The 72,089-nt window shown below is 35.1% G+C and overlaps 4 protein-coding genes across 4 annotated transcripts in view; 1 reads left to right on the forward strand and 3 right to left on the reverse strand.

Annotated features, from left to right (window-relative positions):
- Positions 1–32,833: 32,833 nt before the first annotated feature.
- On the forward strand, positions 32,834–38,128 carry LOC145602827 (anthranilate N-benzoyltransferase protein 2-like). Its single transcript, XM_081658986.1, has 2 exons — positions 32,834–33,518; positions 37,328–38,128. Exons 1-2 carry the CDS (start codon positions 32,840–32,842, stop codon positions 37,999–38,001), a joined length of 1,353 nt encoding a protein of 450 aa, XP_081515112.1. The 5' UTR covers positions 32,834–32,839; the 3' UTR covers positions 38,002–38,128.
- Positions 38,129–45,889: 7,761 nt separating this feature from the next.
- On the reverse strand, positions 45,890–47,700 carry LOC145601612 (putative glutathione S-transferase parA). The gene is made up of 2 exons (XM_081657659.1): positions 47,362–47,700; positions 45,890–46,595 (listed from the first exon to the last, which is right to left on the reverse strand). The coding sequence occupies exons 1-2, from the start codon at positions 47,677–47,679 to the stop codon at positions 46,251–46,253; spliced, it is 663 nt and encodes a 220-aa protein (XP_081513785.1). The 5' UTR covers positions 47,680–47,700; the 3' UTR covers positions 45,890–46,250.
- A 9,735-nt stretch (positions 47,701–57,435) lies between these two features.
- LOC145601866 (putative glutathione S-transferase parA) lies at positions 57,436–59,120 on the reverse strand. The gene is made up of 2 exons (XM_081657950.1): positions 58,797–59,120; positions 57,436–57,793 (listed from the first exon to the last, which is right to left on the reverse strand). The coding sequence occupies exons 1-2, from the start codon at positions 59,112–59,114 to the stop codon at positions 57,449–57,451; spliced, it is 663 nt and encodes a 220-aa protein (XP_081514076.1). The 5' UTR covers positions 59,115–59,120; the 3' UTR covers positions 57,436–57,448.
- A 12,791-nt stretch (positions 59,121–71,911) lies between these two features.
- Positions 71,912–72,089, reverse strand: part of LOC145601491 (putative glutathione S-transferase parA) — a 1,680-nt gene continuing 1,502 nt past the window's right edge. Inside the window, exon 2 of the mRNA XM_081657512.1 lies at positions 71,912–72,089. This exon is cut by the window's right edge and continues 179 nt beyond it. Coding sequence (XP_081513638.1) covers positions 71,927–72,089 — 163 coding nt within the window. The 3' untranslated portion in view covers positions 71,912–71,926.

The following is a 72,089-nucleotide window of genomic DNA, read 5'->3' on the forward strand; positions in this document are numbered from 1 at the left end:
AGCAAGATTAGCCCTGTCTTGTCTTAAGATTTTTTTCCCATGCCACATCAGATTTTAATAATTTTTAATATTTTATAATTATTTTAAGACTCTATAAGATTCAACTAAATTTAGATCTTCATTCCTCGGACTTATTTAAGATTACTCAAATATACATTCTATTTTTATTTTGTATAATTTTCAATGGTGTCGTAAATTACGTATCTTACATAGTCACATATTTGAAAAATAATATCAAACCACTAATAGATAAAATTATAAATAACAATGAAATTACGTGAATATTGTGATCGACATATATACATAATACCATAGCCAAAGAATTTACATTTTTTTTATAATTTATTTGTTGATAAAAAATAATAGCAAATATTAGAATACATTAGATTAAAATACAAAAATATACAATCAATTTTATCAATAAAAATAAATACAACAGTCAATTGCAATTAGATTTACACTTTACATGTTTCAATAAAATAAGATCAAATTATTGTTAACGATAATATTTTTTGGAAAAAAGTGTGCTTTGGTATACGTATATGGACAAAATACAGTGTATAAAGTATGAACTGAGTCTTAAGTTGGGTCTTGAATTTTCAAGACTCCATTTAAGACTTTGATAAGACTTTGCTTCATAAATGCATAAATTTTGTGAAGTCTTGTCTTAAGACAATTTATAAGTGATTTGCTGATGTCATGTATAGTCTTAAGACCTAGGGCTAATCTTGCTCTTATTTAATCACAATGTACTCAACTTGTTTCCATTCTACTAGGATACCAAACATATAGTAAGGGTAACATTTATCATTATTCTTTCTCCTATTTATTTGAATCCTTTCCGTTTCATTACAATGTTTATACCAAACACCCCTTTAATATTTTAATAGATAGAGTCACTAAAGTCTAAAGGGCTTTAACATATAGGGTCAATGAAGGGCTTGTATTAACATCCCATTAGTATCAAATTAAAGGGCCCAATTTTTAGAAAGAAAAAACCCAATTTTTTTTTAAAATACTTAAACGACTGAATAAAAAAATTAAAAAAAAAAAAAATCAATCTCCAATATCAACGTGTAGACACGGAAATTTTATAAGTGTCATACATTAAATTAAATAAATTAATTTGGGATAAATCATGTTAATGATCCATTTTAATTATTTTTTGGCCCACCCAAATAAATAATTCGAATTAATCAAATACAATTCGGGTTATAAAATAAATCAAATTGGACCAGGTTAAAAGATTTTTAAGTCATAAAAATGGGCCAGGCCCAAACCTACTAAGTCCACTTAAGGGGTTTTCATCTCCTATAAATACACCATTCCTCCATCAGTTGAAGGGATCCAGAAATCATTATTCCAAGAGCTCATAAAACTCAAAAGGAATTCTCTTTGAAGTGAGTCAATAAGCACATCAAATTCGTGCCGACTTGTTCAGATACACTCAAACACATTTGAACGGGATTAAGCTTCATAAGCCCTCGTTCAGGTGTATTCAAACAAAACCTCTCGAATACAGGTTGACGTCATCAAACGTCACCCTGCATTCAAACTCAAGTCGACGTCATCAAACGTCACCCTGCAGGTGTCACACACGTGTCATCGTCAAGCTGCGGAACAGAATCAGAGGATTTAGTTTATTTTATTATAAACTGTTATACAGAGATTGTACCCAAAAATTCATATATAAATATAAATTCATTTGTTACTTATTTCCCGTCTTTATTTATTTAGACTCGAAATTTGTGTAAACAAATTTTGGCACGCTCGGTGGGACTATCTCTGCCTCTCATCTCTGTTTCCGTACGTTCAAAAAAAATTGAAATGGCCTCAAAGAACACTGTCGCCGAAAGGACCTTTGCTACAGCTCAACAAAGGGCTGCTGAGTTGGCTGAAATGCTCAACCAAATTGATGAGGGCATCGTTACTAGAGGGATGAAGCAAGCTGTTGTTGACTCTGCCGCAAAAAGCTTGCGTGCCGCATCAGTCCCTACCAAGGCACGAAAAAGTCGCGCTCGTCGTGCTGCTTCTGTGAGGTCTGTCACGTCCTCCACTCACGAACCAAATGAGAGTCTTGTGTTTGGTTCGTTCGGGTCTGTCACCCACACAAACTCATCCTTTGATCACTCTCATGAAGGACATGACAATGAGTTTAGTGTGAGCTCGCCTGAGCCTACTTTTGTTGCTGTTATGGTGACGAATACTAAGACGGTCGAACAACAACTGGCTGAAATGAGCAGTATCCTTGAACAGTTGAAGAAGGATGGGGAGGAAAAAGATGCTCAAATCAAACAGCAAAATGAACAGATTGCTGCTTTGAGAAAAAAGCTTGAGAAACGATCGATTGAGACTGAAAGCGATGACAGTTCGGATAGTAGTATTAAAGCAAAGGAATTAAAGCCAAATGGATCAAACAATTTAATCACTGCCGAACAAGTTCAAGCTATGATAGCCAATGCTGTCAAGAGCCAACTTGGAGGGGGAGGTTCGTACAACAGCCGACGTTATGTGAAGCCTTACACTAGGAGAATAGATGAGCTGAAAATGCCGTTCGGATTCCAACCTCCAAAATTTCAACTCTTTGATGGAAAGGGTAATCCAAAACAACATGTTGCACACTTCATAGAGACGTGCAGCAATGGTGGTACCAGGGGTGACTTGCTTGTTAAGCAATTCATTCGTTCTCTTAAGGGAACCACTTTTGACTGGTACACCAACTTAGAGGCTGAGTCCATTGACAGTTGGGATCAAATGGAAATGGAATTTTTGGGGCGATTCTTCAGCACTGAACGTGTTGTTAGCATGATTGAGCTAACTCAAACTGCACAATGGGATGAAGAGCCAGTCATTGATTACATCAACCGCTGGCGCGCTCTAAGTTTGGAATGTAAGGATCGGCTGACTGAAACCTCTGCCATAGAGATATGCATCAACGGGATGAGTTGGGAACTACATTACATCCTAAAGGGAATCAAACCAGGATCTTTTCAAGAGTTGGCGACGAGAGCTCATGACATGGAACTCTCAATTGCCTACAACAAGAAGAAGAAGGGGTTTTCTTTGGAAGCCAAGAAAGAAAAGAAGGATTATTACAAAAATGACAAGTCCTCCAAAAGTTCAACTAAGGAGACGTTGTCTGTGACTACTTCTTCTGCACCCGTCAAAATTTCGGGTAAAAAGAAAGAAGAAAGTAAGGGTTTATCTTCGAGATTTGTCAAGAAAGATAAACCCACTTTGAAAGAACTTCAAGCTAAGAAGTACCCTTTCCCAGACTCTGACTTGTCTGGCATGCTAGACAAATTGCTTGAAAACAAAATCATTGAGTTGCCCGAGTCAAAGCGACCTGAGCAAATGAACAAGACATCCGATCCCAATTATTGTCCGTATCATAGGTTGATCAGTCATCCTATTGAAAAGTGTATAACACTTAAGGAGAATTATGCAATTGGCGAAGGATGGAACAATTGAGCTAGATGTCGACGAGCCAGTGACATCAAATCATGCCTCAGTAGCTACTGAACCATCATTTCAGGCTCAAACTTTGCAATTTGGAAGTTTGGAGCCAGTGATCATACTTGTGGAGAGTCAACCCATTCGACATGAAGTCTCGTCCCAGGTTGAACACCAAATACATGTTGACGCCCAAGATGAAGATGATGACGAAGGGTGGACATTGGTGACAAGGAGAAGGCCAAGAAAACATGTGCATGCTCCAAAACCACAACCTTCATATCGTAGAAAAAAGCAGCAAAAGAAGAGAAAGGCCAAGCATTCAAAGGGTAAAAAGAAAGAAAAAGGGGCCAGTAAGCAAAAGGTCCTCCCTATAGATTTGCTTGAGCAAGAGCCGTTGTCTCCCATAACTTTGGAGGAATATTTCCCGGAAGACTACTTTACTGTGGTTACGGTGAATATGGTTTCCTTTGTGGAAAATGAGGAGGAACAAGTTGATAATGAAACATCAACAAAATCAGCCGTACAACAATCTGAGGTGGTAGTAAACCCAAAAATATCTACTGTCTTGGATGCTCTTCCTTCACGTATGGGATGGAGGCAAATTTTTCATTTGCCTAAAGAGATGTGTCAACAGTTATCGCTTGCACTTCAACAACCAGAGTTGTATGCCGATAAGGTGAAAAATGTTGGAGAACCTGCGGAGGACGCCAAAAAATGTGTGTCATGCAATGCAGCCTTAGCTTTCACAGATGATGACTTGTTGATGGGGTCAAAACCCCACAATAGACCATTGTTTGTGTCAGGGTATATCCGCGAACAAAAAGTGAGTCGCATTTTAGTTGATGGTGGATCCGCTGTCAACATTATGCCAAAATCCACTATGACAGACCGTCAGCGTGCAATAGGCATAATACGCCTAGAACTCACAATGGGAGAGTTAACTTCATCGACTCTTTTTCATGTGATTGACACCAAGACATCATACAAGATGTTGCTAGGACGCCCTTGGTTGCATGAAAATGGTGTTGTTGCATCGACCCTCCATCAATGTCTCAAGTACTATCGTGGGGGCGAAAAGAAGATAAATGGGGATGTCAAACCCTTTAGCAAAGCAGATTCTTACTTAGCTGACACCAAGTTTTTTGAGGAAGAGGAGGCGTCAAGTGAGATACTACCTTCGCAAGTCCTTTCAACCGGAAAAAGAGAAGTTAAGGAGAGCATTGCTTTAGCTACAAAAGCCGAAAAGACATCTCATGTTGAAGAGAAGCCTCAACAAAAGGTAGAAGTGGAGGAAAAGAGTGACTCTCAGCTTGTCATAAAAGAGAAGCCAAAGTTGACAACTCCTATTTTGCGATACATCCCAAAATCACGTCGCAAGGAGGGAGAATCACCCTTTGAGTGTCGCGAGGTTAACCTCGATGCCAAGGTAGCAAAGCCAATTGATGACACTACTCTACAAAGTTTGAAGAGTAAAACAATTGTACCATTGGGGAAAGGCACACAAAGCCAAATTTCTAAGTTGCCAACAGAGTCATCCAAGACAAAAGAGCTTAATAAAGCAAAGTTCGGCCAAAATGCATACAAGCTATTGGCAAAGTCGGGATATGACTTTGAAAACCCAACACCTATGGGTAAAGTCATTGACATTAAACCCAACGGACTCAATGATACCCAGAAGAAATTGCTTGATTATGGCTCTAGTTATCAAGAATCCAAGGCAGGTCTAGGGTTTCAGCGCCCCAAGCCAATCAAAATTGGTATATGGCGTAAAGTAGATACCTCCTCTTCACAGTACATTACTGCTGAGGAACTCAAGGAAGATGAGGGTGAGAATGATGTTCCCTCTCCCAGAACTTCTGTATTCGATCGACTTCAACCATCTACCACGAGGAATCATATCTCAGTGTTTGATAGGCTTGGAGAATGTGACCGTAGGGTGGAAGAAACTTCAAGCTCTCAACCCTTAAGGCGAAAAGTATCTGTCTTTAACCGCGTAGGCATGACAAATGCCTTTAGCAAAGAACAAAGACAGTCGGCTTTTAGTCGCATAAAGAAAAGGGAAGACAATATCATGAAGAGTGACAAGCCAAAAAGTGTTGTTCCCTCTCGTATGAAGAGAACGCAAGACATAGACATCACTGAGCAACAACCTTTAAAGGCAAGAGTTCGCACTGTGGTTTTCACCAACCAAAATGAGTCGTCAAACCATGCTACAGAGGAACACAAGGAGATTGTTTCCACAAACCATGTAACGGCTGAAGAGGTGTCAAATCTTGATGAGGAGATAGAAGCTGATGAAGCTCCCAAGACACTTGAAGACGGGGGGCAAGCAACAGTAGATGAGTTAAAAGAGTTAAACCTTGGTACTCTTGAAAACCCGCGCCCTGTATACATCAGTGCTCTTCTCACCCAAGCGGAAAAACAAGAGTACTTCAAATTACTCTCTGAGTATAAGGATGTCTTCGCATGGAGTTACAAAGAAATGCCAGGTCTCAACCCAAAAGTCGCCGTCCATCGATTGGCAATAAAAAAGGGTGTGAGTCCAAAGAAGCAATCACAAAGGCGATTCAGGCCGGAGTTGATCCCAGAAATTGAATCGGAGGTGAACAAACTCATTGATGCAGGTTTCATTCGTGAAGTCAAATACCCAACATGGATAGCAAACATTGTCCCTGTGAGGAAGAAAATGGACAGCTGCGAGTTTGTGTGGATTTTCGCGATTTGAATGAAGCATGTCCCAAGGATGACTTCCCACTTCCAGTCACAGAAATCATGATCGACGCCACTACTGGACATGAGGCATTGTCATTCATGGATTGTACAGCTGGATACAATCAAATTCACATGGCGCTTGAAGATCAAGAAGCCACGGCATTTCGCACCCCAAAAGGGATATTTTGCTACAAAGTTATGCCGTTCGGTTTGAAAAATGCTGGAGCTATGTATCAACGTGCAATGCAAAAGATCTTCGAAGACATGATACACAAAATTGTCGAATGTTATGTGGACGATTTAGTGGTTAAGTCTAAAAAGAGGGAGGATCACCTAGGTGACCTTCGCAAAATCTTTGAAAGACTACGCAAATGTCAATTGAAAATGAATCCTCTCAAATGTGCATTCGGTGTTACCTCAGGAAAATTTTTAGGTTTCATCGTAAAACATAGGGGAATTGAAATTGACCAAACCAAAATCAAGGCAATTCAAGAAATGCCTGTACCACGAAATCTCAAGGAACTTCGCGGTCTCCAAGGGCGCCTTGCATATATTCGGAGATTCATCTCCAATCTTGCAGGCAGATGTCAACCATTTAGCCATCTCATGAAGAAGGATGCTCCATTCAAATGGGATGAGTCATGTCAAAAAGCATTTGACAATATAAAGAAGTATTTGTCCTCTCCGCCGGTTTTGGGGGCACCAGTTAAAGGAAAACCTCTAATCCTTTACATTGCTGCTCAAGAAAGATCACCGGGGGCAATGTGTGCTCAAGAAATTGAAGAACGTAAGGAGACAGCTCTTTATTACTTGAGTCGAACATTGGTGGGTGCCGAGCTTCACTATTCACCAATTGAAAAAATTTGTCTTGCGTTAATTTTTGCCGTCCAAAAGTTAAAGCATTACATGCAAGCTCATACTGTCCATGTCGTCTCAAAAGCCGACCCAATCAAGTACATCCTCTCAAGACCAATGTTGTCAGGAAGACTAGCTAAATGGGCTGTACTCATCAAACAGTACGATATAGTTTTCGTACCACAAAAGTCTGTCAAAGGACAAGCCATCGCTGACTTCTTTGCCGACCACCCGGTGCCACCTGAATGGGAGATTTCCGTTGACTTGCCTGGCGAAGATGTATTTAACATTGAAATACTCCCACCATGGGAAATATATTTTGATGGGGTTGCTCGTCACGACGGTGCAGGAGCAGGGGTAGTCTTTGTATCGCCAGAAAAGCATGTCTTAGCTTACTCATTTGTGCTAACTCAGTTGTGCTCAAACAATATGGCTGAGTACCAAGCCCTCATTTTGGGCCTTCAAATGGCGGTTGAAATGGGAATTCAAGATCTTGATGTTTATGGAGATTCGCAACTCATTATAAGTCAACTCTTAGGCGAATATGAAGTCAAGAAAGAGGATTTAATTTCTTATCACAAACACGCATCAAGATTGCTTGACAAATTTGACATCGTCAAGCTAAGCCATGTTCCAAGGAGTGCCAATAAGATGGCTGACGCGGTTGCTGGCCTTGCAGCCACTTTGGCACTGGGGGCAGAGGAAACCATGTCTGTGCCCGTTTGCAATCGATGGGTAGTTGCTCCTGAAGAATATGAAATTGAAGATGAAGAGGTCGAGGAAGTTGACATGATCACTGTCTGCCAAATTGACAAAGAAGACTGGCGTCAACCAATCATCGATTATTTGGATCACCAAAAGCTGCCTAATGATCCACGACATCGAATAGAAATTCGCCGCCGAGCCCCTCGTTTTATTCTCTTTAAAGGGACTTTTTATAGACGATCTTTTGACAAGCTATGGTCGAGATGTCTAGAAGATGAGGAGGCAGCCAAAACAATAGAGGAATTCCATTCAGGGATTTGTGGAGCTCATCAATCCGGTCCTAAGCTTCATGATCGTATCAAAAGGGCGGGGTACTACTGGCCTTCAATGGTTCAAGATTGCATGGAGTTTGTTAAAAAATGTGAAGCATGTCAGTTTCATGCAAACTTCATTCACCAACCTCCAGAACCACTACATCCAACTGTGACATCATGGCCATTCGAAGGATGGGGTCTTGACGTTGTTGGTCCAATCACACCAAAGTCATCTGGTGGCCACGCTTACATACTGGCTGCCACTGATTACTTCTCTAAGTGGGCTGAAGCTATTCCCCTTCGTGAGGTAAAAAAAGAAAATGTTGACGATTTCATTCGCACCCATATCATTTACAGGTATGGAATACCTCAAAGAATCGTCACTGACAATGGAAAGCCATTCGTCAACAACTTGATGGATAGCCTTTGCCAAAAGTTCAAGTTCACGCAACATAAGTCATCTATGTACAATGCCCCTGCAAATGGTCTAGCTGAAGCATTTAACAAAACACTTTGTAATTTGCTAAGCAAGGTTGTTGCAAAGTCTAAGCGTGACTGGCATGAAAAGATAGGGGAAGCACTTTGGGCATATAGGACGACATACAAGAATGCAACACAATCTACCCCATACGCGTTGGTGTATGGTGTCGAGGCTGTCCTACCCTTAGAAGTTCAAATTCCATCACTAAGAATTGCCATTCAAGAGGGTTTAACTAGTGATGGAAATGATAAGCTTCGATTGGCTGAGCTTGAAGCGCTTGATGAGAAAAGATTGCAAGCTCAACAAAAATTGCAATGCTATCAAGCTCGCATGTCACGCGCATTCAACAAGAAGGTTCGACCTCGTTCTTTTCAAGTGGGAGATATGGTCCTAGCAGTGAGAAGGCCTATCATTACTTCGCGCAAAACTGGAAATAAGTTCACGTCAAAATGGGATGGTCCTTATGTGGTACGAGAAGTCTACACTAATGGAGCATACAAAATTGTTGATGCCGAAGGAGTGCGCGTAGGTCCAATTAATGGCAAGTTTTTAAAGCGCTACTATTCATGAAGTGAAAGTCTTTTACACTCCTAAGTAAGAGAATAAACTACTTACCAAAAAAAAAAAATGATGCATTGTTTGAACTACGTTGGCTTGATCTTGCAAGATAACCTGTTTATTTAGCAAGTACGTGGGCGGCTTGAAAGAAAAATATCAAGTGCAGCCACATCAAAAAAAAAAAAAAAATCATCATCATTGTACTACTCCTGGCCCGCAAGAGTATAAACTGTGTACGGCTAAACAATAAAAAAAAAAAACTTTACTCCTGGCCCGCAAGAGTATAAACTGTGTATGGCAAAACAAAACAAAATTTATTTTACTCCTGGCCCGCAAGAGTATAAACTGTGTACGGCTAAACAACAAAAAAAAAAACTTTACTCCTGGCCCGCAAGAGTATAAACTGCGTACGGCTAACCAACAAAAAAAAAATTTACTCCTGGCTCACAAGAGTATAAACTGTGAACAACAAGGCAAAGCAAGCAACAACAAAAAAAAAAAAAAAAAAAAAAAAAAAAGAAGAAGGTGTAGTGTTTGACATGTCACATGTATTATGAATATGTCGTAAAGTCAATCTCTTATTGGAATCTTGAGTAGGCCAGTCTTAAGATGTCAAGTTCATAACGATTGGCATACATGACTTGACATCTCCTATGGGTTCATAACAAAGAGTCCTGACCCATCGCGACATGGGCGATTCAAGTCTTCTATATATCAGACCTGTCTTAAAGACGCCAAGTTCATAACGCTTAGCATACATGACTTGACGTCTCCGATGAGTTCATAACAAAGGGTCCTGACTCATCGCGACAAGGGCGACTTCAAGTCTTCAAGTTATTCGGCCAGTCTTAAGATGTCAAGTTCATAACGACTGGCATACATGACTCGACATCCCCGATGGGTTCATAACAAAGAGTCCTGACCCATCGCGACATGGGCAATAACATATGGCTACCTTGCGAATCTGTCATATGCACAACTCTATAAAGAACAAACACGTGCATATACAAATATAAAAAAAAAAAAACAAATAAAAAATAAATAAATAAATAAAAATAAAAGGTGTATTTATGTATGCTATATACGTGCACATCACACAGATACAGGTAGCATCACAATTGTGGTTGACCTTGGTGGAGAACCCGCAAACAAAAAAATTACACTCTCATACTGTATTAAACAAGAAGTCAAAGAGTAATCATGAGTGATTGTGATTATATTGATATGAGCATGAGTTAAATAAAGAGGTACAAGTTTGGTATCACTACCTTTTGCTAGCCACTGGTGCAACGTTGCCGCAATAATACATGGGAATATGATGTAAACCTAGACAACCACATAAAGTTGCGACATTAGCTCGTGTAATCAAAGTATAAGTTAGCAATATGGTGAATTATGATATTCTCATAATTAGAATTTATGTTGCAAGAACCAAATCAAGACTATCTTGGACGAAGTTATATGACAAAAATTTAACTCTCGTGATTTAAGGGCTGCAATATGATATAAAATTTTCATGTCGAGCTACTTACTGGGCGTCAAATTGTTGATCTTGTTTAGGACTCGACTGCCGAAAAAAAATCCAAAGTCACCTAAACTTTTATAAGTTTGGTACTGCATTCCTGCACATCAATAAAGAAAAGGAAAATCAATTCATCAGGAAGTTAGGCAACATGCAAAATATGGATTGTTACCTCAATTTCACTATGTCAGTTGGTGACGCAAGAACGACGGTGATGAGGTGATCAAAGTTGGGATGTTAACTCGGCTCAGCAAGGAGGTGTTGTTCGACAACTAAATAACTATTGTTAGCTACCCTAATTTTATAAGTTACGGTGGATGATTATCTTTTAGGAGATTAAAACCTAGTACAACTAGGATTCTAATCTTGGGCTCAAGAATTCCCATAAACCAAACCTAGTACTTAACAAAAAAAAAGTACTAATGACTCCCAAGTCAAGCAAAAGAGTCGAGACCTTGTCACGCCAAACACTTTAAATCGTGTATGTGACACAGTCTCGAGGGGGCAATTTGTAGACACGGAAATTTTATAAGTGTCATACATTAAATTAAATAAATTAATTTGGGATAAATCATGTTAATGATCCATTTTAATTATTTTTTGGCCCACCCAAATAAATAATTCGAATTAATCAAATACAATTCGGGTTATAAAATAAATCAAATTGGACCAGGTTAAAAGATTTTTAAGTCATAAAAATGGGCCAGGCCCAAACCTACTAAGTCCACTTAAGGGGTTTTCATCTCCTATAAATACACCATTCCTCCATCAGTTGAAGGGATCCAGAAATCATTATTCCAAGAGCTCATAAAACTCAAAAGGAATTCTCTTTGAAGTGAGTCAATAAGCACATCAAATTCGTGCCGACTTGTTCAGATACACTCAAACACATTTGAACGGGATTAAGCTTCATAAGCCCTCGTTCAGGTGTATTCAAACAAAACCTCTCGAATACAGGTTGACGTCATCAAACGTCACCCTGCATTCAAACTCAAGTCGACGTCATCAAACGTCACCCTGCAGGTGTCACACACGTGTCATCGTCAAGCTGCGGAACAGAATCAGAGGATTTAGTTTATTTTATTATGAACTGTTATACAGAGATTGTACCCAAAAATTCATATATAAATATAAATTCATTTGTTACTTATTTCCCGTCTTTATTTATTTAGACTCGAAATTTGTGTAAACACAACGATCTCGATGTTCTAAAGAAAAAAAGAAAAACCCAAATTGATATACACATCCTTGCATATTTGATTATGAAGTAGTTCCTAAGAGTAATTTAATCAATGATTTTGAGCTTTGAAGCTTCCTTATTTTGGCGACCTTCTTTGTTTTTCCTTTAAGGTAGTTAATTGACCCAAATTGTTTTTCTTTATTTTTCCAAAATTGAGCCGGGCCGGGCCAGTGGGCCAAGCTACATATGATCAGCTCTATGATATATCTATCTATTAGTCTGCTCCATATCTATCAACTCGTATTACACCAAGGGGGTGTTCGGCAAGTGGGGGTGAGATTAGGAATTTTAATTTCAATTGAAAAAATAAGTCTTGTTTGTTTGGTGGGAATGAGAATAAAAAGGGGTTTGGAAATGAGATTATTTATGGTGAATTCCCACCATTTTGTTAGTGGAAAGCTAAACGTCGCCCTCGAATATCTAACTAACGCCCGCAAAATTAACTAAAATTACAAATTTATCCTTTTTATCAAAAAATTACCCCCTCAATTTACCCCCCCTCTTAATACTACCCACCACCACCATCACCTCCTCCTCCTCTTTTAACCACCAACTCCTTACCTCCGGTTTCACAATCTACACAGCCACGGTAATGGCAAGTGAGGACAGAGGGAAGTCGGTCGCCGACGGAGAAAATGTTTTTTTTTTCCTAAATTCGCGGCAAACGCCTTGATTTTTCGCACGTCTTAGGCTCAAACGCCTATTTCATGTAAACAACCGTGTGGTTGTATGAAAATTTTGGGCGTTTGAGGTAAAACGCCTAGTTTTTTAGAATAACCTAGGCTGAAACGCCTAGTTTTTTAAAATACCCTAGGCTGAAACGCCTAGTTTTTTCGAAACATCCTAGGTTATTCGAAAAAACTATGTTTCGAAAAAACTAGGCGTTTCAGCCTAAGGTATTCTAAAAAACAAGGCGTTTCAGCCCAGGTTATTCTAAAAAACTAGGCGTTTCAGCCCAGGTTATTCTAAAAAACTAGGCGTTTCCTGGTTTCGAATTTTTTTAAAAAAAATTTATTGCGACATACCAATTCCATACGGTTTGACGAGCCTTCTACGAGCGTCTAAGGTTGTGTTTCTTGTACTTCTTCGTTGTCCATAGATCTAACGAAATTTTATTATAAGGATAAATACGTAATTTTATTTTATTTTGCGGGCGTTAGTTAGATATTTGAGGGCGATATTTAACAACCCCCTTTTGTTACCTAGGGAGTGTGTAAGTAATAAATGGATGGGAATGGGAATAGGGGGAAAATGACAATTTTGCCATTAATTAAAAGAATGAAATACTAATCTTCGTAAGGGTATTTTTGTAAAATTGTTATTTGTTCTCTATATATTCTCACCAACTATCCAAACAATGTATTAGTATATTTTCATGTATTCTTATCAATTAATTCTCAATCACATTCCCACCTTTTAATCCCCAAACTCCCATTCCCACAATCCAAACGCCCCACAAAAAGTCAAAGTTTTTTTTTTTTTTTTTTTTTTTTTGTCAATTGCATAGGAAAATACGAATGAAGTGCTACATAATAACTCTTATCAAATAGGAAAAATCGATTTTTATAATCCCAACTTTAACCTATTAACTTTTAATAATCCCAATTTTGTATTATTATTTCGGGTGTGTTTGTTTTTATTGAACCCAAATGACCGGTGACCTGATGAACAGGTTAATTCTTTATTTTAAGTTAAAAATTACCACATGTCTCTATTTGATTGGCTTAATATTTCTCTCTCTTTCCTCCCTTCTTCTTACCTTTTCTCACTCCTCCCTTGAACCTGACCATCACCTCCCTCCACCACCCCACCACCTTCAGTTGCCCACCACAACACCATCAAACCCATTTCCCTCCTCCCTTAACCGCTGACATCTCCAACCCCTTCCCCAATGATTGTTTTTTGTACATACGTGTGGTTTTGGCCGGTTAAAAGAGGTGGTTTATCGGGATGAAGGAGGTGGTTTTTTAGGTGAGGTAAGCGAGGGAAGGTGTTTTCGGGGGTAGAAGAAGTGATGGACGATGTTTTCGAGGGTGGAGGAAGCGTTCGAGGTAGTTTTTTAGGGGTGGGGATTTAGGTTGGTTTCGCGGTAGAAAAATGGAGAAAGGGCAGTTTCAGCCTTCAGGGAGGGTTAGGACCAAGGGCAGGGGCAATTTCGAGGGCTTAGCTTGGGAGGAGAGCCATTTCCGGTGGTGGCCGGGTAGGAGAGGAGGGCATTTTGGGTTGGAGTTTGAGCCAAGGGGTTGCCGGAGGTAATGAGTTTGGTAGTGCTGTTGCAAGAGTGGTTTAGGATATTTTTTAAAATTTTTTTATTCTTTCGACCAATCATGTATTACCACGTGTCCAAGGTAACCTGTTATAGCAAGTTGATGCCGGTTGGGTCCAATGAAAGCAAACACCCCTTAAAGTTGGGATTAATTATTCAATAAAAATCCAAAGTTGGGAATATTAAAAGCAAATGGGTTAAAGTTGGGATTATTAAAACCAATTTTTCCTATCTAATAACTCTATCTTTTGGAATTGTATCCAAAGTTTTATTACGACGTATTGCCTTACACCAAAGTTTATGCACTTTAGTACTTTGTAAAGTATTTTTTTTTTCGGAGTAGTCTTTCTCCATTTTTTATACAGGCATCACTTAAAATAAGGATTTTTAAGTTTAGATGCATGCATCACTAGCCTTTTTAACTAATAAATTCTCTCTATCACTTTCATATCATATGGACCCCATTTCTTTTTTCCTCAATCTTTTGATACTCCATAAACTGCCTAGGAATCCATGAAAATCAAAATGATGCAATTATCAAAATCCAAAGGCATTACTATTTCTAAAACACTGATCCCTTTAATTTGTTCATGAATAATTAACACATTTCCTTTATCGTCCATATCTGAATAATTGACACATTACTAAAATTGGCACAGACTTGCTATTTTTTCTAACTGTTTTTGAAAAATCTTAAACAATTAAGTTTATATTAAAATATCCCCACCCAACACTCAAAAGTTCCACTAACTTCACTTTATAATGACCCATGCACTATAACATTCCACTTTACATTAAACAACTAGAGTGTAGCCCGGGTATTGCACCGGGTTATTACTTTAATTATTCCTTGTAATTATATGTATTTGATACTTATATATACTAGGGTATCCTACGCGCGCGATACGCGCGGAGGGGCTAGCTCTTGCGGAGAAGTTGTATTGGCGTGTATTTACACCTTTTGGTAGGGTGGTAGACCTAGTCATTTTAATATGTACTATTTGATTTATGTGCATATTATGTGGTGAATTTGTAGAATTATAAGAAAGCCACCAAAATCTTTTAAGACAATTATTTTTTAAATCCTCAAAAGTTTGACGGTGTTATTTTAAAATTATTATTATCATATAATATTCAATTGTTTTCCATCCCTTCATATTCTAAGCGGTCATTGTTAGTTTAGAACTCTTAATTGTTGTGCATGTTATAATATTTCTATCGTGTTTTTCTTCAAATGAATTTTTTTGTGAGCTTTAGTCATATGGAGTAATAATATGTAAACAAGTTCTTTATTGTTCTACGACGGCCATCTAATATCTATATCAATACTAAAGCAATAACCAATTAGTTATATTTTTCATCTTAAATTCTGTTCATAATTAATACCATTTTTTTTCTACCATCGATTTCCCTTGATTTTAGGATTTTTAGTTCTTTATACCTCTTGATAACATACGCCTGCTCAAATATCACCAAACTATTTAATATATGAATCCCATTCAAATTCTATGATGTTGTTTATATGTACACTTAAAAAGCTAATAAACCATATAGTGAGGGATAACTCAAGTGGTTAAAGCTCCCTTCCCGGTCCAAGAGATCTTTGGATCGATTCTCATTATCCGCCCTTGTGGCTCTCTAACCACAAAAAAAGCTAATAAACCTTAACAATAGTTGCAATTAAAAAACGACAAGATTTTTTTTTTGGGGGGGGGGGAATGATAAGTTAGTAGGATTTTATTCCAAATCAAAGTTCGCAAGAGTTAAGAGACTTTGCGGAAATAAGAAGAGCAACTATGAAAAAGTAAAAATAAACAGTCACTTGGTAATACACCGTTTCATTATACATACAAATTTTTTCTTTTTAAATAAAAATAATAATATCATATAAGTGTAAAGCATTAGAATTTTTTATTTAAAAAATAAAAATCATTACAAATTATTTGTTAACAAAAACAAAATTAATTGATGATATGTTTAAGGATTTTTTGACTTTTACCACCAAAAAAAATCAAAAAAATGTTTTTTACCACCAAAGCTTCTAAAACTTTTATTTTACCACCAAATAAAAAATTTAAAGTTGTTTTTTACCACCTGTCATCAAAAACCTAACGGAATTTTTTAAATTCTTCGATTTTCGTGTCAAACACATGCTCTTTAGGGGTTTTGGGGGGCACTTTGGCCTTATGGGCCCAATTTGATGTCAGAATTGACAAAAAATAATCGGAAATGCCTCGTTCTGCGTGTTTTAAAAAACTTCGATTTGCGTGAACACGCAAAACGAGGCATTTTCAATCATTTTTTGTCAATTTTGACCTCAAATTGGACCCGTAGGGCCAAAGTGCCCCCCTAAACCTATGAAAAAATATTTTGCGCACGAAATTCGAAGGAAATTTTTTTTTAGCCGTTAGATTTAACGGTTTTCTTCACGTTTGGTGGTAAAAAACAATTTTTAGAAATTTTTTTGGTGGTAAAATAAAAGTTTTAGAAGTTTTGGTGGTAAAAAACAATTTTTTGATTTTTTTTGGTAGTAAAAGTCAAAATTTCCTATGTTTAATGATAAAAAAACATTAAATATATTAATGATAGCTAGTAAACATATTAATGAGGGTATTAAAGTAAATTCACATTTTGTACACAACTTTGTACATAGTTTTGAGGGTATAATTGGTAATACACTATTCCTAAGAGATGTTTTCTACTTTTTATAAGGCAGGGATATCTCTCTCTCTCTCTCTCTCTCTCTCTCTCTCTCTCTCTCTCTCTTTTTAATTAGACCTTGTGATTATCAATTATATACATTTATCTTCTTGTTTATAACATAGTTGATAATTGGCTTAAGTGGTTAAATAACCATCCTTCTTATAAGAGGTTGGGTGTTCGAAGTGATAATAGGTGAAAAAATTAAGTCAACCATAGTATGTGAATAGTGCAATTGTCAAAGTGATACATGTAAAAAAACGGAGGGAGTATATTGGTATATGAATTAGTGTTATATACCAAGGTATATGGTACACCCAGGGTTATAACTGTCATTTACTCATTTTGTCTTGCATGCGATCTACACGTGATATAGAAAGGTTTCTTACTTTACTCGTTTTAATAATCTTCTTTAATTCCTCTCTCTTCCTTTCTTCTTTCTCTCTCTTCCTGCCTTCAAATTCCAAAAAAAAATTTATTTGAATTTCGATTTTTTTAGTCGAATTTCGTTTACTGTCTTTAAATTGCAGAGTTGTCTATCTGCATTTTCCATTCTTCCCTTTAAATTGCATCTACTTGCTACAATGGAGGAATTTAGGTAAATTTCCTCTCTCTTTTTTATTTTTCAATTTATGTTTGTGACTTTGTGTTTTTGGTTACATAATTATCAATTTTATGCATTTTTGTTCAATTTTACTTCATATTAAGTTTCTTTTATTTTTGTGTCATTGATTATACTTCGTATAGATTTTTTTGTGCTCAATTTTTTCAGAATTTTTCGTTCATGATATTTTGCTCAATTTTATACGGAGTCTCAATTATACTTCGTATTAAGTTTCATGCATTTTTCCCCTAAAAAAATTTCATGTATTTTTTTTACAATTTCTATTTTATTTTCTAAAATGTGTCCTTCATTTTGTTCAATTTGTGTTTAAATTTCATTAATGTGTCGTTAATTGCATGCTCATTTTGCTATTTTTGTTTTGATGTAATTGTTTTCCTTTTATGTGTCATTAATTGCTCATTTTGCTCAATTTTTCGTATAATTTCTGTTTTATCTTTGCTCATTTTTCCTATGTTTGTTCATTTTATGATTTTTTTTGCTCATTTATATTCTTGTTCATTTTATTCTTGTATGATAGTAGAAACAATATACTTGGTATTTATGTGTAATACCCTGTATTTTTATACGTATTTTAATTTAAATAAGTTTTTGTAAAGTATTGAAATAATTCGAAATGAATTTTTTATGGTATTTTACTTATTTGTTTAATAATTTTGAAAACGCTTTATTTTATAATTTTAAAATATATTTTGGGGCACATGATTTTATAAAAGCTAATTTTTCTAAGTCTATGGCATTTAAAGGAAAATCAATTTGTAATTGAAATAAGAAAAGGATCATTAAGGCTAAGAAAGGAATTTTAGGAAGGAGGGTATTTGAGAGAAGGTACATACCTACCAAATGAACAAATCAAATTAAACTTTGCCCATGGTGGAGAATACCTAAGGCAAATTGTCTCTCTTTCCTCTCTTATTTTTCCTTTTATTTCTTAATTCCCCTTCCCCTTATTTTATGCTACACACAGCCGACCACCACCACCACTCACCGCCGGCCGACCACCGCAGCCACCAGCGAGCACGCCAGTAGCCGCGGCGACTTTGGCGGGCGCGACAGCACCCCAGCTACGTGTCGTGGTGGTTGTGTGGTGCGTGCGACTTCCTACAAGAAAAAAACTTCTTTTTGCTTTAATCCTTAATCTAATTATTAATTATGGGTTTTGTGATGATTTTCACGGTGTTTGATTATAAGTATTATGGAAATAAATTTTCACATTTGGTTTTGACTTAAAAAACCCCAAATTGAAAACCATAGGTTTCTAAATTATAGTATGATGATGGAATATGATTATGGGTGGTTTAAATCTTTAAATTGGGTGTTTTAAAACATATTTATAGCAAATTTTAATGATTTAATAAAGCTGGAAATTTTGATAGTAAGCCATTATTGAGTTCTTGAAAGGATATTTGATTACCCATTAATTAGGATTAAAGTAAGAGGTTTTGAATTAATTTTCAGCTTGTTTCAAATAATTTATGAGTGATTTAAGGAGTGTATATATTGTTGGAAATTTGTGTGGAGTAGAAATTAATATCTCTTTATGATTTTGGATTGTAGGAGATTTCCAAGTGAGTGATTTCGTATAGTCGTAACGATTTTAAAATCGTATTCAAGGTACGTTTGCGTACTTGGTATTTATTTGATGATGTAGGAGCATGCTAGACTTTGATTAATTAATTCCAAATAGTATCATGATAGCTTACAATTGGAATTTGTTATTTGGTTGATGTTGGTGATTGATTTATGAAGCATGGATTATCTGTGACGGATTGGTGATTGGAAATAATTAATTTGAAATGTTGTATATGAACCACACTTTTATTATTGGCATGATAGTAAGCATGTTTAACTAAACTTAATGTTTAACTTGGTTTGGAATATTGAAAAGGAATTTTATTATTGTTTATATAATTTTTAGGAAATGTTGTTTTTTACCACCTCACAAAAACACGAAAATCTCTTTTACCACCTCCCCCCAAAAAATTTTTTTTTACTTTACCACCTCATAAAAAACACGAAAATAGGTTTTACCACCACTTAACAGTTTCCATCCAAAAATTCCGTTAAGTGTGGCCCACAGTAACACGTGTCAGCATTTTATTTGTTAAAAAAAAAGAGAAATTAAAAAAAAAAATCTTAAAACTACTCCAGCCACCACCGCAGCACCACCCCCGCGCCACCGCCGCCTTCCCCCCAACTCACCGCACCCCTCCTTGAAACCACCACTTGCGTCGCACCACCAGCCCCAACCCACCTGAATTCTCCCCCTCCCTTCCCCGCAACTGTATCGCCTCCAAAAACCACCAAACCTAAAACTCGTCCCCCCCAAAAACGACCACGAATTTGGCCTTAAAAGGTCGAAATCGGCCGATCAAGGCCACTGAGCCCCAAAACCGGCCGATTTCAGCCATTTGTTGCCAGATTCGTGGCCGTGGTGGGAATCTAGGGTTTTGGGTTTGGTGGTTTTCGAGGGCGACGCGGTTGCGGGAAAGGGAGGGGGAGGGTTGGGGCTGGTGGTGCGACGCGGGTGGTGGTTTCGGGGAGGGCTGTGGTGAGTTGGGGGGGAGGGGGTGGCGGCGCTGTGGTGATGGCTGGCTAGTTTTAGGTTTTTTTTTTTTTAAAAAAAAAATTTTAAATTTTTTTTTCTTTTTTTAAAATTTTTGTTCTTTTGTTGGCCAATAATAACACGACACATGGCTTTATGGGCCCACTTAACGGATTCCTAAACGGAATCAGTTAAGTGGTGGTAAAACCTATTTTCGTGTTTTTTATGAGGTGGTAAAGTAAATTTTTTTTTTTGGGAGGTGGTAAAAGAGATTTTCGTGTTTTTGTGAGGTGGTAAAAAAAAATTCCTAATTTTTATTGATGCTATAAGCATGAGGAATGAGCTATTTAAGTATTTTGTACACGAGGAATAAATTATATTTTGGTGCCTTAGTGCACTTAAGGTGTTTCTAAAACCAAGGGATATGAATTGTGGCACATTATGCGTTTCATGTGTGTCTGACACCGAGGTAGATTAAATAAGGATTTAAGATTAAATATTATGTGGTCAGACTAGTCACTAATTATTCAAGAATTAAATTGCTATGTTTAATTGTTCGAATAATTATAATAATTGATTGTATAATGGTTTGAGAGTCATCACCAAGTCTAATAATATGTAAACAACGTAAAGTGAAAGAAATTACGCACCAAAACTATTGGAACGTATATACTTTGCTTATGAACACATGGGGGGAGTTACGGGGTTTTATATTTAACCATAACTTCTACTGGAAGTACAACACGTTTTATATTACTTTTTATTATGCGCAAGAATTTCACCACTTACAAGTGGTTCTTTGATATTGGCACGGTTAGCTCCCGTGTTAGTACCCCTTTATTGGGGGAGGTTAAGGGGGAAACCCATTCGATGCGTAATCAAGCTAAATAAATAAATAAGTTATTTATTTGAGGGTCATGTCATATGTTGTATGCTTTTAAACAGGTGCAACAAGTTAAATTGTGTGATGATTGTGTGTTTATATGTTTGTTTGGCCTTGTCTTAACTTTGGCCCTACGATGACCCATTTGTAATGGAGTGTAGTGGGGACAAGTAGAGAGGAACTTTTCAGGTGATGAAGCATATTCATAAAGGGCATGAGTGAAGACGAAATCATGCTTAGTTTGCATAAGATTACGATGTGATTTATTGCTTTATTTATTTTATATTATGCTTGTGAGACTAACACAAAGGTTTTTAAGTTTGTTTGATTTTTAATAAGGGCCTACAATGGTTCTAAGTTGTAGGTTGACTTCGTTTGACTTTGGTTTGACTTTACTTTCGTGTTGGTTGACTTTTAAAGTTAGCTTGTTTTGATGTTTTTAAAGATAGTCTTGCGCTATGTGTTTTTGATAATTGTCTTAGCCGTTTTCACGGTGACGGTAGTGTCATAAATTTTCCTATTTTGAGTTTTTAAAAGAACAAAACAGGTATTTTAAAGGAAAGAAATTTCTAGGGTCTTACATTATGGGCATCTAATGATTCTTCAATCTTAATACTAGAAGCCTGTATTCTGAACCATATCCCCATCCACTTGCTTTTCATGAACTTGTTAGATAAACTGACTACCAAAATGCTCAGGCCTCAATACTTGTTTTCAGTTGTTTATGTATGACAATGTAAGAGCAGCATTCTCATGTTCATTTAATTTGTTTGATTCCTATTAGTTCGTGTTCACACTTTGAATTAGTGTCTCAGATCGTAAAAGTTCCTTAGAGATTGTACTGGGAAAGGGTTATAGAAGCATGGATAGTTTGTTCAAAATTTGAACAAATTACTTTGTAGAGGACCAAAGGGCAATTGATCATTACGAAGCATATGTTATATATGGAGTGTAATTCATTTATACATGTGCTAAATGCTGTTGATTTTTTCGCCTATTTGTCGTGCATTAATTTGTGATATGTATCATGCCATCCTTTTTGAGTCGATATGCTTATCTTGATGAGTCAAAGGATGTCACTTGAGTAGTTGGGTGGACTGATCACAATGACCTCTATATTATCATGAGTAATACTTCATTCCTATATATGTAATTTGGACTTCGAAATATTATTTTTGTCTTAGGGTGTAAATGAATAATTCACTCATGGTAAAGGATTACAAGAAAGATGTGAGGAATATTTTATGCAGGACTTTTACTGGAAAAGAAGTGATTCTCTTTTATCTGTTGTGACAAAATGATGCCCTCATATTGTGCTATAGTTGTTTATTTGCAAGTAGGCTGCTAGTTTTGTTGTCATTCACTACAGCGTCTTAAGTTGAGCATATATAGTTACCTACATAGGCTACTGTCTCTTATGTGCACTATCTCTACTTCTGTGTGTTAGTAAAATTGTAAGCCTATTAGCTCAATTGGTTGAGCGTTGTGTGTTCCTATATTGCATAAGAGGATGTAGGTTCAAATCCTACATAGGCTACTAGTTTCTAAACATTTATAATTCTACATTTGCTCACTGCATGTACTTAGCATGCTAAAAAAAAGTAGTTAAGAAGGCAAGAAGCTAAAAATCTGAACTTAGAGGAGCATTTACAAATTACAATTGTTGGTAGTTGATAAATGTTGCTCATTTGATAAATGAACGAAGAATTATTGCTCGTTTGATAAATAAACAAGTAAAATTAAGCATCTCACATACTTAAAGCTTGGATTAGTGATCTCAAATGTTGTTTGTGCTCTATACTTTGATTCATATTCACCTTCATTGACAATCTCTAAGTTTCTTTTTAGCTCATTAACTCTATACAAGCAAATGAGCAGTTTACAAACTGGTAAAACACAGCCCAGCAGACCCAGATCCAACAACATGGCAAAAGCTGCGAGTTCAACATTGCAGCACTTGGACTACCGCCAATTGCAGCAGTCCTTGATGATAGTAGTCCCTATGTAGGAACCCTTACATACTATGCTGCTAACTATGCCAGACTGCACATCAACATGTCTTACAATTACACGATCAACATACAACAACAACACACTTCGGGGCAAATACCCACCTTGAATACCTTCCATACTCCTCCCACAAGACATGAAAAACCCGCAGCAACCATTACATGGTTAGGTCTCTCATTATTGAATATAATGCCATGATGCCCACATGAGTGCACAAATGGACATCAACACCTTAGCATTACACTTGCGAGTAAGCCGCGCCATAACAATTTGGTCCCAAAAGACTCATTCGGGGAATCTATCAAATAATTGTTACTCATCTCAATTATTTGATAGATGAACAAAGAATTGTTGCTCATTTGATAGATGAACAAATTGTTATTGCTCATTTGATAAATAAACAAAGAATTATTGCTCATTTGATAAATGAATTGAACATGAAACTACTGCTCATTTGATAAATGAGCGAAGAATTACAGCTCATTTGATAAATAAATGAAGTACATAAAATTATGACATCTTTGGCGGGTGTTTTTTTGGTTAGAAAAGAGGATTTTGCCCAATGCATCTAATCATATACAAAGTATTAAACTTATGTGGGAATCGAACCGACTTCTTTGTGCATTTACACAATGCTCTACCAATTGAGCTAGTAAGTTAGCATTATGAGAAAAATTTATAACTACACACTAACAAATTAACAATATTAACCCTGGATTCAAAGATGACTTAAGAAAGACAAACAAAACATCATAAAACATTATGCAATCATTATTCGTATCAGAATTCTTCACGTAATCAAAAGTTAAAACCTAAGTGTAGGGAATATTTCAAGCATTATGATAACCCCAAACTTGAACCCCACCGTGATCATACACTAAAGTACGGTGGCGTTCCAAAGGGAAAGACAAAGAGCTAAAACGAGTCGCCAACAAGTTTTAAGGAACTTGTACCCAAAAGACAATCCAAAGGACCGTCAACTACTCCATAAGGTCTTGAACCAAACAGGGTCCGGGGATGAGGGTACGAATCCAATCTACAAAAGAAAGGACCCGCCCTATAAAATAGGCCTCTACTTTGTTCTGCTCGTATTCATGCGCGCTTTTCGAATAACATACAAACATTATATTAATCCTACCCTGTTTATCTATGTTGGTTGAATATTAATGCACAAATAATACTATTATTGGCGATCACTTGAGTTAAAATCACATTAGCCTAAACCAAATTAATAATTATCTTATTAAGCGTGATTTCAAGTACAAATTCCCTTTAAACCTGCATAAAAGGCGTGATCAAGCAATAACAATAATAATATATCAAGCAACAATAATAATAAACAAAAAATAATAACGATGATAATAGCATGATAAGGCATAATAAAGCTTAATAATAATAGCAAGACCCTAGGCATGATACTAACAAGATTAATAACGAATCCTAGCATGTCACTAAGCAATAAAGATCGAAGCTTTAACCCTAACATGGTACTAACATGATATCATGATATTAGAAAAGATAAGAGGCACCCTAAACATGACGCTAGAAAGCAATAAACAACATCCTAACATGATACTAGAAAGCATTAAAAGCATCCTAACATGATACTAGGAATTATAAACAATAATAAGCATGCAATCTACATCGTGAAAGAAATAGAGAGAAAGCTAATCTACTTACTTTGAAGCCTCGTACCTCTTTCTAATAACAAAATACACAAGTTAGTAAACTTCAATGAAAATCAAGAAAGAACAATTAAAGAATTAAATTAAAATCAAATTAAATAAAGTTTTGACTAGTTTTGGACCAAACCCTCAGAAAATATCAAACCTTGCACGTCTAGGGCGAAGGCAACTTCGAACTTGGTTAGATGACTCTAAGTCTAATGAATGCGGAATATTGTAAAACTAGAAAAGAGAGAAGAATTAATAATGAAAGTTGATAATAATTGATACTTGATGATAATTGATGATTCTGAAAACAGGAATACGGACGCTATTTATAATGAAAATAATCCGGAAAAACACGGAATTTGATAAGGAATAAAACTCCACGCTGTCGCCAAGACTGGACTCTGTCGCGACGCGACAGTGTCTGTCGCGAGGCGACAGGGTTTGTCGCGCGGCGACAGAGTCTGTCGCGTGGCGACAGACTTGTCGTCTGGCGACAGCCTGTATAAGCGCGTTTTTATCTTTTTACAGAATCCGATCTTTAATCAACTTGATCTACGGAATCCGTACAAAAGATGAAATACGTTTTTAGGATAATAAAATAATATTTTTATTCCAAATAAAAATCCTTAAGATAATTAATCATTAATCCTATCAATATTAGAACTAAAAGAACTTTCTAGAAGCTTCTAGAAAACTATAATTAATCCTAATAGCTTTAGGAATGATAATTAACATTGGGCCCTCCTCTAGATCATTGGGCCGTATTAAAACAAAACTCCGGGCCCAGTTTAGTATTTTGGCCATAACTTCCTCAATATTCATCGGAATTGGGCTTATAATATATCATTGGAAAGGTCTTTTCAAGCCCCATCCATCTACACTATTATTGGACCCTTATCATGGACCAAAATAAACTGAAATGGGCGTTTTCAAATAAATAGAGCCATTTTCGAAAACAGAGAGAAGAGAAATTAATTAAAACTAAACCGCAACATTTGACTTTCGAATCACTTTCACCTAATTCGATTATGTTTCGACGCACAAGGTATTCATCACTGGGTTTGGTTTTGGGGAGACACAAATGGGTGTCTACACTAAGACAAATTTCACTTAATCAAAAGCTAAACATATGGCAAAAAAATCGATCATTTTTTTATATCTTACTGGTCAAATACTCTCTCATAAATCGAGTCGAGAACGAAATACCTCATAACAGTCACATCCATGGCATGAAGCTCTGCTCAATAAATTCACACTTGACAAACTCAATCCCTTCAATAATAAGAGGGGTGCTTGCTTCAAACAACAAGTTGTACCAGCTTTATATTTTAGCAAGATCCTAACATTATACTAACATGATTAATAATAAATCCTAGCATGTCACTAATGAATAAAGATTAAAGCTTTATCTTAAACATGATACTAGCATGATATAAGAAATAGGAGGCACCCTAAACATAATACTTGAAAGCATTAAAGACACCCTAACATGATACTAGAAATCTTAAAGACATCCTAACATGATACTAGGAATTAATAAAATATAAACATGCTTTCTAAAAGAATAGAGCAATTGAATTACTCATTTGAAGTCTCGTATCTCTTTCTATCAAAAGAATACACACGTTAGTAAACTTCAATAAAATATTAAATTAAACAATTAATTTTAATAATTGAAATAGAGATTTGGGACCAAACCCTCAGAACTATTAACCTTTCACGTCTAGGGCGAAGGCAACTTCGAGCTTGGCTAGGTTTGTTAAGGTCTCGCAAAGGACTTATGATGTGTACCGTGTGTTTAGGAAAAAGTTTAGAAAAGAGAGAAGAAGCTTTTAGCTTGTAGACAGAATTACATGATTGTTGGTGAATGAAATCGGAGGAAATCGTCCCCTACTTACAGGAAAAAACGACCGAAAAGATCAGAAATTAATCCAAATCCGACGCGGAGTAAAACGGAATTTATTGCGGCGCGATAGATGTATCGTGACGCGATGACATTATTGCATCACGATAACACCATCGCGACGCGTTGGTTGTGACGGGGCACGATAGAACCTATACGATAAGATTTAGTACGGAATCCAACTTCCAATTAAATTGGGTTAGCCTAAGTCCGTACTTATCTTTATTAAATCAGTTTTAGTTCTTTTAAAAACACTTGTTTTATCCGACATAAAAAAACTTATTCCTTATCTTTTCAAAAATAGGATATATATCATTCCTAATGCCTTTAGAACTTAAAATAATCTTCTAGATTATTCTAGAAAACTAAGATAAATCCTAATGATTTTAGGAATATAATTAAATGATAACGGACCTTTCACATGATCATTGGGTCCATACATAAAACTCGAATAAGGACCAGTTTAGTATTTTGGTCATAACTGATAGGCCATCGTCGAGCCTACCAAAGATAAAAACCTAACTTGGTCTCTCTAATGGGTAGAAAGGGAAAGTAAGGGTCGATCCCACAAGGACTAAGGGGAGCACTAACACATATCGATTTGTGATAAGCTAAGTCAAGTCTTTTTTGGTTTTGAGTTATAAAGAAAAACTTACAAACAATAATAAAAAGGATCTTGGAAAGGTATCCACCAATTAAATCATTCACAAACTACAATTTAACATACAAAACATAGCATTTTGGGGATAAATTAGGCGAAGTCATCTAAGGCACCCAACTACTCTCTCAAGCTAGAGGGATTACTTAAATCATGAATACAACCTACTCTCGTGGTTACAAAGCATAAAGCAAGTGTTAAAGCATAATCACGATGACATAAACATTCCCTTAACTGGAAATTCCTATTCTCATGGCATTTCAAGTCAATTAAGCATAATGGAGCTAACTCTAGCTCATCTCTCGATCCTTCGTTGAGAAAGCTTAGATAAATAGTTTAGCAATGTCTACTTAGAAGAACTAACAGTGAAACCACTTAAGCTCAACTAATTAACATCCCACATTGGCTAAATCAACACATGCAAATAAGTATTTTGTGAGTTTATCAATGGTTTCAATCATCCCAAGTAAAGGAACTCCACAAATCATAATAAATTGCAAAACTAAGGAATTAACAATTAAGAACATGAATTCAAACACTAAATTAACATAAACAAGTAATAAAACTAAAAAAAAATACAAAAATAAACAATTAAAGCAATAGAATAAGAGAGAGAGTAAGAAATTCTCATTGATATTGCAAGAAATAATCAAATCTTCAAGTCTCTTTCCTTCAATTCTTCATATTCCAAGCTTTCAACAAGTTTTTCCCACTTTCTCTCTCTAGAAAATGTGAGTTTCTCTCTCAAAAAACCCTTACCTAAGCTAAGACTACACTAAGAAGCTCTTCTCCTTTACAAATGAAGCCAAAGGGGTATTATAGAACCCCCAAGTAAAAGGACGGAGAACACGAGAAAACGATCCGTCTACAGGTTGGCACGGACGTGCCAAAGGTTGCTCTAATACATTCATTTGGCACAGACGTGCAGGGACTTGCACGGACGTGCCACTTATTGGCACGGACGTGCAACCCTTTTCTGGCGAGACAACTTATTTTTGGAAGGTCATAACTTCTTTGTTACTCATCAGAATAAAGCATGTGACCAATCGTTGGAAAGTTCTTGAGATGAACTTTTATCTCCAATTTGAATCACTTCAAAATGTTGAGTGGAACAAAAGTTATGGTCAGTTGAGGTTGACCCTTGTGCAAACAACCCTTCAAGGCTTTCCAAAAGCTTTTCGTTTCTCTTTAAGGCACTCATCCTTCTTCCTCCATTGCTCTATGAACCAAGCTTGCCCTTCTCCTTGTTCACTCATGATTGATCACATCCATATATAGTGCTAAAAATAGCTACATTACATCAAAAATACAAACAACCAGTGAAGCATGGATGGTACAAATTTGTATAAAAATAGGATAAATAATGAACTTGAAAGTCGAATAATCACGAAAACAAGGTTCAAAAGTACCCTAAAATCATACCAAATGACAAGTTATCAATAACTTCCTTGTTATAACTCCGAAATGGTCTTATAATATATCGTTGGAAAGCTCTTTTTGAGCCGTATCCAGCTACACAATCATTGGACCCATATTATGGACTAAACTAAGATGGATTTGACGTTTTTATGAATAGGACATGAAATGGATAATTTTAAAAAACATTTTTAGAAAAAGGGAATTCACGAGACTTTTCCACATTTCACCTTTCTGGATAATCAACGACTTGAAAAAGTACTTATCACTTGGTTTGGTTTTTGGGGAGACACAATCAGGTGTTAAAAAAAAGCCTCACTTTTCCCTGTTTAAACCACTGCAAAAAAAAAAAAAATAGAGAAAAAAAAATTTTTCAGGATGATTTACAGATTTAATTTGCTGTACAATGAATGTATTAGAGCTATCAATTCGGGTATTCAAGTCGGGTTTGGGTCGGGTCAAATTAGGTCTCGGGTTAAATCAGAATCAGGTTATGTCGGGTCAATCTAGCTTCAGATTAGGTTCAGGTTGGGTCAATTGCAGTTCAAGTTATAACGGGTCGTTTACCTTTACGGATATTGGCCAGGTTCAATTCGAGTTAAAATCGTATCGGGTTCAATTTCAGGTTCGGGTTGTGTTGAGTCGGGTTTGGATGGGTTAACAAGATGGTAAATTGTTAGTGTTGAGTTGGGTTCTGGTTCAAGTTCAATTTAATAAACATCGATGTGACCAAGTTGAACTATATAATTACGCCTTCCATAATTTGATCAAGCATCATCAAGATTTTATTAATCCTATATACGAGTTATAGACAAAAAAAAGTTATATAAGCTAAACAAAGGATTTTGTTAAATTAGAATGAGGGTTTACATAATTATACCAGTATATAAGCAGAATAAAAGGTATGTAAAATTTTATTAAACCTTCCATGACTCAGGTTCATGTTTTATTAAACCATAGGGCAGGTTCGGGTTCAAGTCATACAGTATAGGATAAAATAGGTTTTCGGTTAAGCTCAGGTCAGGTTACATGTCACTAGTTTCACCCCATTGTTCGAGTACAGGCTGGGTTCAGATCTTTGTCTGTTAAAGTCGGGTTTTCGGGTCGGGTCAGTTTTTGACAACTCTAACTTTAATGCCGTTTGAAAATTGCCGAGACCCTAGGGAATACATCTCGGTGTCATATAATACCGTTTGAAACCATTTATGATCATGATATGTTGTCATAAACGTACGTGATAGGCTTGAGTTTATGAAATCACTGCAAATTATGAACGGGTAAAATGATCATTTAAGGGCATATAGGATGGTTCCACCGACCCAATTTGACTCCAGGAGGATATTAGGGACCATGGTAAACATCTCGACAATTTTTATTTCGGGCGAAAATAGATCAAAAAATTACAAAAGTGAAGGCTATAATCCAAGTTTTTTTGAGGAATTTTAAGGTTTCGGGGCCCGGTGGTGAAAAACCTTGAAACCGTAAGAGAAACATCTCGCAGTTATATAATGCCGTTTGAAACCATATATATATGATCGTTATATGTTGTTATAAACGTCTGTGGTAGGCTTGAGTTTATGAAATCACTTCAAATTATGAACGGGTTAAATGACCGTTTAAGGGCATATTGGATGGTTCCACCGACCCAATTTGACTCTCGAAGGATATTAGGGATCATGGTAAACATATCGGCAATTTTTATTTCTGGGCGAAAAAAGGTAAAAAAATTACAAAATTGAAAGCTTTAATCCACGCTTTTTGAGGAAATTTTGAGGTTTCAGGGCCCGGTGGCAAAAGCCATGAAACCCTAAGGGATACATCTCGGGGTCATATAATTCCGTATGAAACCATATATGATCATCATATGCTGTCATAAAAGTCCGTGGGAGGCTTGAGTTTACGAAATCACTACATGTTGTGAATGGGTAAAATGACCGTTTAAGGGCATATTGGATGGTTCCACCGACACAATTGTACTTAGGAGGGTATTAGGGACCATGGTAAACATCTTGGAAATTTTTAGTTCCGGGCGAAAGAAGGTCATCCACGCTTTTTGAGGAAATTTTGAGGTTTCAGGGCCCGGTGGCGAAAAGCCTTGAAACCCTAAGGTATACATCTTGGGGTCATATAATACCGTTTGATACCACAAATGGTCATTATATGTTGTCATAAACATCCGTGGTAGGCTTGATTTTAAGTTTTGAACGAGTAAAATGACCGTTTAAGGGCACATGGATGGTTCCACCGACCCAAATGGATTCTTGGAGGGTATTAGGAACCATGGTAAACATATCGACAATTTTTATTTTCGAGCGATAAAAGGTAAAAAAATTACAAAATTGAAGGCTGTAATCCACGCTAGTTAAGTTCAGATCATTGTCGGTTAAGGTCGGGTTCTCGGGTCGGGTCAATTTTTGACAGCTTTAGGGTCTGAATACTTTTTGCCAACGGGCCCCAAAACCTCAAAATTTCCTTAAAAACTATGGATTATATAGCCTTCAATTTTGTAATTTTTTGACCTTTTTTTGTCCGGAAATAAAATTGCCGAGATGTTTACCATGATCCCTAGAGTTTAATTGGGTGGGTGAAACCATCCAATTTGCCTTTAAATGGTCATTTTACCCGTTTTCGTACATGCCTCTTGTATTGGCTATAAGCACTCACGGGGCCTTTACATTGCCGGATAATGGTCATATATGGGTCCACACAATATTATATGATCTCGGGATTCATGTCGTAGTGTCCGTGAAATTCCAACACCAGCTCCCAACACCTCCTAAATCACTCCGATTTCATGTATTTTAGTAGAGTTGTCGATTCAGTAATTCAAGTCGGATTTGGGTTGGGTCAAATAATGTCTTGGGTTAAATTAGGATCTCGTTATGTCGGGTCAATCTAGCCTTATATTAGGTTCAAGTTCGGGTCGGGTCAATTTCAGTTGAGTTTATTCTGGGTCGTTCACCTTTTCGGATATATGTCGGGTTCAATTCGAGCCAAATTCTTATCGGATTCAATTTCTGTGTGTGAGTCAGGTTTGAGTGGGTTAATAGATGGTATATTCAGGTTCGAGTTAGTGTTGAGTTAGGTTTTGGTTCAAGTTCAATTCCAATAAATATCGATGTGGTCAAGTTGAACCTATAAAATTACGTCTTCCATAATTTGATCAGCTTTATCAAGATTTATTAAACCTATATACGAGTAATAGAGAACAAAAGGTATACAAGCTGAATCGATTGTGGGTTTACAGATTTGTACCAGTATATAAGTTGAACAAAAGGCATATAAATTTTATTAAACCTTCCATGACTCGGGTACAGGTTATAATTGGATCAGGTACTAGTTCGGGTACATATTGTTGTTGGGTCGGAATAAATTGGTTGACGATTACTCTCAGGTCGGGAGCAGGTTCGGGTTTGGGTCAAAAAGTATTGGATCAAACCGGTTGTCGGTTAACATATGGTCACGTTCAGGTCGGGTTACAGGTCACTACTTTCACCCCATTGTTCAGGTACAAGTTGAGTTCAGATCATTGCCGGTTCAGGTCGAGTTCTTGGGTTGGGTTAGTTTTTGACAGCTTTAATGACACTTTAGAATGAAGTGGAGTATTTTGTTTCTTAAAACAATGTGCATAATTTAATACAAGTGGTTAGAAATTAACATTGTATTCCAATTTAATAAGTGGTTAGGAAATAATATTTTATTTATGAGTATTGAATGATGGTTTAATTACCAATATTAAGCTTCACATATTCCATTGGAATAAGATATATGCCATTAATTAGAGGAATTTCCTAGTTTTTATGCATAGCCCTAAATGATAATCCTCTCTAAATCTAATAGCAAATGGCCACTTAAAACACTTTGATGATAATCTTTCATATACAAATACAATTGTTTTTTTTAATTTATTTTTTTTTAATTTTTTTTTTTTTAACAATTTTGTAAAACTTTTAAATACCCCCACTTATCTCTGATTATATTTAATTCGATTTAATTTCCTAAAACAATGTACAGGTCAAAAGTGTAATGTTTTTTAAAATAATATCGAGGGATTATCAAAATTTAGTTTTGTACTTTGACATATTAGAATTTGTTATATATATTGTACCATACACATGGAGTCATTTGTTCATTTAATCAACAAATGAAAAATAAAATCTAATGGACACTAGCTTATTGGCAGGTGTGGATTATGTTTTGATAATGGGCCCACCATATCTTCCTAATAGCTAAACAACTACGGAGTAGCAAATAAAACCTCGTATTATAGAACAAAATATTTGATTTGAGCCTAAGAATTACCTATTTTTTTGGAACAAAATGGGCAGTACCATCAAAGTGAAGAAATCAGCCATGGTGCGCCCTGCTAAGGAGACTCCGAAAGGAAGTCTTTGGCTATCAAAGTTAGATATGATCATACGCCCTCCTAATTCACATACTAATGTTATCCACTTCTATTCTCCCAATAATACATCTTCCAAAATCTTTGATGCCAACATTTTCGAGGAGGCTCTTAGCAAAGCCCTAGTGCCATTCTATCCAATGGCGGGTAGGTTAAAATTTAACGATGAAAATGGAAGGTATGAGATCGATTGCAATGCAAAGGGAGCCTTGTTTATCGAGGCAGAATCAACTAAAACTCTTGCCGATTTTGGGGACTACTTGAGGTTGGATTCTCAACTGAGGAAGGTAGTGTTCCCTAAATGTGACTACTCGGGAGGGCTCTCGTCATTCCCTCTATTACTAGTGCAACTTACTCGCTTCAAATGTGGTAGTGTATGCATTGGCTATGCACCACATCACCATGTAGCCGATGGATCTTCCAATTTTCACTTCTTCAACTCATGGGCAAGATTAGCGAGGGGGCTAGACCTCGATGTTTATCCTGTTCATGATAGGGCTACTTACCTTGCTCCTCGCAACCCACCTCAAGTTAAGTTTCGGCACTTGGAGTATGAGCCATCCTTGCCCCCTTTACCACCAAAGGACGGCTTATCAGGTGATTATATATTTCCTTTAGTTTTTGTTGTTTAAAATATTACAACGTTTACACTTTGGATAAATAGTAGGGGTGTCAATCGGTTTTGCGATTCGGTTTTTGGTTCGGTTTATCGGTTTTCGGTCTACAACGGATCGATTTTTAACGGGTTGGAATTATTATCGGGTTAGTTCAAATCGGTATTAAATAATTTCGGGTCGGTTCGGTTAGGTTTATTTTTATTACAGTTTCTTTTCGGGTCGGATTCTAATCGGGTCGGGTTATAATTGGTTCGGCCATAATCGGTTCGGGTTAAAGTCGGTCGGTTTAAAAACGGTGTTTGTCAGTTTAAAGCGGGTTTTTGGGTCAAAACATATCAAGTCGGGTTGTAATCGGTTCAGGTCATAATTGGCTCGAGTTGAACATATATAGTCGGTTTGACAACTGGTTTTGCCAGTTTTAAACGGATTACGTAAACGTATAGTATATCCTCAACATTCTATAATTAATTATTCCAATAGATCATACGGAGTATTAATTAGTTGTTTGCTTTAATTAAGTCCCTTTTCTGTATAAAGATTTTCATGATCAAATAATAATAACAAATCTAGAGTTAGCTTTTGATTCAGATTTTTTTAATACAATAGATTGTTCGTCTTTAAGTTACAGGTTGTAACCGATTTGAGTTTATCCGGTTTTTGTTGGGTTTAATCGGTTTCGGTTTACAATGGGTCGGGTTGCTATCGGGTTCGGAAGTACTCGGTTCGGGTTGTTCTCGGTTTCGGGTTGTATCAGTTCGGCTTGATAACGGGTACGGTTCATTAACGGTTCTCAAACATTCGGATCGGTTCAGTTTCAGGTTTTAAAAAATTGGGTTTTACAGTTTTAAAATAACAGGATTATAACGATTCGGTTCCTTTTCGGAACAGTTCGAAATGGTTCAGATTCACCAGTTCGGGTCGGTTTTTGACAACTCTAATAAATAGTATTTAACTTTTTCTAATTTTTACCATCATAAAGTTAAATTTCTTAGGATTTAAGTTGTGATTTGATAGGTAATTACTAATCAATCATCCTCTATAATACTATGTTTAAGTAACAAAGAAAGTTTACATTAATATATATATATATATAACAAAGAAAGTTAAATTTCTTGAGTGTTTATATAATTGTAAGATGAATATCTTACGGACTTGCGGAGTACTATTGTCATTCAACTTTTCATGCAACACCCACTACGTGTTATTGCATTAGCTATGTCATTGTGAGAAAGATTTAAACTTACTAAGGGTCTGTTCATATTTACTAAAATAAGCTGAACTAAACTTATTAGAGCTGAACTGAACTGATTAGAGCTTATTGGAACTAAATTGAACTGAACTGAGCTGAAATGAATATTATGTGAGAGAAGGAAATTGGAGCTGAACTGAACTGAACTTAAATTAAGTAAATGTAAAAAGGCCTTAAATGACTAAAATCCTTTAGATCAAGCATTCTCTGCACTCCTATGAGCCAAACTCTAAAAAAAAACTTTGTATATAGTTAGAAAAAAAAAGTAAATAAAAAAAAGTACATATAACAAAAAATAAAGACGAAGTTAATAATAATATATAGTACAAATTAGATACTCTGAATTATTCTTAGAATTTGCGGAAAATAATACAACCTTTGGCCCATTCTTTTTTAACCTTTTGATTAATTCTTGATAATATAACCTTTGAGGGGTGTCAATTTTAAATAAGACAAAAAACTTGTAACCTTTAAAACCGGTTACCCATGACACGTGTCATAAGGTAATTGGTCTAAATATTAAATTAAATTTTTTTATTTAAATAATTAATTTTAGATTTAAAAAAAAAGATTGGAAAAAAAAGCAACCACCTCTTTCACCATTCCACCACGATAGCCCGCCGTTCCTCGATGAACAAAAACCACCCTAATCCTAGCAACCACCACGCCACCTCCTCTCCCCTCCCCCTTCTCACGCTGACTTTGCCTCGCCACACCCCTCCCCCTTTCTCTCTCCTCCATTGCACTCTACTCTCACTCCTCCATTGAAGCACCTTCTGAGCTTTCTACCCTCCATTGAACAAGCAACATCACTCCTCCGCCGCCGACCGACCCAATTACCCCCTAACCCCGAACGACCCAATTATCCCCTTTCCCCTCCCTGCCAATTTCCCTTTTCCCAACCACCACCAAAACGCGAACGACACAATGATGGGATTTTTTTTCGATATAGGGGAAGTGGAGGGGGGGGGGGGTTTCGAGCAACGAAAGGGGAAGGAGGTGGTTATCGAGGTCTGGGAAAGGAAATGGGTCATTTTTGTGGTGTTTCGGGGGGTTTTGTGGTGGCGGCTGCGTGGATTAGGGTGGTTGTTGTGGTGGTTGAAAGGGGGTTAAGGGGGTGGTCTGCGTCGGGTTTAAGGGGGAAGTGGTCTGCGTGCTGACGGTGATGAGGATGTGGCTGGGTGGTGGTTGTTGGGTGGTTTGGGGTTAAGGGGGAAGGTCGGAGTTAAGGGGGAAGGGAGAGGAGGTGGTTGGGTGGTGGTGGTTTGGGTGGTTTGGGTTTGGGTTTTTATTTTTATTTTTTATTTAATTTATTAATTATATTGAAAAACCAATAAAACAATGACACGTGTCACAGTTACCTTCAAAAACAGGTTACCAATAGGTAATGTCTTGTTTAAAATTGACACCCCCCAAAAGTAATATTATATTGAATATACACATCAATAATAATAGAGATTATGGTGGTAAGTTACTGTATATGGCGCCAAGTCATAGCGAGGGAAGGAAGACACGTGGTAATAGTATTTTGTCCCTTTAAAATACTTATAGAAATCTTTAATTTTGACCAATATGAAAATTTTATCTAATTTTCTATTGTATAAAGCATTAACAAATGGAAATTAAAGTAATATACTCGTATGTAAGTAGGGTCTGTTCACATTTACTTAATTTCAGTTCAGCTCTTAATTTCCCTCTCTCATAAAATATTCATTTCAGCTTATTTCAGTTCAGTTCCAATCAGTTCAGTTCAGTTCTATTCAACTCCAATTAGTTCAGTTCAGTTCAGCTCAATTCAGTAAATGTGAACAGGCCCGTAGTGTAAAAGTCAAAATAAAATCAAAATAAATTGAAATTAGAGAGAGTAAAAATAAAGTGCAAATATAATACTCAGTAACACAATAATGAACCTTTCTCTTTCCAAAAACCTCTTTTACGTGCGTGTTTTGTATATACTCCTCCGTCCCTTTTTAATAGTCCCTTATGGGCATTTTTCACAGGAATTAATAAACACAAATAAAATTAGTAAAAGTACATTGAAAAGGTAAATTGATATTGAGTATGCATAAAAGTAGAGAGAGAAAGTAATAAAAAAACATGGGAAAACAAAATTACATGGGAAAATTAAATTTGCACAAATATTGTTGCAAATTGGAGGAAATTTTGGGAAAAAATTAATATTAATGGTTGTTGGAACAAACAAAAAGGGTGAACATTTTGGGACTAAATTTGCCCATAAGAGACTATCAAAAGGGGACGGAATGAGTATAATTTGTTGTATTATTAATTAGTTTATAACATTTGTGTGTTTTTTTTTTTTTTTTTTTTTTTTTTTTTTTTTTTTTTTCCTTCTTTGTAGACTTATAGCATTTGTTCATATAATCTCTCTTCTATACTATTTATGACCAATCTTGGTATCACTATTTCCAACAAGTGTCAAATTTATGTGTGGTGGCCTATATATTAATGAGTATAATAATAATAATAACAATTCTATGAACTTTTGCATAAAATTAACACGACACTTACCATTTAATTAGGTGATATGGTTATGACAACAGAGTGTATTTTCAAGCTCACTAAAGACCAAGTCAACACCTTAAAACTACAAGCAACATCTGAAGCAATAACAAAGTATAATCTAAGTACATTTGAGGTTCAAGCTGGACACCTATGGCGCACTGTATGCATGGCACGTGGATTAACACACGATCAACACGTCAAACTTTACATATTAGTAAACGGACGGTCAAGATTACAAAAGTATATGAAACTACCGCAAGGGTATTGTGGTAATCTCCTCTTTCATGCAACTTGTGTTGAAAAGGCAGGAGATATCACTTGCAAACCACTGTGGTATGCTGTAAGTAAGGTTCATGAAGCAATCAAAAAATTGGATGATATTGAGTATTTGAAATCAGCAATTGATTTTGTGGAATCACATTCAAAATTAGAACTTTTGGTTCATGGGCCAGAAACAACTACCAGCCCAAACCTCTCAATAAATTCTTGGGCTAAGTTGCCTTGTTATGAAGCTGATTTTGGGTGGGGTAAACCTATATATACTGGCATTAATGGAATCAAATATGAGGGGCAAACTTTTATAACACCAAGTGATAATGGTGATGGTAGTTTTTCTGTGGCTGTCAAGCTTTTCACCACTCATATGGAGGCTTTTAAGGAATACTTTTACAAGTTTAGCAGCAAGCTTTGAATACTTTTTTTTTTTTTTTTTTTTTTTGGTGTGTGTGTGTGTGTGTTATTTATTTATTTTGAACACATTTATTTGTGAAGCTTGTAGTACCATTTTTAATGATTTTTGTAAGGTTCGGGAATGATTGACTTTTATCATGATACTATGAATAAGATAAAAACAATCATTCCCAAACCTTACAAAAAATCCAATCATTTCCCTACCTTACAAAATTAATCTATTTCTTAAGATGTTAAGAAATAGAGGAAATATATTAAGATCCAATAAAGATGTTCTACAACTACTGTTCATTGATCTATACTAGGTTGGTGAATTTTACCATGTAATTTCTATTATTACTTGTTTATCAATTGTGTGGATTCTACTATATGGTGTGATTTGGATACAATTCTAGTTTTATTGGAGCTTCGTACTTTCCTATATCCCAAGTATATGTTACTCCGTAACACTTGACAAAGACAATAAATTTTGATAGTTTTTTGTCAAAGCATTTATCATTTAAATATTTATTTAGTTATTAGTCTAATAAAAAGGAAAATGATACTCATTAATTATTGAATTTAAAAAAAAAAAAAAATCATACCGGGGAAATTGATAGATTATGTTTATAATCTATTGTAATGATCTTGTGAATATTTTAGTGCATATCTTTCCTTAGTTAGCTTTAGCCTAACCTAGTATCCTTAATGTATACATACTCACTTTACAGTAATGAGAAAGCACGGCAAATATTCTCATATTCTCTCATGGTATCACGAGTCTAGGTTTTTCAATCCGAAACCCTAACTCTCTTCCGCTCATCTCTTCTTCTTCTTTTCTTTTCTTCTTCGATGGCCGATTCTAGCAAGATACATCCGGCCACTCTTGTTAAAAACATCAAGGCATGTATTCCAGTCACTCTGGATTACAAGGGGACACAATACAACCTCTGGAAAACTCTCTTTCAACTTCACTGCCACGCCAATATGGTAATTGACTTTATCATTCCTCCTCCGGTTGATCCCTCTGCCGAGAAAACCGACCCTACTACTGCTGATTTGGCTTTCTTACAACGCCTTGATGACCTTGTCCTTCAATGGATATATGGGACAATATCTATTGACTTACTCAACACCATTGCCGACCCCGATGATAAGGCTGTCGACGCATGGAAACGTTTGGAAAACTTCTTTCTTAACAACAAGTCTGCTCGTGCTCTAACCCTTGATGCGCAATTCACGAACACCAAACTTGACCAATTTGATGGTGTTAAATCATATTGCTCACATATGAAAACCCTTGCGGATAGTCTGAAGAACGTCGGAGATACGGTATCCGATCATCGAATGGCTCTACAATTATTGAAGGGTATCACGAATGAATACAAGCCCTTCCATACCTCAGTTCGACATCTCGACCCACATCCTTCCTTTGAGGCCTTGCGCTCCATACTTGAATTGGAGGAGCAGGGCAACACTTCTGACATTCAAGATTTCGGTAAGGAGGCTCTCCTTTCTCTAGCCTCGCCACCAGCATCTTTTCCGCAACAGGGGAGAGGTAATTCTGCGGCTGAATCTGCTCGTGGAGGTGCGCAACCCGCTCGCGGTGGTCTGAAAAATAAGGGGAAGGGTGGTAAGATGAGCAGCGCCAGCACTGGTAGCCGGAGTAACCAACAGCCAGCATCGGCTCAGCTGTCAGCCCAGCAACAGCACTCGGGTCAGCAGGGGTGGATGTATCCCCCCTGGGCATATTGGATTCAATCCAATTGGGCTACCCCTCCTTGTCCATACCCTTCACAAGGCCAAGGCCCAATGCATTGGGGTGGACGACCTCAACAACAACAGCACGGTCTTCTAGGTGCTCGCCCACAGCAAGCCTATTTCATGTCTTGCCCTCCTCCTTTCTCAGATTACGTGCCAACCAACATCGAGCAAGCAATGCATACAATGTCACTTGCTAACCGAATTATTATATGGATACCAGAGCTACATCACACATGACGAACTCTCAAGGTAACTTGTCGTCATATTTTCATTTGAGCAAAAATAATAAGAATATTTGTTGGTGATGGTAGCAAAATTCCAATTCATGGTTATGGTCACAAATCCTTAAATCAAAACACACTTCAACTCAAAAATGTCCTACACGTGCCTAAACTTGTCAAAAATCTGAATTCTGTTAGAAATTTCACTATTGATAACAATGTGTCAATTGAATTTGATCCTTTTGGGTTTTCTGTAAAGGACTTGCAGACGGGGAGCAAAATACTGAGATGTAATAGCCATGGCGATCTTTATCCCTTTTCCACATATCGTCAACTCATTTCAAGTTCCATTCCGTCAGCTTTTGCAGTTGTTTCTCCTAGTGTGTGGCATTCCCGTTTAGGTCATCAGAGAAATATGATTCTTAGTTCTTTACGTAGTAGTAATCTCATAAGTTGTAATAAGGCTTCTAAAAATGTTTGTCATTCTTGCCCTTTGGGTAAATTAATAAAATCGCCTTTTTATGATTCAATGTCTCATACTACTATGCCTTTTGATATTGTTCACAGTGATTTATGGACCTCTCCAATTGTTAGCTCTCTTGGTCACAAATATTATGTTCTCTTTCTTGACAATTACACGAATTTTCTATGCACTTTTCCTATCTCTTCCAAGTCTCTAGTTTATGACTTATTTATTCGTGTATGAACATACATTAAGACTCAATTTGAGAGGGAAATTAAAGCTTTCCAATGTGATAATGGAACGAAATTTACCAAAGCTCATTTTCAAAAATTTTGTGAACAATATGGCATGGCTTCTCGCTTCTCTTATCTAAATACTTCTCCTCAAAATGGCAAGGTCGAAAGAAAGATAAAAACGATCTATAAAATGTTCGCACTCTTCTTTGTCATGCATCAATGCCACCCTCTTTTTGGAATCATGCTATTGAAATGGTGACATATCTTCATAACATCTTACCGACAAAAATTCTAAACTATAAATCTCGTACTCAAATCCTATATCAAAAACATCCCGACTATACTCATCTTAGGGTGTTTAACTGTCTATGTTATCCTCTTCTTCCGTCCTCAAAAATTCACAAACTTCAAGCTAGAAGTAGTCCTTGTGTATTTCTAGGATATCCATCTAATCACCGAGGGTATAAATGCTTTGATATCTCAAGTTGGAAAATCATTATAGTTAGATACGTTTGGTTTGATGAGTCGGTATTTCCTTTTGCCAAAATACATACTCCTCAATCACACACATATGAGTTCTTAAGTCATGAGTCGAGTCCTCTTGACAATATTTTGTTGCGCCAAGCTATCACTCAACCTCCTATAATTGAGCAGCCCCATCACACTGAAGTGGCTACTACACAGGCCACTCCACAGGCAGGCCACGAGGAGGGGACACAGGCCGCAACCCTCCCGTGGAGTCCCCTGTCTTAAACTGCTGCTGCCTCACAGTAAAGTCCGCGAGTAAGCTATGGTTTGGAAGCACATGCCACGACCCCCCCCCCCCCCGCGGAGTCCACAGCCTAGCTCCACACAACACCCTACTCACTCCTGCTGCCCCCCTCTTGTGCCACTCTCGACCCCTACTACTCAGCAGCGTGGCCCTAGGCCACCTCCTGCTAGCCCCGCCGGGTTAAACACGGGCAGTGGTGTGGGCGAGGGTGTGTACATTGAGCCAGGGCAGCCTTTTTCTCCTACTCTCCCTCCACCAAATCTCTCCCTACCTCCATCTTATTCCATGACCACCCGTAGGAAACACGGGATAGTCAAGCCAAATCCAAAAAACTCCGATCAAGCACATCACACTTCTATCTCCATATCTCCTATTCCCAAAAACCTGGTCCATGCTCTTCGTGACCATAATTGGAAATTTGCTATGTAGTAAGAATATAATGCTCTTATTGAAAATGGTACTTGGAAATTAGTTCCCCGACCGAATAATGTGAATATTATTCGCTCTTTGTGGATTTTTCGGCATAAAACAAAATCTGATGGCTCTTTTGAAAGACATAAAGCTCGTTTGGTTGTTATGGTAAAACTCAAAGGGAGGGCATTGATTGTGATGAAACTTTTAGCTCGGTTGTCAAACCGGCTACTATTCGGGTGGTTCTTAGTATTGCTTTATCTCAGTCTTGGCCTATACATCAACTGGATGTGAAGAATGCTTTCTTACATTGTAACTTGAATGAGACTGTTTACATGTATCAACCTCTGGGGTTCAAAGATCCGGATCATCCTGATCATGTGTGTCTTCTCGAAAAGTCACTATATGGTCTGAAACAGGCCCCGGGCTTGGTATCAGCGTTTTGCAAATTTTATGGCTACTATTGGGTTTGTTCACAGCAAATCGGATAATTCATTGTTCATTCTTCGCCATGGTAACTCTACAGCTTACATTCTTCTATATGTTGATGATATTGTTCTTACAGCTTCTTCATAGTCTCTCTGCCGTCATGTTATATCTCAGCTTAGCTCTTAATTTGCTGTGAAAGACTTGAATAATTTAAGCTATTTTCTGGGTATTGTTGTATCCCGGAGTAAGGATAGTTTATTTCTGTCTCAAAAGAAATATACTAAGGAAATTATTGCAAAAGCAGGCATGACAAATTGCAAACCGACTACTACTCCAGTAGATTCCAAAGGGAAATTAAGTGCCACCTCGGGTGCTCTGTATGACGTTCCCACTGCTTATCTTTGGTGCATTGCAATATTTGACTTTCACTCGACCAGACATATCCTATGCGGTGCAACTGGTTTGTCTATTTATGCACGCACCTCGTGTAGAGCACATGAATGCGTTGAAACACATCATTCATTATCTTCAAGGTATGTCAGATTATGGTTTGCACCTTCACAAGTCATCCGTTTCTTCTTTACTCTCATACACGTATGCAGATTGGGGCGGGTGTCTAGACACTCGGCGCTCTACTTCAGGGTATTGCGTCTACCTTGGCGATAATTTGATTTCTTGGTCCGCCAAACGACAACCCACTTTGTCTAAGTCTAGTGCTGAGACAGAATACAGAGGGGTTGCAAATGTTGTTTCCAAATCTTGTTGGATTCGTAATTTGTTGCTTGAGCTTTATTGTCCTATTTCTAAAGCAACATTGGTTTATTACGACAATGTTAGTGCTATTTACCTCTCCGTTAATCCAGTTCAATATCAGCGTACTAAACATATTGAGATGGACATACACTTTGTTAGTGAAAAGGTTCAGAAGGGCGAAGTTCGTGTCCTACATGTCCCATCCCGGTATCAGATTGTAGACATCTTCACAAAGGGTCTCCCTAAGGTTTTATTTGATGATTTTCGGGACAGTCTCAGCGTTCGTAAACCTCCCGTTTTGACTGCGGGGGTGTGATAGATTATGTTAATAATCTATTGTAATTATCTTGTGAATATTTTAGTGCATATCTTTCCTTAGTTAGCTTTAGCCTAACCTAGTATCCTTAATGTATATATACTCACTTTACAGTAATGAGAAAACACGGCAAATATTCTCATATTCTCTCAGAAATGCCATGTTTAATTTTGAAATAATATACACAAAATAAGAAGCAAACTAATATGACGGTATTATAGTTGTATTTTATCCATATTATAACCGTGTATAACACTATACCTATTACCTAACCTAGTAGATATAATAAAAACATGATTACTTGACTCTCTCCCTAACAATGCAATTACTGTATCAAATAAAGAATACATATCATTCAACTTTTTAAAATATACAAAATACAAAGTATATATGAAACTATTGTTATTAGCCTCATATTTCCTGAGAAAACTCTGATTATCTAGTACATAAGCCACCAAGATCAAGACTTGTAAAACATAAATAACATAATCTACATACTTAGGGCCTGCTCTGATTGACTGAATTGAGCTGAATTGAAGTGAACTGAACTTATTGGAGCTAAACTGAACTGAACTGAATATTATATAAGAGAAGGAAATTAAGATAAGAACTCAACTGAACTAAATTGTTCTTTGATAACTACCAACATAAATACTACCTCCATTTCTTTTTATTTGCAACAAATAAATTTTTATGTCTCAAATTAAATACCCCTTTATTGCAAATATTTAAATAAATAAATAAATAAATAGGGGGTAGTAACATTGTAACAGGATTTAAAAAGTAAACACTATTAAAGAGGCCAACTTGTTTCATGGCTAAACTTACATTGTAAAAAGTAAACTTGTTAATCCTGACACGACCCGAATGACCCGACTCATGACCCGAAAATTGACTTGAACTCATTGACCCCAACTAAAATGAACCTAACTAAGCTAACCCAATCTCACCCGACGTGGAGCTGACCCGGATGTGACTTGATGCCCGAAGGGACTCGACTCGAAATTGATCCAAAATCCGAAGTGACTCGACCCGATTTTAACCCGAAATGATTGACCCGAAACCCAAAGTGACTCGACCCGAACTGACCAAAAACCTAAAGTGACAAGACATGAATTGACCCGAATTAGTTGACCCAAACAAATCCGAAATCCGAAATGCCGAATTATAATTACATTATACCCAAAATTACCCAAACCAAAATAATTGGTACCCAAAGTGATCTACAACGTAACTAATTTGGGAATAATTAGTTATATATATTTTTTTCTCTCTAAAATGGTGTAATGAATTACATTATAACTAGCCTTCTGGCCCCGTGCAATGCACGGGTTATTCATATAAAATCGTATTGAGAGATAATAGAGGAAATATCAGTAAGTCATTATAGGGTATAATATGTAACCGGAATTATGATTACAGAAATTAAAATGTTGGAACTTTAATCGAAAAAAAGGCTAAAATAGAAGGTGGAAGGGTTAAAATTAAAGAGAGAATAGGAAAAGGTTGAATTAAAAGGGAGAGATGAAAATGAAAAGATGAAGTAGTGTATGAAAGATGAAGTATAAGTTTAATGAAAGAACTAGTGTGCGGCTCGGGCGATGCCCCGAGTTGCTAGTTTGTAATTAACATTAGATTAATTTTTGCTTAATATATTGAAAATCATCTTCAAAATTTAATATTTTGAAAAAAGATTTGTCTTAGAAGAACCATATTTAATATTTGTAACAAAATTTAATACAAGTTGTTAAATTATCCTATGATATGTAATGAATAGTAAAATTAAGGACTAATTATTTTATCCAAGTTAATTATAATCTTGTTGGATAAATTTAAACAATATATGTATAGCTAAGGCGGTAAGACTTGCATAGTAATACTTGTTGGTCTCAAGTTCAAGTCTTGCTATAGACATTTTTTAGATGTCAAATCTAATTCTTGTTGTGGAGGTGACGTGGCATATATTGATGACTTGGCACATTTATAAAGCTCAAAAGGGTGACACGTGACATATATTCTGTTTTAGGAACGCTTTTTAATATATAATAATAATAAGTATAGATTAAAAAAATGGTGTAATAAAAATTAATAGTGTAAGATGACATGTGACACTATAGTTAGAGAAGTGTAATAGGATGGATGGGGATATGTGTTGTCTTTCTTAGTTTCTTGGTTATAGTAATCGGTAGAAAATAGTAGTGAACCTTGCTAAATGGTCCAATCTAAGGTTTTATTTTAAATAGTTGCATAACCTATTAAAGTCTTCCTTTAATTCCAATATTCCATAATATCGTGTTGTCCGGCAATTAAAAAAAAAACCCCTCTGTGGTCAAAAGTCATAAGACTACATTAGAATTTTTCAATGTCTTCAAGTATATTCCACAGGAAGTCTTTGGACAGCAAACAAGTTCCAATATTCAATACCAGATGTAAACAAGATCCAATATTCAATACCATTATACCAAATGCAATACAAGTTCTAATAGGCAAAGATAACAAACAAATTAATATTCTTTTGAAAATCATACAACAATACTCCACCCTCTAAGTTCTCAACATCAAACATGTGATGATGTTGCAGCCAAATCCACATAAGATCTAAATTCTTGACTCGAACTGATCTGACCTAAACTTAATCTGACAATTAGACCTGAATGTTGACCCGACTCATACTGACCCGATGACCCAAACTTGACCTAACTTGAAATTGACTCGACCACTTAACCTAAAAACTGACCCGATGACCCAAACTTGACCTAACTTGAAATTAACTTGACCACTTAACCTGAAAACTGACCAGACCCAAATATTTATTGACGAAATTGACCCGACGCGAATGACCCAATCCATAATACCTTACCCGAATGACCCGAATATTTGTAAGCAAGGTTTACAAAGGTCAGGGTTCACTTAAGCCCAATCGCCTTTTTGGCTTCCAGAGCGAAGCTATAAACTTTGTTAGGATCGGGCAGTGAAATAGACACACTGTGTCTCTCTTTACATCTTCGAGTCCATGCCATAATTTTGGGACAATTAACCTCAATGCTAAAATTCCCACATGTTTCTAAGACGTTATACCAGCTTGTGATTGGAACTAGTGCAACATCAACGTAACCAAATGTATCACCCCCAAAAAACTTCTCATTTCCAATCACTCCTTCTAATATCTTCAGATTCTCAACGAAATCCTTTGCTTTATTCTCCTTTTCTTGTCCTTCTGCCATTCGTAATTCTTTGGCACCAACAAATATCTACAATCAACCAATCTTGCTATTAATTTACAAATTTATGTAATTCCTCAGCTCCTCCATTTCAAATTTTACTTAGTCTTGGATTTGTGATTTATAGATAAAGAAAAAATTATATACTACGTATGTACTTTATTATTTTATTTTTTTTACATTAAATTTTTTTAAAAACCTACCCTTATGATCAATTTTCACTAAAATCAAAAAGGAGAAAGAGGAAATTATAAGAAATACATTAAAAAGTTGATTTTATGTGAAATTTGTAAAAAAAGCATATAGCGAAAGTAGTAGAAATATATGGAAAAACTAAATTCACATGAAAAATCTAACTTTGCACAAATACTTTGGCAAAATAGAGCGTAATTTAGGAATGTCACCTAATAAAGACAATAAAAATTAAGGATAAAAAGGGTAATTTAATGCTACCCATAAATGACAAAATAAATTAAAATGGGTACCTGAATTAGGTGCACGAAGAAGGCGAGAATGGTATAAAGGTAAAAGGGACGGAGAGAATAGTCATGTGAGATCGATTTTAATTCATTTTAATACATGGATATTTTCAAAATATTAATTTTTTAAAATTTTATTTATAAAAAATACTCCGTAAGATTTTATAATGAATTCTTACATTAATATACGCAATAAAATAATGTATGTAATCTAATTTGAAATAAAAGAAGTGTATTACGGATTAATATATAATACTCGGTACCTTAATTAAGTGACAAAATAAGAGAAGAAAATGAAAATGAGAAAGTAGTGTTACCTTCTTGTCAATGAAATCAGCCCAAAATCTAGCTTGTGATCGTTGGTAAGGATCAATTGGAAGCAAAGGAGACGATTGAGCCCAAACCTCATCAATGTACTCAACAATCAAGAGTGATTCACAAATGGTTTTACCATTATGGATCAAAACCGGAACTTTCTTATGAATTGGATTCATCTCAAGAAGCAAAGAACTTTTATCAACCAAATTTTGTGGTTGACAAACATACTTAACTCCCTTCTCTGCTAATGCAACTCTCACTCTCATTGCATATGGGCTGGCCCAGACATCAAGAACCACTATTTCTTCACTCGCCATTTTTTTTTCTTTTTTTTCTTTTTTTTTTTTTATTCTTAGAATTTGTGTAGAAAACCAATCTATATTTATAGTGGTTTGTGAAATAAGAGTGAAGTCATTGCTTGCGTAGTTGGGTCAATTTGTGGCTTGGCAGTTTTATTGACTATCCGTTTCTTTTCAACTAAGTCAATTGATAGACCAAAGACCGGGAGAAAAAAGAGTAACTTTCGTGCTAGAAAAACTTCGGTTTCGCTTTTTTTTTTTTTTTTTTTTATATATATATATATATATATATATATATATATTTATTTTTTTTAAAACGCTTGAAATTTTGATATTATTTACTACTTTCTCCGTTTCTTTTTACTTGTAACACAGCATTTTGGCACGTGTTTTGATGTTGGCTTTGTAATGTAAACAGATAAGTTATTTATTATAAGTTTTACAAATGATACCTAACCCTATTCTAATTTTCGTGTAAAAATTATATTGATAAAATCGCTGGTTTACACTCACTAATCATCTCCTAAAACTGTGTGCCTAAAAGGTGTGTTGCAAGTAAAAAAAACGGATGAAGTATTTAAAATTATTTTTTTCAGAGAGTTAGAGATATAAATAGTCAAAAATGTACATTGAATAATTGACAAACGTACATATTTAAAGTTAAAGTTTAAAAAATAAAAAGATAAAAGTAAGAGGCACAAATAAAACAGACATTCCCTCCCAATTTCAGGAGATTTTGAGCTCGATTCTCATCCCCGCCTTTGTTAAAAAAATAATAATAATAAAAAAATAAAAAATAAAAAATAATAAAAACAGACATTTCTTTCATAAAGATAATATAAAAATAAAAACAAGCACAAATAAAATGTTTGGTTGGCTCAATATTTTGTGGGCATTCAAAATTCACATGAATTTCGTTTTCAACTTCTTGTTTGGTTGATACAAAAAAGTGAAAAAGGGTCAATGAAAATTCATGGGAATTTTGACTTTTCACAAAACATGGCAATTTAATTATTACCTTACCCCCCCCCCCCCCCCCCCTTGGTAAGTCAAAATTCCATGAGAATTTACGTCCTCCTTTCTTAAACAAACAAATTTGTTGAGCTCCCACAATATTGATGATGGAATTTATAACCCATTAATTAAAATTTAATGGGAATTTGCATTTTCCTAGTGAACCAAACAAGACCATAGTAATCATGCAGCCCATCCACAATTTAGTACTGCAAAACAACTCTGGTGACATTTAATATCTATGTAATTGAACTTATAATTTGGATGATATAGGAGGGAGGTGAATTGCAGTAAGTTCCTAGTGCCTAATTTTCGCGAAATAAAATAGCTAAAGTTAGGAACTTAAACAGGGCAAAGCGGATTTAAAGAGCAAACCATCCAGGCCCAATTGGAAATAAAACCTCAACCCTCCGGGAATTTTTTAACACAAACATTTTACTATAATAGGGCAAAACACCTAGTTACATCATATTATACACGGACCTTTCTCACAAGTTCTTCAATGGACTACTTGCTACATGATAGGACCCTATCAGCCTACCCAACCTAAGTCCCACACTTAGGTTCACTCAACACTACCGGAGTGCATACACTTAGCTTTACAGTAGAAGCTCACTCATTGTGCACTCACAGCTACCACACGAATTTTAGAGACTTTCAAACTCCTAGTTTCAATCGAATTTTTGAGAATTCAAACTCATCACACCCCGATACCCCAAATACCCAAAATCTATTCCCAAAACAAGATCTCATTGAATAACTCTAAATACATATGTATGAATTAAGAAATAAAATTTATATGTTGGACACTCGAGATCTGTCTGGAACTCACTGGGACGTACTGAAACCAAAACCTAATAGGAACTTTGACCAGGAGGACTGACTTAGCTTCGCGGTGAAGGATGAAACCATTAAGCACGACCACTACACTTCGTCAGCCTCAACTTCGAATGGATACATATGAGCATATTTATAGTATACTCAAATTATTCATTTCATCTTGAAAAAGATAGGTTTTATCAAAAGATAAGTTTAAACGATGTTTTCTAAAAATATGTTTTCCGAAATATATCTGTTTTTTAAGAATAAAATATGTCAATAATAATAAGATATAATTAACATAAAATCAGATTTTATTCCAAGCTTATCTTTTCGTTTAAAAATACTTTCTAAACAAACTTATCTATTTTCAAAAGGGATTTAGTAGAAAATAATTAAATATCTTTATTCAGTAAAGCCAAAATCCCTAAAAGATATGCACGTGTTAGATAAATATATATCATTAGACTTTTAAAGCCGTGCGTACTTAAGTTCCTATTAGGTTCGAAATCTGACAGTCTCTGAGTTCTTAACAATTTAATAACTCTAATTTCATTGACTCTCTGGAGTTCACCCTTGTTCTATATAAACTTGTTCCAGACCGACTTTTATGTCCAACATACTTACATGAATCCTAGAGCAATATACTTTCTCCGTCTTCATGTTGCTTCTCTGAAACTCTTGTTTTGGAATCATGTAGTCTTGATGTATTCTGGATCTCAAGGCAACGTTTCACTTAATTGCAGGCTACGTTTAAGCATTACACTGGAACTTGTTGTCACTCTTCTCTAGCATTACATTGGAACTTGCAGACTTAGTCACTATAACCTGTCATTTTTCTCCAGCATTACACTAGAACTTGCTTCTGTTAGGAAGCTCCTTGTGAGTACTTGTTAAGAAACACATCATGTATTTGTTAGGGAACACACCATGTAAATGTTAGGGAACATATTATGGCTCTCGTCGGAAAGCATGCCGAAGGTTCCTTCTGGATATCATTAGAGAATAAACCATCAGGTTCCTTCGCGATTTGGTTCTCGTAGAAGAACCTACTTTAGGTTCATTCATTTTCTCTTGTTCCTCTTGAAGTCTTCTATGTTCCAACTCATTGACTTCACCTAAGTCGGTTCCTATCTTCACACAAACATTTAAGAGAACATTGAAGTTTGTTCGTCACAAACAAATTTCCAGTGAGACTAATCAAACTTAAAGCCACATATTTTTGTATTTTTATATTTATAAAAACCAAAAAGAAAACTAAAACAAGATCAAAATATAGACACCCAATTGTGTCTCCCCAAAACCAAACCCAGTGACGAATACCTTTTGCGTCGAGTCATAATCGAATGAAGTGAAAGTGTGAAAAGTCTAGTGTTGCGGTAGTTTTTATCAAAATCATTTCTTTTTGTTTCCAGTCCAGTTTATTTTGGTCCATGATCAGGGTCCAATAATGGTGTAATTGGATGGGGCTTGAAAAGACCTTTCTAACAATAAATTATAAGCCCAATTCCGATGAATAATGAGGAAGTTATTGTCAAAATATTAAATTGGGCCCAAACCGGATTTTACCTACGGCCCAATGATCATGTGGAGGGTCCAAGCGTTTAATCCTAGAACTAAACTAATTTGGATTAATTAGAATTAGAAGCTTCTATAAGTTTCTAAAAGATCTTAATTATCCTTTTTGAAAAGCTAAGATCATAGAGTTTGAATTTGAATAAAAACTTTCTTTTTTTAAGTCCTAAATCTATTCGAATTTAAAGATGTTCAAAGATAGTCAGATATTATTTTTGTACCTCATAATATTTATCCAAATTTTATATGGTTGATAGATCATGAAATTATCTTTCCAATGATATATTATAATATTAATTTCGAGTTATAACGAAAAAGATATGAAAGGTATACTAAACTCTATTCAAACTTGACATCCTTCCACTATTTCGGACATATCTTTTTATTTACAAAATATTTTAATCTGATTTCAATTGGGTTGGAAATTAGACTTTAACAGCTTTCCAACGACATATTATATGTCTTATTTCGACTTTTGGATCAAAAGATATGATAAAAACTAAATATGCAAAAAAAAATTATCTTAGCGCCAAACGACAGTCATGTTGCAGCGCTGCACCTGTCGCCTGGCGACGAGCTCTGTCGTTGGCGACAGGATGGTGTTTTATTCCTTTTGAAACTCTAATTATTTTCTATCGAATTCTGGATTATTTTCCTATAAATAAGGTCCTTGGACCTCCGTTTTCATTGAATCAACTATCACCAAGAATTCTCTAATCCTTCTCTTCTCACTCTTAAACAATATATTTATCTCTCTTTTCTAAACTAGCCTTTTACAAAAACACAATACTGCATACATTATTTCTAGACACACCTAACCAAGTTCGAAGTTGCCTTTGCCCTAAACGTGAAAGGTTGATAATTTATGAGGGTTTGGTCCCAAATCCAATCTAAACTTTTTAAATCTTTCTTTAATTATTTGATTTAATTCTTTGATTTATTTTATTTCATTGAAGTTTACTAACTCGTGTATTTTGTTATTAGAAAGAGGCACGAGGCTTCAAAGTAAGTAATTAGCTTACTCCCTTATTATTTTGATGTAGAAATCATGTTTAGATTTGATTAATTCATAGTATCATGTTAGGATGTTATTATTGCTTTCTTGTATCATGTTTAGGTTGCCTTTTCCTTCTTTGTAATATCATGTTAGTATCATGTTAGGGTTCAAGCTTTGATCTTTATTGTTAGTGACATGCTAGGGTTTATTATTAATCATTTTAGTATCATGCCTAGGATCTTGCTATTATTATTAAATTTTAATTTTAATATGATGATTATTATGGTTGTTACGATTGTTATAATTTGTTATTATTATGTTGCTTGATGTATACTATTGTTATTGCTTGATCACGCCTTTTATGCATGTCTAAAGAGAATTTGTATTTGAAATCACGCCTAATAAGATAATTAATAATTTTGTTTAGGCTAATATGATTTTAATTCAAGTGATCACCAATAGTAGTTTTATTTGTGCATTAATATTCAACCAACATAGATTAAACTGGTTTAGGGTTAATCTAATGATTGCATGTTAGTCAGAAAGCGCACATGAATACGAGTAGAATAAAGTAGATGCCTATTTTATAGGGTGAGTTCTTTCTCTTTTAGATTGGATTCGTACCCTCATCCCCGAAAACCAGTCTTGGTTCAAGACCTATTGGAGTTGACGATCTCATGGATCGTTAAGGAGTGTAACCTTCACCTTGTGAACGGTTTACTTGTGTCCTAAAACTTGTTCGCGACTCTTTTGCTCTTGTTTTCTTCCCTTTTGACGCCACCATACTTAAGTGTATGATCATAGTGAGGTTAAGTTTGGGGTAATACTTGAAATATTCCCTACACAAACTAACCTAGAGCTAACCTAAAAGCAAACTAGAAAACTAAATTAAATTAACAACTCCTACACATACATGATCCATGTATATATGCATAGGATACTTACCTCATTAAGGTAAGATATGTAAACATCTATTTACATAGTTACCTTCATGGTTCCTTCACCATCATCATGCTTATCAACCATCACTCATCATTGTTCTTGTTCCTTCTATTGCTTATCATATATTGCCCAGGTTCCTTATATATATATACTTTTCATTACTCAAGTTCTTTGTACCCTATTCCATGCATAACTTATTCGTTCTATATGCACAGCTTAACAAACACATTATATAGATAATTGTTATCAATTTACAATCATCAAAACCTAATTACTCAACAGAACTCAACTTGCAAAAACCTTATGTTCTACTTTGTTTTTCTCAAGATCTTTTTAATGACTTTCTTAATACACTCGGGTTTTCTAAGAAAATAACTACAACCAATGAGACAAGTAGATAAATGGTACGTGGTTGTGATACAAAATACAATGTATAAACAACAAGTCTTGTGTGCAGCTGACCACACCATGTGTCCGCTTGTAAAAGAACAAAAGTAACCCCTAAAACACTGTTAGGTAATCCCAAAAACACTAACCAAGTAACCCCTATATAAGAGTGACGAATGAAGTAGCGCCATAATATTAACGAAGTAACTTCTAAACATTGACCGAGTAACTTCTATAACACTAATGAAGTAATTCCTATAATGGTTGGCCACATAGTGTGGCCAGCCACATATATAAGAATTTGTGATGTACAAAATAAAGGAAAAATTATCACGAACAATATGACCTTTTACGATATTTCAAAAACAAAACAACATTTTCATTATATATACTAAAATAAAACGACATTTGACATAAATCTGCTCAATATAAAACGTGATTTGTTGAACATATGTTTAATAAGATAATTATGACATGTGTCACATAGTGATTTGTATTTTTTTTTATGTTTAAAAGAAAATTTTGTGTTTTACTACCCACAAATAACTCACCTTTTGACATTATCACCCATAAGAAAATTTATTTTAAAATACAACCCAAAAATGACCAAAAAAAAAAAACCAATACTTAACATTTTCCGTTAAAAAAACAATTAAATCTATATAGTGTTTATTTATCATATAGTTAAAGTTATAAGACGTTACCATCAAAGTTGAAATGTAATAATGATATAATGATAAGAAAAGAGTAATAATTAACTCAACTGAAAGTATGTCCAAAATTGGCCTCAAGTATTTATGAGTAAAAAGAATAGCATGTTTGTGTGCCGACAACCATACCTTATGACTGCTTGTAAAAGAGCTAAATAACTTCAATAACACTGATTGAGTAATCCTTATAATACTAAGTGAGTAACCTTTATAAAACTGACAAAGTAACCCCTGTAATACTAACCTGTAGGCGTCGTTTGAAGTGCGCCTACGTTTAAGCATGTGGTGAATATGCTTGGCATTCATAGGAAGTGGGAATTGACATATACGATTAGGGACACGATTAGGGACAAGGAAAGTAGGGAGCTGCCAACAAGTTTTTAAGGAACTTGTAAACCGTTCACGGATCATTTAAGGCAACCACGAAAAGGGACAGCGAAGGCAACAACAATTGACCCGTGAAGGTTACACCCCATTCATAATCCATGAGATTACTAACTCCATATGGTTCGGAACCATGAAAAGAGGATCAGGGATGATGGTGCGAAGTGAGTCATGGAGTCACATTCGCCCGTATTGGCCTCTACTCGATTCTTATAATGAAAAGTATTCATGCGATCTCAAAGGCATATAAACAAAATAATCAATTTGCTCCAAACTATTATCAAGCTAAATTGGTTGAATATGAATGCAACACATAATTCTAAAAATTAGTGATCACTTAATTAAATAACAAGATTAAAGGAACCTATACCGGTTGTCCAAATTATCTTATTAGTCGTGATTTTCAATTACATATTCCCTTTAACATGCAATATGGTGATCATAATAACAATAGAAACCAACATTAATATCGGAAGCAATTTAACAATAATAGCGTTAGTCAAATCAAATAATAATAATAATCATGATATTAGCAATATAAAATAATAATAAGTAATTAAATTAATTAATTACTCACATTATGCGCGCTCCTTAAAATTGCTACATCATGAATAAATTGTTAGTAACTTCAATAAAAAAATATAAATAAAATGGAAATTAAATTAAATAAATGTAGATTTAATTTGGCCCAAACCCTCAGTTATTTGTACCTTTCACGCCTTGGTTTAAGGACGGAATCCCGGGTTAAGTATGACCTCCTTAAAGTGCTTCGGGGAAGAGTGATGTAATTAGGAATATAGGTTTAAGGCTTAGAATATGAGAGACAAAGAATATAATGATTTTTGATAGAAAAGAGAGGAAAAGAGAAGGATTTGATGCCCCGAACTGCAGAAAGGGGGGTCCTTTTTATTGGGAAAATAAACAGAGGGAACACACGGAACCCTAAAAAGATAAAAACCCTAAAAAAAGGCTACGTACCGCGACACGGTAAATTCTACCGCGACATGGCAGGTTCTACCGTGTCACGGGGGAAATTAGTGTGACGCGGGGAAAATTAGAGTGACAAGGGAAATATTTGACCTACGGGAGTAAAAACGCGTAAAGGGTTTACGCGGAAAAGACACGTGAAGATTCCGTGACACGGCATAGGTATCGTGACACGGCAGTATCTACCGTGTCACGGTACAGTACACTGTGTCACGGTATGGGAAACACGGAAATTACACAGAAATAGCACCGTGACACGGTGGCAAAAATCGTGTCACGACATCAGGTACCGTGTCACGGCAGCAGGTACCGTGCCACGGTGGAATTTGACGCGAAAAAGCTTCAAAAATGGCACCGCGACACGCTGCACAGTACAGTGTCACGGTACCAGGCACCGTTAGACGGGGGAAGGCACCGTCAAATGGGGCAAACTCCCCCGTCTAACGGTGCCTACTCCCGTGACACGGTGCTTTTGCACTGTGCGCGGTGATTCCAATTTTTCCCGTTTTCTAAAATCATTATAACTTTTGATTCGTAACTTGGAATAAGTCATATAATATATCATTGGAAAGCTTATTAAGTCTACTTTCCAATTCAATTAGAATCAGGTCATAATGATTTGTATATTTTAAGATATGACCGCTTTAGTAGCAGAGTGTCGGTTTTGGGCCGAGTTTAATTAGTGTTTGGCTCATATCTTCTTCGTTTCAAATCGAAATTGGGCTTATGATATATGGTTGGAAAGCTTATTGAAAGGCCTATCTAACCAAATAATAATTGGATCAAAATGATATAGCCATAAAATCAGTTCAGCTCGGTTTTGAGATGTGGATACGGAAAGTGAAAAGTAAGTTATGGTTTAGGGAAATGAGCTAGGAAATGGATTGGCTTATGAAATGTGTTGGGTAGAAACATGGGTTTAAGCACTCCAAAGATTAAATACTCAACCCGACCAATAACGACGGTGAAAGGTGTTCATCATCGGGTTTGATTTTGGGGAGACATTTTTAGGTGTCTACATAACTGAATAACCTCTATAACATAATAACCTCCCATGATGGCCGGCCACACGGTGTGACCAGCCACATATAAGAATTTGGGTAAAAAATTTCTTTCAAAAATATTAATATATTTAAATTAGTGAAACAAAGAGGTATTAAAAAAAAATTAAAAAAAAAAGATTGGTGAAACAAAGTATTATTGTTACTAGATTAGGCTCGTACAATGCACAATATGACAATAATTTTTTAGTTTCTTTATGTGTAATATGTACTAAATATATATAATTTTTATTAAAATCTAATAAATTAATAAAGTGTGGAACCCAACTCATATAATCTATATAAGATATATGGAGTAGGAGAAAAGATAATGTTTATAAGAAAATGAAATAGTCCGACCTTTCTTTAATTTCTCCGATGGATATTGTGTAATTAGTCAATTACATATATAATCTATTAGGAGAATGTAAAATTTATTAACCATTTTCAAACTTTTATTTATATTGATAAAAAAAATAATAATGGTGTCATTATTATTTTCGGCGGGAAAATTTTTTGTGAGAGGGGTTGACATGTGAATAATAAGGATATCAAGCTATCATCAGTAATTACTTTATAGATTGACAAAATTTCCTCATTCCAAATACATAGTAGATAGCTCCAAGCCTCCAAGACTATAAAAGTCGATGATATTGTATTACTGTATTAGACAGCGATTATTAAGAAATATATCATTTATAACACAGAAAAAGGAAGATACAAGTAAATTTACCAAATAGTTCAACACGTTCCAAGTCTACAAATATATATTATGCACTACTACCTCTATTAATTATTAATGTGCAACTTTAATTTTTTTATTTTTATTTTTTATTTTTTTATTTTTTTATTTATTTTTTTTTTTTATATCTCATAAACAAACATTAACCAAAAGTTGCACATTATTATTTAAAAAGATAGTATATAAAAGTTTAGTCGAGCCCCAAAGCCTTTTTGAAGTCCAAAGCGAAGTTGTAAACTTTATCAGGATCCGGCAATGAAGTAGATACACTGTGTCTCTCTTTACATCTTTTAGCCCAAGCAATAATTTTGGGACAATTAGCCTCGATGCTAAAATTTCCAAATGTTTCCAAGGTGTAAAACCAGCTTGTGAATGGAATCAATGCGACATCAACGTACCCAAATGTATCACCACCAAAGAACTTATTATCTTTAATCTCTCCTTCTAATATCTTCAGGTTTTCAATAAATTCCTTTACTATTTTTTCCTGCTCTTCTCCTTTTACTCTCCATAGTTGTTTTGCTACTGCATATATCTGCATTAAATTGATAAATTAAACCATTTTGGTTTTCCAGTTTTTAGTATCATACGTAACGATTAGATTAAACAATACAATTTAAATTAGATGCTGATTTAGCATGTGAATTATTTAATAATTTGTGAATATATATATTAACGAAATTACGAAATTGTACGGTACATGAAATTATAAATTTTAATAGGAAATTATTACAAGAGAATATTAATTAGTATTGCTACAAAACAAAAACATCATTATTATAGTTTTGATCAATTATGTAGTTGTTAGTTTCTTACGATCTGAGTAATAGAATAACCATCTTAAATTATACATCCAATACTCAAGAGTTTTTCTAAGTTTGTGTACCATGATACACTTATACACAAGAATTTTGATCATTAAAGAAGGGTAATGACTAATGAAAAATGTTAAAAACAACCACAAGGCAGGTCCACGACCAAGTTAAAAACTTAAAATATACCCCATATCAAGATTTTGAAAATAATCAAATGAAACAAACAAATAAGAAGAAAGGTTTAAAAAAAAATAAATAAATAAGAAGACATATTGACTATATATACGGAGTAACATATTACTTTTTTTTTTTTGAAACCGAGTAACATATTACGGAGTACTTCCTATCTTTTTAAGGCAACTTTCAATTTCCATACAAATGAAGCGAAACAACAAATTCATGGTCCAATTAACTTAAATGAGTAAGAAAGATGTATTTGATCAAATCCCATGAATATTACTACCCATGTATTTGTAAATCTCTTTTTTTTTTTTTTTTTTTTTTTTTTTTTTTTTTTTGACTTTTTCCCAAACAAATTAAGTTCACCAAATAAATTTAAACATTTTAATAAATAAATTTATTCTCATAGAATAATAATCAATTCAGATAATATAAATTCAATAACAATCAAATAAAATAAGTCCACACAAAATTACTTAATTAGTCAATACTGGCTAGATATGTACTTTGTACTAAGACACGAAATATATACGATAGAGTTACCTTCTTGTCAATGAAATCAGCCCAAAATCTAGCTTGGGATCGTTGGTAAGGATCAGTAGGAAGCAAAGGAAACGATTTAGCCCAAATCTCATCAATATACTCAAGAATTACAAGGGATTCACAAACGGGTTTACCATTATGGATGAAAACCGGGACCAATTTATGAACCGGGTTCATCTCAAGAAGCAAAGAACCTTTATTTAGCAAATTTTGTGGTTGACAAACATACTCAATTCCCTTCTCTTCTAATGCAATTTTCACTCTCATTGCATATGGGCTAGTCCACACATCGAGTAACACTATTTCTTCACCCGCCATTTTTTTTTTTTTTTTTTTTGGTCTAATCTTAAAATTTTGTGTAGGAACAAATTTTTGCTACTTGTTTATATAGAATATTGGTGGGTTGCATACTTGTGCAAATAATAATAGGATTCCTCGTTCTCTATTAAATTAAGTAGTTTGGTCGTTTTTAATGATTTATTAAAAGGCCAATAACCCCGTCAAACCTATACCTAATTACCTACCCCCTTAAAAGTTTAAGCTCCATTTTATTTTGATTAATTTAAGATACATAAAACTCTGACAATAAGTTTTCATCATAACCTACTTATGAGTATACCACATTAGAAAAAGAGGAGAGAAGATACTACTTTATATATGTAGTAGATACTTCGTATAAGTTACTCCTAGATATGTCAATTTTTGACCCGACATACAAACTTGACCCGAACTCAACCCGTTTGGTGTGGGTCTTGAAAACAATTTAAGGACCCGAAATCCAATTCAATCTAAAATCAATTAATCCGTAAATTTGCGGGTTAAACCCGACCTGATGACATGTTGTTAGGCTCCTCCTGAAATCTGAAATTTGTGCTTTGAGTTAACCCCCAAAAATTTCTATTTTTGAGCTAATGAGCATGCACATATGCAATTCCGTATAATTTATTCATCGATCGTCAGTGTAGGGAGAGACGATTTAGCTTTTAACATACTCAGCAATATACTCTCCGTTCTACAATGATGTTTCTTTTTAGAATCTTTGACTTTTAAAAAATAAGAGGGAATCTTTTAAATTTCTCTCAATCTATAAGAACAATTATAGTCATATGGGATCTAGCTTATTTTGTTTTGATAAGTACGTTATTAATATTTAACTTTTATAAATTTTGCTAATGTGAGATTAAAGATATTTGCGGTTAAAGATGGATAAAAAGTTTCATCGATTTACGTAAATAGGAACATCATTCTGAAACGGAGGTAGTATAAATTTAACCAGACAATATGTTATAAGTCGTTTACATATCATTTTAACATTAGTCTTTCATGTGTACATTCAAAAATTATCACCAAGGACCAAGGTATCTTGGAGAGTTGACTTGATTTCTCAAGAGTTCATGTTATGAAGCAAAGCATGGTTTAGCAAATTTTCTTGTGCATATACATACTCAACTTCATTCCTTCTCTTATGACCGTAATGTTATTTTCAAATTTTCACCCACATTGCATAAGGGATACTCCAGAAAAATCAAGCAATTCGTACTGTTTCTTCACCCACCATTTTTTATAATTTTCTAATCTTGGAAATTTCGGTAGAAGACCACTTTTTGCTACTCTTTTATAAGTGAAGTAATCACAAGCGTCATTTAGGGGTTAAGTTTAATACATGTTGTGTACTTGTATTTAAAAAACGAAGTCGTTTAGGGGTCATTTAAATAAATTCGTTTTGATGGCGAACATCCCAACAAACCTAATACCTAATCTTGCAAAAGGTTAAGTGCTTAAGTCCCATGTTATTCAATAAAAGATAAGTTATTGGATTAGTTTAGATGACTTCGAATAAATAAATTTCACATTGAAATTAAGTTCTTACCCATACTCAGATCACTTAGGGAAAACTAATAATTAAAAAATACTCCCTCCGTTCCCAAATGATAGTTCTTAATTATGACATATTTTTAGTCCCAAATTGATAGTCTCATTTGCTTTTTTCAAGTACCATTAATATCAATTTTTTATCAAAATTCTCTCCAATTGCAACAATATTTGTGCAAATTTAACTTTTCAATGTAAATTTTGTTTTTCAATGTACTTTTATTACTTTCTCTCTCTACTATTTTACATACCCAATGTAAATTTATATTTCCAATGTAATTTTACTACTTTTATTTAAGTTTCTTAATTCCCGTGATTTTTGCCCATAAAGGACTATCATTTGGGGACGGAGGGAGTAATAAAACAAAAAGGAAAATGAAATATTAAGAGTAGTACATGATGATGGTGGAAAGCCCAATAATAGGATTATGTATACTCTAAGTGACATAGTCAATGACCTAAGCTTTTTAAAGATTCTAAACTCAAGTTCACATAGTCAATGACCTAAGCTATTTAAGATTCTAAGCTTAAATGAGTGAAACTCCACTAATCAAGTGTTAATGCCAAAAATCGTCAAGGAACGACCTTTGGTTGGGATACCGATAACTAGATAAAAAGGGGGGTTACGAAATGTAAACAATGGAAATAGAAAGAAGAAAGACTCAATATGGTGACACGGAAAACCCAATGAAGGTGGATAAAAACCGCGGGTGGCTAGTTGTCCACCAATTCACTATGATACGGGCGTTATAGCCATTATTGGTAGAAATACAATGATAACTTGGGCGTCGTCTAAGGCCATAGATGGTAAAGAAAAACCTGAGAAAAAGAGATTAAGTACACTGTATACATTAAGACTATTGAGAGGATATATAAGCATTAAGTTGATCATAGAGCTTGTAGAACAATCGAAAGAGACATGTCGTCATGTAGATCGTCGAACAGAGCCTCGTGATGTATCTTTTGATGATGTATTTTGTAGTATAATTTTTATGGGTGTTTATACATGGAAATATAGTGTGAATCCCCCCTATTTGTGGCTGGTCTTTGGTCCCCTTTTATAGGCCTTTAAGTGGTTAAAATCGGGTGAGGAAGATGAGGATGACTTCCTTGATTTTAGGAAGTAGTTGGTTGACTTCAAGACTTGGTTATATGATGAATGTAGACTTGTTAAGGCTTCATATTCATTGTAACACCCTTCTTGACTAGTTATAGGATGGTAGAAATGCTCTCCTTTATTATAGGATCCACTAGCAACAACCTTGACTTATTCCGCAGCTTTCTGTTGTCGAACTACAAGACGCGTCATGGCTGGAAGTCGGGCGTCGGCGTTATTATCACCTTCAGACGTTGTATGACTGAAGGACCTCAGAGGCCACTGTAGGTCGACAGAGGTCACTGTGGGTCGTTAGACTTTGTTGTATATGTCGGGCGTTGAGTATTGATGCCCGTCACTAAGGTGCGTCATTGACATTAGCTATTACATGGAAATGAACATTAGTTTCCTTGGCATTCCTCATCTTATTCAACCTTGAACACCAAGACTCGTCTAACATGCGGCCGTCTTGGTCATAGGACAACACTTAGAACTTTACTTTGTGTCGTGAGAATTTCGCCCATAACGGTAGCCCCCATTTTCTTAGTTGAAGCACACTGTAAACTAAGAAAATCAACTTAGCACTTGATGTTACATTTATATTGGTCCTAGTGTTGTTCAATGGCAATATTGGTTTGTAACGTATCATACTTTTGTCTTTACACACGTGTGTTGGTATTGATAGACTTGTCATCTCATCTTTTCTTGATATAACATGACTTGGTGTTGAAATAACCTGTTTGCAACACTTATTGGCAATAAAGGCACTCAAAGAAAAATTAGTTTAATAATCATCGATTTTTACTAGCGATATAGACATGTAAAAAGATAAACATGTTATATATCAGGTGTCAAGCCCACTTATGGTGTCGTCAAATGATGTTTGACAATATAAAACATAAGACATTATTGTAAAGTGATATTGGGCGACATGGCCATATAAGAAATAGTATATGGCGATAAAGCCATACTGGTGACTAGGCCATGTCAAATGTCATTGAAAAATGTCGGGCGACTTAGCCTCTTAATGATAAACTGGTGACGTGGCCCTTCATTAAGTCGTAAAGTAGAATCTGGTGACTAGGCCCTATCGAGTGCCATCGAAAGATGTCGCGCGACTAGGCCTCTTAATGACAAACGATCGATATAGCCATCAATGACGTCATGAGACGACTGTGGTTCTGGCGACAAGGCCACTTAAGCTATTGAAACATAGATTTTCTGGTGACATGACCACATTGGATTAGGCGTCGAGACAAAGTTCTGGCGACAAGGCCTTTTGAATAACGCGAAGAGAAAACATTTTTCAACAAGCTAAGGCTGATAAGATGTCAAAGCATAGAGTTTCCATGCCAAGATCATTCAAGAAGGATATGAATTAATTAAACATCATGTATTAGTGTAATTACTTTATTAATATTCTTATGCATGCGAATGTCTAAATGTATACAATATTCGAATCGTATCGATCGTTGACATGCGTAAGTAGTTTGTATGTGTATACATGTGTCATGAATTTTAGCAAATGTAACAATAATGAACAAAATAAATTATAACTTAAGATGTGACATCGTGACTTCCGGTTTAAACTTTTGCTTTAGCTATCTAAGACATGAGTCATATGCATAACTGATCGACAAAAATCACATGTTATATACTTAGTACGCGAGATATATTATCTAAGTAATGAAACTCAAACCATTGGACATTGTTATAGTGTCTTGTGTCTAACGTTCGAAGTCAAGTGTCTTCGTTGTCAATTGGGTGTCATCGAGCGATTGTTACTAGATCTTGATGTCAGCTTCGGCGTCATGGTATCGAGACAGTGATCATTCTCGTAATGTAAACGGAAGTGCTTTGAAAGCATATGCAACAACACATGCAAAGACAAAGAAACATATGAATTCATTAGAACACAAGCGACATGGGTTACATGCAAAATAAATCATATGAAACTAAAGCAAAGTAATTAGATAGATATTGCCTATGAGTTGTATTGAACTTGCAAGCAACGAACGATACTCATGTGACATTTGAAGAGGTAACTTGTACTCGTGTTACTTTCGTCACTCGACTGTTCATTGTCGTTAGAATCTGATGGTGCTACTCAACTTACTGTCGTGTCTCAGCTTGACGTCGTGTCTCAACTTACTGTCGCGCGTCGGCATCTGATGACGCGTCATAATTTAATCAACTTACTGTCGCTCGTCAGGATTTGATGACGTGTCTCAACTTACTATCGCGCTCAGATCTGATGACACGTCTCACCTCGTTGTCGCGCGTCGGATCTGATGACGCAACTTGACTTACTGTCGCGTGTCAACTTAATTAACATCATCGGAATCTGTCAACATTAGTTATGAGTATTGTTGCTTATACATCGTTTGAATGTTGATAATCAATTCACCATTGGAAACTTGTGACCTGTTTCTAATGATCTATACAGCACTATCACAACTGTTAGTATGGTAAACTTAAACATGTTAACATTAGTCCATATGAAAGTAATAATCAGTTCATCATCACAAGCATGGGAAAGCTTGTTCCAACCAATAGAGAAATGAATAATTAAATGGATATGAACGCATGCATCTTGGTCATGCTCGAGTGCAAGACATGCTTTTACATATTTTGTTTTTCCTCAATCGGTGGACATATGACGATGGTAAGGAATATCAAATCACAAAGAGTTGTCAACAATGTTAAAATTTTATAGCTTACATGACTATATTCAGATTTACTTACAATCATGGTATCATGTTCAAGTGCAAGGGTACTAGCCCCCAGTTATCGTTGTTGCGATATGTGTCTTAAGTTTCTTGTACTTGTCTCCATTAGAGGTTTGTTCTAGATGTCTTTAGGATAATCCTATGTCAAACTCACAATAATGAAAACGTTAATGGATAATGGACATAGCATATGCAAACATCTTATTCGTAGTCGAATTTTTCGTCTCTTCGACTTTGATGTCAAATCACCATGTTGTTATAATATACTTTTGTTACCACCAACCTTATGACATGTGTCGCACGTGTGATCCTACACACGTTACAAAAACATAACAATATTAGGCAAAATTGACCTTGAGACTTAGGAGTTTACCTCTCATGCACTACGCATGATGTTGTGTAACTTATCATTTTTGACATGATCATTGATTGTGTTTAGTATCACCACTATCTTGGTTATGATTAAAATAAGGTCATCAGAATTTTATCCTTATGATCTTTGATCCTGCCACTTTAGTTTAACTCAAAAAACACTAGACATAGAGGTTAGTCATTACAAACATTGAGAAAATCATAAGATAGCGTTATGAGACTAAACTATCATCATGAACCAAGATTAACATAAAACATAATCATGTTGAATTCATGGATGTCAAAAATTAAAATATGGCTTATATGATCACTTTCAAGGGGGCAATAATGTCGTTGATGTCTGATGTCATAGTCGAAGTCGTTACAGCGACAGAAAGAAGACAACATCTGCATAAAACTTTCTAGAGGCGTACCTTTTAGCTCCGAACTCCAAATTGAGTAATTCTTGCGCCTAAATTCATTAAATTTTCAAGATCTACAAATTTTCAGTTGTAGTAGATGGATAAAAAAGAATGCAGGGTCATGAAAAAGTACGTAGACAGAAGCAGACCAAAAATGGCTAACATTGGAATAATGGTAGTGTGGTGTAGCACCACGACGATAAGATTTTGTCTTAAGAGAATAATTTTGTGGAAATGTATTTGGCTATAGAAATAAAATCTAGCTATCGTCCCCACTGACAACGCCAAACTGTTAATGCCAAAAATTGTCAAGGAACGACCTTTGGTTGGGTTACCGATAACTAGATAAAAAGGGGGGTTTACGAAATGTAAAAATGGAAATAGAAACAAGAAAGATACAATATGGTGACGCAAAAAACCCCAATGAAGGTGGGTAAAAACCGCGGGTGGCTACTTGTCCACCAATTCACAATGATACGGGCGTTATAGCCATTATTGGTACAAATACAATGATAACTCGGGCGTCTAAGGCCATAGATGATAAAGAAAAACATGAGAAAAACATATTAAGTATACATTAAGACTATTGATAGGATATAAAAACATTAAGTTGATCATAGAGCTTGTAGAACAATCGAAAGAGACATGTCGTCATGTAGATCGTCGAACAGAGCCTCGTGATGTATCTTTTGATGATGTATTTTGTAGTATAATTTTTTGTGGGTGTTTATACATGGAAATATGGTGTGAATCCCCCCTTTTTGTGGCTGGTCCTTGGTCCCCTTTTATAGGCCTCTAAGTGGTAGAAAATCGGGTGAGGAAGATGAGGATGACTTCCTTGATTTTAGGAAGTAGTTGGTTGACTCCAAGACATGGTCATATGATGAATGTAGACTTTTTAAGGCTTCATATTCATTTTAACACCCTTCTTGACTGGTTATAGGATGGTAGAAATGCCCTCCTTAATTATACGATCTACTAGCAACAACCTTGACTAATTCCGCAGCTTTCTGGTGTCGAACTACAAAACGCGTCATGGTTGCAAGTCGGGCATCAGCGTTAGTGTCACCTTCAGACGTTGTATGACTGAAGGACCTCGGAGGCCACTGGAGGTCGACAGAGGTCACTGTGGGCCGTTAGACTTAGCTGTATATGTCGGGCGTTGAGTATTGACGCCCGTCACTAAGGTGCGTCATTGACATTAGCCATTGCTTGGAAATGAACCTTAGTTTCCTTGGCATTCCCCATCTTATTTAACCTTGAACACCAAGACTCGTCTAACATGCAGCCGTCTTGGTCATAGGACAACACTTAGGACTTTACTTTGTGTCGGGAGAATTTCGCCCATAACATCAAGTCTATTTTATATTTTTGTTTTAGTCACCAACTGATCACCATTAGAGATGGTAACACATGAGATCTAGAACAAATTTTAATTAATCCAAATCCAAATTTGTTTTTCTACATTGGATCCAAATCTAATATATATAAATAAAGTAGGCATTTTTCGTGAGCATTCGGCGCGCCACATAAGAAAAGGTATTATTTTGACCAATGAAATATTAAATTAATAATTAATTTTAGAGTTAAAAAATTCACTCGCCACCTAAAAAAAGTGACGAATAAGATTTAAGAAACTTGCCACCTAGGTAACAATAACGATTAGTGAACAATTAATATTTAAATTATTTTAAAAACTAATAATAAATTATCTATTTTACATATATGGATGTAAATCTTTAATCGTAAATATCTTTAATCTCTCCCTAGCAAATTATTATAAAAATTAGATATTAATAATGTACTCATCGAAACGAATAATGCTAAATCTCATATCACTTTATTTTTCCTTATATATAGAGAGAAATTCAGAAGATTCCCCCTAATTTGTTTAATAGTTAAAAGATTTTAGATGAGACTAACATTTTGAAACAGAACGAGTATATAAAAAAACGCATTTGCAAAGGACTTATTTAATTTTAACCAATAAATAAAAGTGATATGTTGTAGACACCCATTTGTGTCTCCCCAAAACCAAACCCAGTGATGAATACCTTTCACGTCGAACCATAATCGAATGAGGTAAAAGTGTGAAAAGTCAAGTGTTGCGGTTAGTTTTTATTAAAATCCTTCTTTCTGTTTTCGAAAACCATTTCTATTTTATGAAAACGTCCAATTCAGTTTATTTTGGTCCATGATAAGGGTCCAATAATGGTGTAGTTGGATGGGGCTTGAAAAGACCTTTCCAATGATATATTATAAGCCCAATTCCGATGAATAATGAGGAAGTTATGGCCAAAATACTAAACTGGGCCTAAACCGGATTTTACCTACGACCCAATAATCATGAGGAGGGTCCAAAGGTTTAATCCTATTCCTAAACTAATTAGGATTGATTAGAATCTTCTATAAGTTTCTAAAATATCTTAATTATCCTTTTTTGAAAAGATAAGATCATAGAATTTGATTTGAATATAAACTTTCCTTTTTTAAAACTTTCCTAATTCTATTCGGATTTAAAGATGTTCAAAGATAGTCAGATATTATTTTCGTGCCTTATAATTTTTATCCAAATTTTATATGATTGGATAGATCTTGAAATTATCTTTCCAATTATATATCTATACTTATATATTAAAAAGCGTTCCTAATACAAGATATGTGCCACGTGGCACCCTTCACATGTATTAGAAGTATGCCACATCATCGTAATATGCCACAGCATCCATTCATCCATTGAAATATGAATATGAATGAACATGTTTCAATTGCAATAAAAATGTTTATGACAAGGTTTGAACACAAGACCAATGACAAATAAAGTAATGTTATTACCAACTTTGCTATCTTTACATTGTGCTTAATATTCAATAATAATACAATAAATATTTTAATTTGTACTTTACAAGACATCAATTTGAGAGCGTTTATTTAATTTCATTAGTTATTATTGTCCACTTATTTTTTGTAATTAGATAGTTTATGATTTTATAGCCCAAATAATATATGTATTGATATTCAAAGCAAAACCCGGTGCATCGCCCGGGGCCACACACTAGTTATAATATTAATTCCGAGCTATAACGAAAAAGATATGAAAGATATACGAAACTCTATCCAAAACTGACACCCATTCACTATTTCGTCCATATCTTTTTATCTACAAAATATTTCAATCTGATTCTAATTGCATTAGAAAGTAGACTTCAAGAGCTTTCCAACGACATATTATATGACTTATTTGGACTTCTAGATCAAAAGATATGATAAAAACAAAATCCGCAAAAAACTGTCTTGTCGCGAAACGACAGGCTTGTCGCCTCGCGACAGACTCTGTCGCCTGGCGACAAGATAAGTCTTTGGCGACAAGGTCGGTTTGATTAGCGACAGCGTGGAGTTTTATTCCTTATCAAATTCTACGATTTTCCGGACTTTTTCCTTATAAATAGGGTCCGAACCTCTGTTTTTATTCATCAACAATCAACTATCAATTCTCTCAATCATATCATCTTTCATCAACTATCATCAATTCTCATTAACTCTTCCTTAATTTTCTCTTTTCTCTCTTGAGCAATATATAGCTTATTCTTTCTCTCTCTCTCTTTCTAAACTAGCTTTTCAAATACAATTCCGCATTCACAAGATCTTGAATCTCTTAACCAAGTTCGAAGTTGCCTTCGCCCTAGACGTGCAAGGTTGATATTTTCTGAGGGTTTGGTCCAAAACTAGTCTAAACTTTATTCAGTTTGATTTCAATTTAATTCTTTAATTGTTCTTTATTATTTTCATTGAAGTTTACTAACTTGTGTATTTTGTTATTAGAAAGAGGTACGAGGCTTCAAAGTAAGTAGGTTAGCTTACTCCCTATTTCTTTCACAATGTAGATTGCATGCTTATTATTGTTTATGATTCCTAGTATCATGTTAGGATGCTTTTAATGCTTTCTAGTATCATGTTAGGATGTTATTTTATGCTTTCTAGTATCATGTTTAGGGTGCCTTTATTATTTCTAATAGCATGTTAGTACCATGTTAGGTTTAAAGCTTTGATCTTTATTGTTTAGTGACATGCTAGGATTTGTTATTAATCTTGTTAGTATCATGCCTAGGATCTTGCTATCATTATCAAGCTTTATTATGCCTTATCATGTTATTATCATCGTTATTATTTATTGTTTATTATTATGTTGCTTTATTATATTTTGTTATTGTTTGATCACACCTTTTATGCAGGTTTAAAGGGAATTTGTACTTGAAATCACGCTTAATAAGATAATTAATAATTTAGTTTAGGCTAATGTGATTTTAATACAAGTGATCGCCAATATTAGTTTTATTTGTGCATTAATATTCAACCAACATAGATAAACAGGGTAGGATTAATATAATGTTTGTATGTTATTCGAAAAGCGCACATGAATACGAGCAGAACAAAGTAGAGGCCTATTTTATAGGGCGGGTCCTTTCTTTTGTAGATTGGATTCGTACCCTCATCCCCGAACCCTGTTTGGTTCAAGACCTTATGGAGTAATTGACGGTCCTTTTGGATTGTCTTTTGGGTTTACAAGTTCCTAAAACTTGTTGGCGACTCTTTTTGCTCTTTGTCTTTCCCTTTGGAACGCCACCGTACTTTAGTGTATGATCACAGTGGGGTTCAAGTTTGGGGTTATCATAATGCTTGAAATATTCCCTACATATGTCATTTATTTTTTATTAAAAAATAAATTGTCACCTAAGCAAAATTAAAGAAAAAGGTTTGAGATTTTAAATTAAAGCGCCACGTAAAATAAATAAACCAACGAAAGATAACTTTAGTGTTAAAATTTAAAAAAAAAAATTATATTATGATATTAGGAATTTTATCCAAATATCTAATGAATGATCATCATATAAAAAAATCTTAAATTAATAAAACGATTTACTAGAACCGTGCATCGCACAGGCTTATTTATAGTCTAATCTAGATCCGTCGGGTATGAAAAATAAAGGTTCATGTTACTAGGCTTTTCCATTATCATAAATCATAAAATTCAAAGTATGTTTTTTTAACATGAAAAAAGTATTTCATTAATAAAATATAACTAGACTGTACTTATATATAACTTCTAAGAAATCAAGAATTTAAACACAAGTGTACACACCTTACAAAACTAGCTAAATACCATGTAAAAAAATAAAAAATAAAAAAAAAATAAAAAAAAAACTAAATACGTCGTAGATTGATAAACAATCGCCTTAATAAAAAACTTCAGATGAAGCAATACAATTTTTGAGTTCGCACTGATTTGGCTTGAAATCCACTGATGTGTAGTCGGTTGAGTGAATACTCATGTAGTCTTTCAGATTCTTGGTAGAGATTATGAAACCCTCTAAATCTTCAATTCTCACCATAAGAACATAAAAATAAAATAAACTCAAAAGAAAAATCATCATCTCAAGGATAAGATTTATTTATTGAAAGCAATTAAAAGGTTTTTGGGGCAGACCATCGATATGAACACCAGTAGAAGCCCCTACAATGATCACAACTAAGACTAAGAGGAAAAGAGATGGTAGAGATGGAGAAAAAAGGAGATGAAGAGATAAGGAAAACCTTTAGAAAAATTGAAAAGACCTAGCAATAATGGAGGCTAGCTAAGAAAACCCTCCAAAGGGAAAAACCCTAGAGGGAACCAAAAAACTCCCAAATAATTCAAAATAACTAGTGTATTGTACATACAATTCAATGAAGAAATCAACAGTAAGTAGTTCATAAAAAATACTACCTCCATTCACTACAAGAAAAGATCTTATTTCTGATGGCTTAAATCCATCAAAAAATTGCTCAAAAACCATCGAAAAACTGATTTCCGATGACTTTCCATCGAAAAATGGTTATCGGAAATTTTTATATCTCACAAATAATATCCCAAAGTTGCAAAAAATATGAAATGAATATAGTATTAAAAATTGATTTCAAAAGTATACCTATAGAAGTTAAAATCAGAATAAAAATTGAGCTTTATCATTAGGCAAATCTATAATAAGTACATAACTATCAAATGGGAAGACGGAATCGCCACCATTCCACCACCATCATTGGAAACCGACAGGGTGGAAGCAACATCATCAATTTCTCGTTGCTTGCTATGGATGATTCTTGTGGTCGATTAATGAGGGAAGAGTTACCCCTAGGAGTACTAGTTTGAGACGTATAATAACCAACAATACTAGGTTGTTGACTTTCGGCTGATCAATTAGGATTCTTAAAAGAAGACACATCTTAAATTAAAGTTGAGATAAATCCAAAATGATAGTAGATTGAGAATAATTTAATCCAAAGTTTGGATTATTAAAACTAATTTTTTCTAATTAATGTGTTAATCTTAAACGTAAGAAAGCATTCTAACCCAATATGTGCAAGATGAACGTCATGATTTATATACCAAATAACATTAAGAAATTTAAGGAATTACTATATCAATGAATAAAATTCAAATTAGATCATATTATTAAATTATTATAACATACGAACATCATTAAATTATCAAACTACAAAACGAAATACAAGGAATATATCCTTTTAACAACGATACAAATAAAAGGAAGAAACAAGTAAACTTTATCGAACATAATGTTTTAAACTTATGCATACAATGTTAAAACATTTATTAAGGTTTAATCAAGCCCCAAGAGCTTTTTTGATGTCTAAGGCGAAGTTGTAAACTTGATCAGAATCTGGCAATGAACTAGAAACACTATGCCTTTCTTTACATCTTTTAGCCCATGCAACAATTTTGGGACAATTAGCCTCAATGCTAAAATTTCCAAATGTTTCCAAAGTG

This window comes from Chenopodium album, chromosome 21 (genome assembly GCF_948465745.1).
Source record: "Chenopodium album chromosome 21, dcCheAlbu1.1, whole genome shotgun sequence".
Taxonomy (NCBI): Eukaryota; Viridiplantae; Streptophyta; class Magnoliopsida; order Caryophyllales; family Amaranthaceae; genus Chenopodium; species Chenopodium album.

Bases quoted from the DNA above. Each gene is read 5' to 3' on its own strand.
- LOC145602827 (XM_081658986.1), top strand. From the start codon at position 32,840: ATGGGCAGTACCATCAAAGTGAAGAAATCAGCCATGGTGCGCCCTGCT. The intron at 33,519-37,327 runs GTGATTATATAT...CCATTTAATTAG, and splicing joins ACCAAAGGACGGCTTATCAG to GTGATATGGTTATGACAACA.
- LOC145601612 (XM_081657659.1), bottom strand. From the start codon at position 47,679: ATGGCGAGTGAAGAAATAGTGGTTCTTGATGTCTGGGCCAGCCCATAT. The intron at 46,596-47,361 runs GTAACACTACTT...GGTTGATTGTAG, and splicing joins CTGATTTCATTGACAAGAAG to ATATTTGTTGGTGCCAAAGA.
- LOC145601866 (XM_081657950.1), bottom strand. From the start codon at position 59,114: ATGGCGGGTGAAGAAATAGTGTTACTCGATGTGTGGACTAGCCCATAT. The intron at 57,794-58,796 runs GTAACTCTATCG...AATTTAATGCAG, and splicing joins CTGATTTCATTGACAAGAAG to ATATATGCAGTAGCAAAACA.